The sequence below is a fragment of the Bidens hawaiensis genome, unplaced genomic scaffold (genome assembly GCF_021521415.1).
Source record: "Bidens hawaiensis isolate Kalapana, Puna unplaced genomic scaffold, B.hawaiensis_p1.1 tig00006395_1, whole genome shotgun sequence".
NCBI lineage: Eukaryota > Viridiplantae > Streptophyta > Magnoliopsida > Asterales > Asteraceae > Bidens > Bidens hawaiensis.
Window position 1 is genome coordinate 315881 of NW_027491433.1, and position 72089 is coordinate 387969.

Below are 72089 nucleotides of genomic sequence, written 5' to 3' on the forward strand. Positions count from 1 at the left end.
CAGAATTATTCTAAGTGTAAAACAAGTCTTCCGGGTAGGCTTTGCAATAATTTTCATTTTCCAAGTAGGCTTGATGTTTTAATGGAATATTTCTAAGTAACATCAGGCAAGGTTCAACTCAAAGCAAGGAACAGTGCTACCGAGCACACTTTGCTAATAAGTTATTTTCTAGCAAAGAGTTGAATGGACCGTTGAAGAACAAGGTTGCTCGTAAGGTGTTGGTGCATAGATGTCAGTAGTTCATATGTCTAATGTCTGTAATCGAGTCTGTAATATTGTTTATGTATTTGTTTGTAACAGCGAAGTTGTTGACAAGTTCGCTTAGGCGAACTTGTTAACCAAGCGAAGTTGTTGACAAGTTCGCCTAGGCGAACTTGTTGAACGAGCGAAGTTATAGACAACTTCGCCTGAGGCGAAGTTGTCGTGTATTTATATAGGTTACTGTTTAACCATTTAAGTGTGAGCGTTTGAGTGGATCGAGTTTAGTTACGTGTAAGTCTATTGACGTGAGGTCGAGAGTTTGTAAGTAACACGGTTCGAGTTATTAATATAACGTGGGTTTGTTCATATCGTGTTCGTGTGTTCGTAAGCATATATTCTACGTCCGTAACGATCTACACAGGGATTCCGCACCTGTGTATATCGGGATATCTCGTGTGATCCGTCCGGGGAACCTACAATTGGTATCAGAGCTTTTGCTCGATTGTGTGGTTCTGGATATTCACGCGGGTGTAGAATTCGTTCCATTTCGGGTATTACCGGGACGAGTTTTTGGTGTTTTTGCTCATTCTAGCCTCCTACCAGTGTGTTCAAGCCTTTAAACCGTCAAAATCGTCGTTAAAATCCGTTTTTCAGATCTGCAGAAAGTTTCAGTTCATCAGGCGAAGTTGCCGTCAGGATTCGTAGGGTTTCAGCGAAGATATAAGGAGAAGCGAAGTTATTCACAACTTCGCCTACCTCCTCAACTTCGCCTAACTCAGCGAAGTTCTTCTCAAGTTCGCCTTGTTCAGCGAAGTTCTCTTCAAGTTCGCTTACTTTCTAAGTTCGCTTAGCCTAAGCGAAGTTATTCTCAACTTCGCCCAGTCACGCGAATTTAAGAAGAATCCAGCGAAGTTATTACTTAAGCGAAGTTATCCTTAACTTCGCCTACAGTACTGTTTCGAAGAAATTTTTTAACTTCGCCCTTTTCAGAATTTTTCGGGTTTCTTAGTCTTCAAGAAGGATGTCGTCGATCAACATTTCGGAGCTTGTAAAGATGGAAGTTGAAGCGGGGTCAGCTACAAAGGCCCCAAGGTTGCTGAAGGGAACCGATTTTGTCGCGTGGAAGGATCGGTTCATACAGTATGTTAAGTACCAGGATGCAAAAATGTGGGTATGCATCCAAGATGGATATATTCCACCGATCATGGAGTATGAGGGTCGAGACCAAATCAAGAAATACAGTAAAATGGAAGAAGAGGAGAAGAAGATGTATGAAGCCGAAAGCAAGGCTCATGCTGCAATCACAATGGCTCTTCCACAGGAGATCCTCCATACTTTCAGAAAGTATACATCAGCTAGAGAGCTTTGGGAAGCTCTTGAGAGCAGATTCGAAGGAAATGTAGGTATTCGAGCATCAAAGATAAAGTTGCTCAAAACTCAATTTTCAGTCTTTAAGTACTTGAAGAACGAATCTCTTGATGATATTATCACTCGATATTATCATCTAATGACTGAATTGAGTAACTACTCCATTTCATACCGAGAAGAAGAGATTGTGGAGAAACTTCTTGATGCTCTCCCACCAAAATGGGAGATGTATACTGTACTGATGAGGGAAGACAAGGACTTCCCTACTTTTGATCTTGAAACTGCTGTCAACAAGCTCAGAACTTTTGAGCTTAATATGGTAAGAAAAGAAACATCTATGGATCAGGTTCAAGATCCAGGCATGTACGGTGCGAAAGTAAACTCCAATACAAGTTCAAAGACTGATTCTGCCGCCTACTACTCGAAAGGTGAGTCGGGTGCCAATTCTTCACAGGAGGGGCATGTGTCAGTAAACTGAAATGGGGATGTTTGCTTTGTTGCGGGTGGTTCAAGTGGTACTCAACAGACAGCAAGCAAGAGTAGTGGATCTTCAAGTTCCTCAGGCAATAATTACTCAATGATGCCAATGAGCGTCAAATCTGCTGAAGAGCAGTTTGGCCTCTATGCTTCATTTATTGCTTCATATGAAAACTATATTCAAGGAAAGGTGGTTGATCCAGCGATGCTAGATGAAGACTACGACCAGATTGATGCTGATGATCTGGAGGAAATGGATTTACAATGGCAGATGGCCATGATAGTGAGGAGAGTGAAGAAGTTTATGAGAAAGACGGGGAGAAAGTTTGTTGGTGGCAGGCCAGGGTTCGACAAGTCTAAGGTGAGGTGCTATAACTGTCAACAAAACGGGCACTTTGCCAAAGATTGCAGAAACGAGCGAGTTGAACGTGGTCAGGGCCGGTCTCCACAGCACACTGGGAGTACTAAAGAAGTCAATGCCATGCTGTCCAGAGAAGCAGGTGAATACAACTGGAACCTGCATTTGAATGAAACTAGTGAACAGGCAAATATGGCTAAGGTTGAGAATGAAGAACGTGAGAAGACTACCGGAGAAGAGAAAGCTACTGGTAAGGAAGAAGCTTTCATGGCAGATAACAATGATCAAATCTCCGAGGTAAGTTCTAAATCTATTTGTACTAAATGTGAGAATTTGTCTGAGCAACTTGCTACCATAACTGATCAGTATGTTCGTTTAGATGCTGAATTTAAAACTCTTAAAGAAGATCATCACTTTACGAAAGCAAGAGAAAACAGTTACAAAGTTAAAATAAAAGCGTGTGAAAAAGATGTTAAAAGCTTAAAAACTAAACTTGCTGAAAAAATTGAAGTAATTGATCTAAGTTATGAGGTTTTAGAAGAAAAAACTAAACTGATTGCTGAACGAGAAAAGCAGATTGCTGACCACCAGGTGAAAGTGGTGGAACTGAACCGAAAACTGGAACAGTTCAGAAATTCCTCAGCTATTCTTGATCACCTTGTTAGTGATCAAGGTACCCCTACAAAGAGAGGAGGAATTGGTTATCACGAGGTTCCACCACCGTATAACCACAATTACACTTTTAACCCTAGTGTTCAGAAATCTGTTGATTTTGAAGTTCCTCAGACAGTTCCAATCAAGGTTACGAATTCAGAACCAAGTGTTAGTAGTGGCGAAACGAGTTCGCCTGTTTCAAGTGAGAAAATTTCTGTTACAAGTTCAGTCTCATCGGATTCGGATAAGTTGTCCGAATCGGGTAAGACAAAAGAGAAGGTAGTGTTACCCACTGGTGGAGAAAAAGATAAAAATTCTAAAAAGAATACTCCACTCAACCCGTACGTCTCACCTTATGTGAGACGAACGGCCGGTAACACAGCCTCTACATCCAAAACAACATTTGAAAAGAAAATGGAGTATAGGTGTTGTTTTAGGTGTAATAAGTTAGGACATCTTGTTGCATATTGTCCTCTGACGCCGAAATTCAGAGGCGTGAGGCCTATTAAAACTGAGCATAAGACTAATGGAAATTTTAATACTGTTAAAAATGAAAACCCTTCAAAGTTTCAAAATGTAACTAATTCAGGTTTTCAAAGAAACAAACCTCAGTTTTACAATGCTAATCACCAAACCGTAAGATATAATACTTTCAATACGCATAGGTTTGGAAGGCCTCACACTCAATTTCTAAGGAGATTTCCTAATAGGACTGACAGGAATTATCCAAATGCTAACTTTGGAAAGCAGAAGTACGGGATGTATAGATCCAAGACCAATTGGTCTTGGGTCCCTCGATTCTAATCCTTTGCTTTTTTGTGCAGGAACAGTTGAACAGGGCTGCCCACAGTCTTTGGATTGTAGATAGCTGTCACACCCCGACTAGGTAGTTGCGGAAGCGTAATACGGGAATGTAACAGATAACACTGGTATCAACCACATTGTTTATAAAGAAAATTCAACAACTAATTTACATCATATTACATGGGTAGGTACTATGTTTACAAACTAGGTGAAAAACACATAACCGGTTTACGAGCTTCTAAAACAGTATTATATCAGCGTCTATTCACAGCTATTCAACTTGTCTTTCTAACACCAAGCATGTAAGCAAATCATTCCACTTTTGCTTTACCTGAAAAGCATGTTAAAACGGGTCAACTACGTCTAGTTGGTGAGTTTCAAGTTTCACGAGTTTCAATGAAATCAGTACACGAGTTCGTAAAGTTTACAGTGTGTATGTATATATGTCTGTGTATGATGCATTATACTAAGCCACAAGTGAAACCGAAACGAGCTATACTGCATGGCCTCTCCTGCCCATGCACTCCTGTTGGCATTTAACAGCCAATTTTGCCCCATGTATGTACTATGTCTAACACCACATAGCAGTATGTAAATATATAATGACAATGTGCAACTGGTTTTTACATATGTTCCGGCTTACCCCACCGGCTCTGTCACAGTTGGGTTTGTCAAACCGATAGTACTATCCACACGCCACCGGCACGAAGTTAATCACTTGTGTTTGTGGGGACTTGTCAAGTGTTAGTACTTAGATAATCCACATCATCACACGTTTTCAAGTATATCAGTTTATGTAAACATGATTTTCACCCCAAAAGTTCGTAAAACAGTTTAGAAAGTGGGGGTCGTGAAACTCACCTTATCGTAGTTCGCACCGAAATCACGTATCAATAAGTCAGATGCCTCGTTTATAGCCTGATTCCTATAAACGGTATCGTATCGTTATTACTAGTACAGTTTTCAAGCTAAGTCGGGCTGTATAGATAATCTGGGTATAGCTGTTAGGCCCAGAACATGACCATAGTCTTAGATTGTGACGTTGTGTACTATGAAATGTTTAAAATTGGATTTGGCTCAGTTTCACCGTTTTCCGAGCCTAGCTCAGTTGATCGTTTATACGTTTCGGGATTAGGTAAGATCACATAGAACTTAAGTAAATATATTGATTGATAAAATAAGTTGATTTATGAAAGAATTTTAAAGTTTCGGTATCTGGTTTGATTGCAGGGCTCGTTTCCGTTTTCACACGGGTTTGATTATACAAAACGCGCACAATCCACCCGAATTGTCCGGAATTTTCGTAAAAAGTTTGTTTTTATTAATATCATTCAAAAATATGATATTTGACCACTTTCGATATTTTGACATACCAGTCAGTCCGTTAAACACAAAACTGCCGGTTTCGTTAAAACAATTATAATTTAAATCTTTGATAAATCATAACTAAATATGTAATTATCTATAAATTATGTAAATTTTTATAAAAATACATTAAGACATGGAGAATTTTGTAAAAATATTTCCAGAAATTTTATGATTAATTATTTATTTATAAAAATTCATTTAATAGGTTACAATCGTGTAATAAATGGCCCGTTTATATCAAACGACCTCTGAAAAATCCGATAATTTTTACCAATGGTCTCAATGTCATTACATAGCCCCTGAAAAATTTCCAGAACCTAACTCTTTTGACAAAATGCCTTTTTGTGCGTTTTTCGGCTGTTAAAATTCGGTTAAGCCATGATCACACAAACCATACTTATACATTTCCAATGATTCCCAAACTTTACCAGTGATCTTACCATCCCATATAAAACTTTAAAACCAAGTTTCATAATTTTTCAATATGTTTAGCTATTTTTCCCAAATAAACGCTCATAAACGGGAATAAATTCACCAAATATTCTCCGTTTATTGAAAAATTACCAAATTTGAACAGGGACTCATTTATATGATCCCTAATGTCCCTGAAAATTTTTACAAGCTAACAACAAGCACGTCACAACCTAATACTAAACAGCCCCTAAACGAGTATTACGGGTTTACCTTGTCGGTTTTCGATGAATTTTGCTAGCTTAAACGACTTTCCGGGTCTCGGGTTGCAAACTCAGTATATCTACATATCATATAACATCAAACCAAGCATAAATCATCCATGTAACAGCCTTGATAATTAGGGTTTCGGTTTTGGGTTCAAACCGAACTTTCTACCGTAAAAACGTTGTATTCATGTTCTAATCCGCGTTTTTGACCAAAAAAGTATATGTTCCAGGTTTGTAAACATGTTTAACATCAAAAAATAATTTTACTTGATTTTTAGGGTTTTTGGATGGTTAAACATGTTTAAAACTAACTAAAACATGTTTATATGTTAATTATATGCATCAAGCTTTGTTAAATCTTTATAAACTTTGATCTTACCTTAGGGTTTTTGAAAGGAAGTTGAGAGAGCAGAGGTTTTGAGCTGCTGGACTTGAAAATTCAGTATGTTATAATGAATAAGAAGTCTTAGGATGTAAGTTGTTAAAAGGTGTGATGTTTGGTGGAAACAATAGTTCCGTTCGGAATTATTTAGAGGCCCTTAATGGGCTGTTTTGGCCCATTTAATTATTCATACAAGCCCAAACATGAAAAGCCCATTTTAAATTTAGTTCGGGTCCGGTTTTTCGCGAGAAAATTAATTCGGGTGTAAGAAATAGCGTAAAAACGAGTGTTTTTCAGCTTATTTTTGTAAAATAAGAAAAACGTACTGACTCGTTGTAAAATTCCAAAATATTTTCACGGATTGCTTAGAACATGTCATATAAGTGTTTTATAAATCTTTTTCGGCTTAACGGATGCTACAATGCTTGTTTTGATATTAACGATTGCGTTTAAGCTTATAGCGTAACGATAAACGAAACCTTTTTCGTTTAAAGTGTTTTAAACGTACCGGGGCCTAAATATCAATATGTTAGACTCTATAACATATATATAACTCGTATATGACCCCTCAGTATGTATACGGGTCATAATTAGTATCGGTCGGTTACTCGTTTAAGCACTACGAATTAACCGATTTATCGTTTTCTTGTTACGTAATGAATATAGTGTACCTCGTTTTATCATGAATGTCACATTCTCCCCCCGTTAAGAAATTTCGTCCCCGAAATTTAATGTGTCATCGGTTTTCTAGGGAACAGGTGTGGGTATTTCTTTCGGAATTCGTCCTTTCGTTCCCAAGTATATTCGGGTCCTTGTTTTGAATTCCACCGAACTTTTACCAATGAAATTTTGTTGTGTCGTAACTGTTTGGTTTTCCCGTCTATAATTTCTACCGGTTCCTCTACGAAGTTGAGTTTTTTTTTGTCGATCTGAACATCTTCCAGTGGTACTATTGTCGTTTCATCAGTCAAACACTTTTTCAGATTCGATACATGAAACACGTCGTGAATAGTGCTCAGTTCTAAGGGTAGTTTTAATCGGTATGCTACGGGACCAATTTTTGCAACAATGTCAAAAGGTCCGATATATCTCGGGGCTAGTTTCCCAGTCTTTCCAAATCTTATAACACCCTTCCATGGCGATACTTTTAAAAATACCTTATCACCTATTTCAAAAGATAACGGTTTTCTGCGAATATCGGCATAACTCTTTTGTCGGTCACGGGCAGCTTTCAATTTTTGTTTAACTTGGTGAATCTTACCGGTGGTTTCCTGAATTAAATCGGATCTTGAAATTTGAGTATCACCCACTTCTGTCCAACATAGTGGTGATCTACATTTTCGCCCGTATAGAGCTTCATAAGGTGCTGCTTGTATACTACTGTGATAACTGTTATTGTAAGAGAATTCAATGAGCGGGAGGTGTTGATCCCAATTCCCTTTGAAGTCCAGTACACAAGCACGAAGTAAATCTTCTAAGGTTTGGATGGTTCGTTCAGATTGACCATCGGTTTGGGGATGGTAAGTTGTATTTAGGTCGATTCGGGTTCCCAAGGCTTCTTGTACTGCTTGCCAGAAATGTGAAGTAAAGTGACTGTCTCGATCGGAAATAATCGAAAGAGGTACTCCATGTCGAGATACTATTTCATCGATGTAAATTTGAGCAAGTTTTTCGGTAGTGTAGTTGTTACGGATGGGAATAAAGTGTGCGGATTTGGTTAATCGGTCCACAATTACCCAAATTGCGTTGTGTCCTCGAGAAGTTTTAGGAAGGTGTGTCACAAAGTCCATGGTAGTTTGTTCTCATTTCCATTGTGGGATTTCGGGTTGTTGTAACATTCCCGAAGGTTTTTGATATTCCGCCTTTACCCTTGCACATGTTGCACATTTACTTACATACACGGCTATATCCTTTTTCATACCAGGCCACCAGTAAAATTCTTTGACATCCCTATACATCTTATCAGCACCTGGATGAATAGAATATTTGGATTTGTGTGCTTCATCAAGAATCAACTTTCGGAGTTTATAAAGTGTTGGAATCCAGACCCGGTTTTTTGTAATAATATACTTCATCAATTTTCTTCTCAAAATTCCTTTCATTTCCATGTAGTTCTTCTTTTTCTAGCTGATCTGCCTTCAAGGCCTCATTTTGTGCAACGCGAACTTGTTCGGTTAGGCTACTTTGAACAATCATTCCGAGTGCTCGTACCCTTAATGGTTTGATTCTGTCTTTTCGGCTTAAAGCATCAGCTACTACGTTGGCTTTACCCGGATGGTATTTAATCTCACAGTCATAATCATTTAACAGTTCTACCCATCTCCTTTGTCTCATGTTTAGCTCTTTCTGATCGAATATGTGTTGTAGGCTTTTGTGATCAGTATAGATGGTACATTTAGTGTCATACAAGTAATGTCTCCAAATCTTCAATGCAAAGATAACTGCTCCCAATTCCAAATCATGGGTCGTATAATTCTTTTCATGTACCTTTAATTGTCGGGAAGCATATGCTATTACTTTCTTTCTTTGCATCAGTACGCATCCTAAACCTTTACAAGATGCGTCACAATATACCACCAATTCATCAGTTCCATCTGGAAGGCTTAATATTGGAGCCTCACATAACTTCTGTTTTAACATTTGGAAGGCCATTTCTTGTTCTTCTCCCCATTCATATGCTCGATCTTTTTGAGTTAGGAGGGTTAGAGGTTGTGCAATACTTGAAAAGTTTTCAATGAATCTTCTATAATACCCGGCTATTCCTAAGAATTGACGAATTTCTCTTGGTGACTTAGGCACTTGCCAATTCTTAATGGCCTCAATTTTATTTGGGTCTACATGGATCCCTTGATGGTTCACAATGTGTCCCAAAAACTGTACTTCTTGCAGCCAAAACTCACATTTGGACAACTTTGCGTATAACTTCTCTTGTCTCAATAATTTTAAGATTTCCCGCAAATGTTGTTCGTGTTCCTCTTTACTTCTCGAATATATCAAAATGTCATCGATAAACACTATCACGAATTTGTCAAGGTAAGGTTTGCAATTTCGGTTCATGAGGTCCATAAACACTGCGGGTGCATTTGTCAACCCAAACGGCATAACCAAAAATTCATAGTGACCATACCGAGTTCGGAAGGCTGTTTTTGGTACTTCTTCTTCCTGAATTCTCACTTGATGATAACCAGATCTAAGATCAATTTTTGAAAAATACTTCGCACCTTGGAGCTGATCAAACAAGTCATCAATTCGAGGTAAGGGGTATCTATTCTTTACAGTCACTTTATTCAATTCCCGGTAATCAATACACATTCGAAAACTCCCATCCTTCTTCTTTACAAACAACACTGGTGCTCCCCACGGTGAGTAACTAGGGCGAATAAAACCCCTGTCCAGTAATTCTTGTAACTGGTTGGACAGTTCTTGCATTTCAGAAGGCGCAAGTCTATAAGGTGCCTTAGCAATGGGTGCTGCTCCTGGTATCAAGTCAATACGGAATTCTACTTGTCGGGTCGGTGGTAAACCAGGCAACTCATCGGGGAATACATCTGAATACTCGTGTACCACTGGGATGTCTTCCATTCGTTTTTCCTCGGGTTTCTTAACTGTTACGCTCGCCAAGTATAAAGTACAACCTTGGCGTAAGTATCTCAATGCCTTAAGTTGAGATATGAGAGGCAGTACCGTACCAGATTTCTCACCTTGAACAATTATAGCCTCATCATTCGAAAGAGGTATTCTAACGGTCTTATCCTTACAGACAATTTCAGCTTTATACTTAGATAGCCAGTCCATACCGACTATAACATCGAAACTTCCCAATTCTACTGGAAGTAAATCAATAAGGAATGGGTGGTCGTTTAGGATAAGGGAACAGTCTCGGACTATTCGATTAACAAGTATAGGCTTACCGTTAGCGAGTTCTATAGTATATGGTTTTGTTAGTTCACTAACCGGCATATTTTCTAAAGGTAAGAAATTAACAGATATGAAACTTCTATCGGCACCCGTATCAAACAAAACTGAAGCATACTGACCCGAAACTAAGAATGTACCTGTCACCACATTCGGATCATGACGCGCTTCACCCGGTCCTAATACAAACGCGCGTCCCTTAGCTGTGTTTGAGGTTGATGCTTGTGCTTGGTTCTGCCTTCTCACTGTACTCGGGTTCAAATTGGGGCAGTATCTCCGAAAATGTCCCGTACTGCCACATTTATAACATGTATGAGGGTTCATTGTAGATGGAGTTTGCTGATTAGATTGTTGTCGGATTGGTTGGTGACTAGGTGTTTGTGAACGACGGGGTTGGGTTGTTTGAAACTGTCGGTTTGAAGTATTCATTATTGTTCTACCACTTGGGGTATTATGCCCAATATTTCCGCTTCTCTGACATATGATCGTTTGACAATTTCCAGTATGATGAAAATTACACTTTCCACACTTCGGAAATGACCCCTTGTATGTATCATGTTTCATGTCGAAACTGGTTATAGCATAGTCCTGAGTTGTAGGGCATAATCGTTTATTCTGAGATTTCACTTGTGTTCTAGAGGTATAACTAGTTCGTTTCAAACTGGATGATTCTCCTGGAACTCTTAATACACCATTTCTTGTAAGGTCAAAAGTAGCGATGCTGGCTTGTAACACGGCACTCTCTAAAGTTGGGTGGGCTGCGGAATAGACTATACTTCTCAGAGCTGGGGTTAGTCCCCAAATATAACGCTCAATGCGCTTGGATTCCGGAATAATTGACCATGGTACCAAACGAGTCAATTCAATGAAACGATTTATGTAACTTCGATGATCAGTGCCTCTCATTTCCAAATTCCAAAGTTCGTGTTCTAATTTCAGAATCTCATCTCTTGGGCTAAATTGTTCTAACATAAGGGTTTTTAATTCAGCCCATGACATACGATTAATGGCATCTTGTCCCCTTATTTGGACTACCGTGTTCCACCACATCAGCGCTTGGTCTAGAAACATACTGGTAACAAATTTGACCACGCGGTTCGGTGGACACTTACTGATATTAATTTCTAATTCGGTGTCTTCTATCCATTCGACCAGTCCACCAGGTCCTTCAATACCCTTAAACTCAATCGATTTACATGATGGAAATTGTTTGTATGAGTACTCCTGACGCGGGGGTTCTCGGTTATTATTATTATTATTATCGGTATTGGTCTGAGTATTATCATTGTTAGTTGTATTAACAACCGGTATAGGGTTCGGGATATTATCAGGGTGCACAACAGGTTCTGGGTTCCCAGTGACATTCATAGTTGGGAGAGTGTTATTATTATTTATGACATTATCAGTATTCACCGGGGTAGTAACACCCGGGGCTACATTAGTGTCCGGCGGAGGTGTATTAACAGTGGCCGTGGTGGTGCTCGTAGGTTGATTAACAGTATTGTTAGCACGTATGCCTGCAGTGACTTGTGCTACAATTGTTGGTATCACTGCTTGTAGTTGACGAGCAATCATTGCGGTCACTTCCGCCTCAGACAAAGGGTTTGTTTTCCTCGGGGCCATTCTATAGAATAGTCAATTATATAATAATCAATATCGTTTCACTATGATCAACACAACTTTACGATATTACACCTTCACAACACATAACTATGCCAAAGAAAACACGTTTGTATTAATTATAATCATTACTGTACATATGCATCCAAAATTAGCGCATAGGCTTAACCTGGTATAGGCCAGCGCTTGTATATGCGTATCAAAATTTGTCACTAAGTGACATGTAGACTTAACCCGATAAGGGCCAGTGCTTGAGATAGTACAAAACCACAAACAACCCCCAAGCCAGCCCAACACGCTGTAACAAAATGCTGCTTGGGATATCAAAAGACTATATACATAAGATCAGACTACTAGGTCCTATCCATTCTTTGCAACATGGAACCACAACCAAATCACAGCAGCCACTAGGGCCGCATTAACCGCTAAACACGCCCCCAGTAGTATCATCGCTCGATCCTGACGCCCGTGGCTGTCAGCACTGGATCTTTGTACAATTCTGATTTCCTGCTGCATATACCTCATGTGATCATACATATCGTGTCAATGCTGGTTTAGGCTATTTATCGTATGTGAGTGTTCTAAAAGCTGATCAGTCGCTAAACCAAACCATGCTGAATCAGAATGACGAGGTGGCTCGAGTACCGGGGCGGGTAAACCCCAAGTAGGAATAGGTATCTCTGTTACCCGGACACGCGATGTTTCTCCCCTATGGTACGTAGATCGAGGTGGGAAAGAAGTGTGCTCAGGTGGACGCACTGAAATACGAGCGGTCTGACGGTTTCTAATAGTGGGTGGGGGTACTGGTGCATGCTGTACAGGTGGAGTAGGGGATCTGGGTGCTCTAACAGGCGAACGATAAGCACTAGTAGCTCCCTGTCCTGTAACATTCCTAGGGGATTCCTTAGGGGGATAGGTGTCACAACGATAACCCGATAAGTCGGGTTGATCCGCGGGTACCTCACGTGGAATTACCGCAGCTGCACCTTCTTCTATTTCCTCTGGCTCCTCCTCAGTTTCTTCTTCCGGATCCTCCTCCTCCTCTTCAGGCCTTGTTAGTAGGGTATTAGGTAAACGATCAGTAGTTCTTGACATATTCCTGCACAATTGTTAGTGATAAGAATAATATCCTTCTATATTAATCATAGTAAGATACGTGCAGGTATTTATACACATAAGCACAAATAATCGTTTATATACACAGATATTTATTTATTATTATATTTTATACACATATGTTGCTGTTTTTACCTACTCGATTGTTTATCGACTTCTTCTCGAATTTCCTCGTACAAACAAGTCGTTTATTACGTTCCGGACCATAATAACCCACTTGTCCATTCGCGTTCATCACGAGAATCATTCGTGTATATAATTTGATATTATTTTATTCCTAGAGTTAATCGAGCCTACGGTTATCTTAGGGTATCCTAAGGGACATCCTAATTCTTTATAACCAATGGCTCTGATACCAACTTCTGTCACACCCCGACTAGGTAGTTGCGGAAGCGTAATACGGGAATGTAACAGATAACACTGGTATCAACCACATTGTTTATAAAGAAAATTCAACAACTAATTTACATCATATTACATGGGTAGGTACTATGTTTACAAACTAGGTGAAAAACACATAACCGGTTTACGAGCTTCTAAAACAGTATTATATCAGCGTCTATTCACAGCTATTCAACTTGTCTTTCTAACACCAAGCATGTAAGCAAATCATTCCACTTTTGCTTTACCTGAAAAGCATGTTAAAACGGGTCAACTACGTCTAGTTGGTGAGTTTCAAGTTTCACGAGTTTCAATGAAATCAGTACACGAGTTCGTAAAGTTTACAGTGTGTATGTATATATGTCTGTGTATGATGCATTATACTAAGCCACAAGTGAAACCGAAACGAGCTATACTGCATGGCCTCTCCTGCCCATGCACTCATGTTGGCATTTAACAGCCAATTTTGCCCCATGTATGTACTATGTCTAACACCACATAGCAGTATGTAAATATATAATGACAATGTGCAACTGGTTTTTACATATGTTCCGGCTTACCCCACCGGCTCTGTCACAGTTGGGTTTGTCAAACCGATAGTACTATCCACACGCCACCGGCACGAAGTTAATCACTTGTGTTTGTGGGGACTTGTCAAGTGTTAGTACTTAGATAATCCACATCATCACACGTTTTCAAGTATATCAGTTTATGTAAACATGCTTTTCACCCCAAAAGTTCGTAAAACAGTTTAGAAAGTGGGGGTCGTGAAACTCACCTTATCGTAGTTCGCACAGAAATCACGTATCAATAAGTCAGATGCCTCGTTTATAGCCTGATTCCTATAAACGGTATCGTATCGTTATTACTAGTACACTGTTCAAGCTAAGTCGGGCTGTATAGATAATCTGGGTATAGCTGTTAGGCCCAGAACATGACCATAGTCTTAGATTGTGACGTTGTGTACTATGAAATGTTTAAAATTGGATTTGGCTCAGTTTCACCGTTTTCCGAGCCTAGTTCAGTTGATCGTTTATACATTTCGGGATTAGGTAAGATCACATAGAACTTAAGTAAATATATTGATTGATAAAATAAGTTGATTTATGAAAGAATTTTGAAGTTTCGGTATCTGGTTTGATTGCAGGGCTCGTTTCCGTTTTCACACGGGTTTGATTATACAAAACGCGCACAATCCACCCGAATTGTCCGGAATTTTCGTAAAAAGTTTGTTTTTATTAATATCATTCAAAAATATGATATTTGACCACTTTCGATATATTGACATACCAGTCAGTCCGTTAAACACAAAACTGCCGGTTTCGTTAAAACAATTATAATTTAAATCTTTGATAAATCATAACTAAATATGTAATTATCTATAAATTATGTAAATTTTTGTAAAAATACATTAAGACATGGAGAATTTTATAAAAATATTTCCAGAAATTTTATGATTAATTATTTATTTATAAAAATTCATTTAATAGGTTACAATCGTGTAATAAATGGCCCGTTTATATCAAACGACCTCCGAAAAATCCGATAATTTTTACCAATGGCCTCAATGTCATTACATAGCCCCTGCAAAATTTCCAGAACCTAACCCTTTTGACAAAATGCCTTTTTGTGCGTTTTTCGGCTGTTAAAATTCGGTTAAGCCATGATCGCACAAACCATACTTAGACATTTCCAATGATTCCCAAACTTTACCAGTGATCTTACCATACCATATCAAACTTCAAAACCATGTTTCATAATTTTTCAATATGTTTAGCTATTTTTCCCAAATAAACGCTCATAAACGGGAATAAATTCACCAAATATTCTCCGTTTATCGAAAAATTACCAAATTTGAACAGGGACTCATTTATATGATCCCTAATGTCCCTGCAAATTTTCACAAGCTAACAACAAGCACGTCACAACCTAATACTAAACAGCCCCTAAACGAGTATTACGGGTTTACCTTGTCGGTTTTCGATGAATTTTGCTAGCTTAAACGACTTTCCGGGTCTCGGGTTGCAAACTCAGTATATCTACATATCATATAACATCAAACCAAGCATAAATCATCCATGTAACAGCCTTGATAATTAGGGTTTCGGTTTTGGGTTCAAACCGAACTTTCTAACCGTAAAAACGTTGTATTCATGTTCTAATCCGCGTTTTTGACCAAAAAAGTATATGTTCCAGGTTTTTAAACATGTTTAACATCAAAAAATAATTTTACTTGATTTTTAGGGTTTTTGGATGGTTAAACATGTTTAAAACTAACTAAAACATGTTTATATGTTAATTATATGCATCAAGCTTTGTTAAATCTTTATAAACTTTGATCTTACCTTAGGGTTTTTGAAAGGAAGTTGAGAGAGCAGAGGTTTTGAGCTGCTGGAATTGAAAATTCAGTATGTTATAATGAATAAGAAGTCTTAGGATGTAAGTTATTAAAAGGTGTGATGTTTGGTGGAAACAATAGTTCCGTTCGGAATTATTTAGGGGCCCTTAATGGGCTGTTTTGGCCCATTTAATTATTCATACAAGCCCAAACATGAAAAGCCCATTTTAAATTTAGTTCGGGTCCGGTTTTTCGCAAGAAAATTAATTCGGGTGTAAGAAATAGCGTAAAAACGAGTGTTTTTCAGCTTATTTTTGTAAAATAAGAAAAACGTACTGACTCGGTGTAAAATTCCAAAATATTTTCACGGATTGCTTAGAACATGTCATATAAGTGTTTTATAAATCTTTTTCGGCTTAACGGATGCTACAATGCTTGTTTTGATATTAACGATTGCGTTTAAGCTTATAGCGTAACGATAAACGAAACCTTTTTCGTTTAAAGAGTTTTAAACGTACCGGGGCCTAAATATCAATATGTTAGCCTCTATAACATATATATAACTCGTATAAGACCCCTCAGTATGTATACGGGTCATAATTAGTATCGGTCGGTTACTCGTTTAAGCACTACGAATTAACCGATTTATCGTTTTCTTGTTACGTAATGAATATAGTGTACCTCGTTTTATCATGAATGTCACAATAGCGGCTGTTCCCGGCACACGACGGGCAACAAATACTTGTTGCACGACTTAAAACCTGTTCAAGGAGCGAGAGTCCTTGAGAATGTGAATTTTGTAGAAGAGCTGAAGCACAATCTGCTGAGTGTGTCGCAGATTTGTGATAAGGAATATACTGTTCATTTCACGAAGAATGAGGCGATCGTGTTGAAGCCTGGTTTTCAGATACCAGACGAGTGGATAGTGATGACAGCTCCACGTGATACAAACACTTATGTGATGGATATGAGGTCTACTGAAATGGCCTTGGGAGAATCATGTTTAATGACGAAAGCAAGCGAATCGGAATCCGAACTATGGCACAGAAGGATGGGGCACATTCATCTTCGAAAGATGAACCACATTGTCAAAAATGGGCTTGTGATGGGCGTTCCCTTGAAAAGTTTTAACTTTGAAGACAAATGTATTGCATGCAAGAAGGGAAAGCAACACAAGAAATCCCATATCACAAAGAAGGTCAACTCTATTGCCAGTACTCTAGAACTGCTTCACATGGATCTCTTCGGTCCAGTGAATGTAAAAAGTCTAGGAGGTACTTCTTACTGCTTGGTGATCACTGATGACTACTCGCGATATTCGTGGGTATATTTTCTTAAATCGAAAGATGAGACGGCTCAAATGGTGAATAATTTGATTACTAAAGTTGAGAACGTCATGAGAAAAACAGTTAAGTTCATCAGAAGTGACAATGGGACGGAGTTCAAGAATTTTGAAATGGAGATCTTATGTCTTCAGAAAGGAATTGAACATCAATACAGTGCTCCGTATACTCCGCAACAGAATGGAGTGGCTGAAAGGAAGAACCGAACTTTAATTGAAGGAGCCAGAACTATGATGGCAGACTCGAAGCTTCCTGTGATGTTCTGGGCTGAAGCAGTTGCTACAGCCTGCTATGTTCTGAATAGAGTGTTAAGCGTTAAGAGACTTGGTAAAACATGTTACGAGCTTATGCATGGAAGGAAGCCCAACATGAGTGGTCTTGAACCATTCGGGTCTCCTTGTTCGATCTTGAAGACAAATTCGAAATTTGGAGAAGTAGCCGATGAAGGAATATTAGTCGGTTATGTTGTTGGTACTCCCAACCGACGTGTCTTCAATACTTCGACTTGCAAGGTGGAGGTGGTGTGTAACACCGACATCACAAGTTACCAACCGCCAAAACCAAGCAATGGATCTGCTGAGCTTTTCGACTATGTTAAGCTTTTTAAGTCGTTTAACGTACCGGATTTGGAGATTTTTGAAGAGGAAGAAAGAGCTGCGACGAAGATGATACTCGATGAGGAAGAAAATCTATTGCAAAGACAGCTGATTGATAAGTGTCAACCTTCCTCATCAAACACTATCGATACCCCTGCTGCCTCAACTGAAGAAGAATTTATCAATCCTTTTCACTCTCAGTATGAAACAACCATTGATGAGATCTCTTCTAATTTGGAAGATAATTTGCATGTCGGTTCTGTTCCGACCACGAGAATTCATAAAGATCACCCTTTGAATAATGTGATTGGTGATGTGTCCTCAGGTGTACAAACGAGAAGTAGCTTGAATGAACATACCTGTGTTTATACAAGCATTAACGAGACAGGGATAATCGATGAATGCCTGTATACCTGTTTTATAAGCCAGATCGAACCGAAGAATTATCAAATTGCTTTAAAGGACAGCTCGTGGGTCGAGGCCATGCAAGAAGAGTTGGCTCAATTCGAGAAGATGGAAGTTTGGACTTTGGTTGAAAAACCAAAGAATGTGCATGCGATAGGCACAAAATGGGTGTTCAAGTGCAAAAGAGATGATATGGGGATTATTATAAGAAACAAGGCGAGGCTGGTCGTTAAAGGTTTTAATCAACAAGAGGGGATTGATTATAACGAAGTGTTCGCTCCTGTCGCAAGATTGGAAGCCATAAGATTGTTTTTGGCGTTTGCTGCTCATGAAAAGATGAAGGTGTTTCAGCTAGATGTGAAGAGTGCGTTTTTAAATGGGAAAGTTGATGAGGTTGTGTATGTTGAGCAACCTCCGGGTTTTCCTGACCCAGACTATCCAGATCACGTGTACAGGTTGAGCAAGGCGCTGTATGGATTACATCAGGCACCTCGTGCCTGGTATGCAACTTTATCGGATTACTTGCTCGAGAATGGTCTTGAAAGAGGGAAAACTGATAGCACGTTGTTCTTCAAAAGAGATGGAAGCGACATCCTGCTGGTACAAGTCTACGTGGACGACATTATATTTGCTGCATCAAAAGTCTCCATGTGTCAGGAGTTTGAAGCCGTCATGAAGAAAAGGTTTGAAATGAGTGCTATGGGTGAACTAACTTTCTTTCTAGGATTGCAGGTTGATCAGAGGAAGGACGGGATGTTCATTCATCAAACGAAGTATGTTCATGATGTGCTCAAGCGCTTCAAGATGGAGGACAGTTCTCCATATGATACTCCAATATGCGTCAATCACAAATTGGGTGCTGAAGTAGACGGTGATGCAGATGTGGACCCAACTCAATATCGGGCAATAATAGGTTCTTTAATGTACTTAACTGCATCTAGACCTGATATAATGTTTGCTGTTTGTCTTTGTGCACGTTTTCAGGCAAATCCAAAAGAATCTCATTTGAAAGGTGCAAAGAGGATACTGCGGTATCTCAAGGGCAAGCCGAAGCTGGGGTTGTGGTACCCGAAAGGAGGATACTTGGACCTGGTCGCTTACACAGACTCTGATTATGGAGGGTGCAATCAGAGTCGGAAGTCAACAACTGGAGGTTGTCAGTTTCTTGGTGGCAGATTGGTGTCGTGGCAATGCAAGAAGCAGACTTCAGTCGCAATCTCAACCTGTGAGGCAGAATACATGGCTGCATCCAACTGCTGCTCTCAGGTTCTTTGGATACAACAACAGCTGCGCGACTATGGTCTGAATTTCTTACTTACTCCTATTTGCATTGATAACACAGCTGCTATCTCAGTAACTAACAATCCCGTGAAATATAGTAAAACTAAACACATTGACATACGTCATCATTTCATACGGGATTGTGCTGAGAAGAAACTGATTATTCTTGAAAAGGTGGATACGCTTGATAATTTCGCTAATTTATACACTAAAGCGTTTGACAAATCCAGATTTCAAAACCTTATTGAACTGAATGGGATGATCAATCCCGAGTAACCATGCTTGTCTTATGTTATTTAATAAAAAAAAAAAAAAAAAAAAACATCACTAATCGCTTAAAAATATGTCGGTCACATTAGTTTGAAGGACTTGTCTTCAGATATGTTTTGGTCCTCATTTTCTACTTGTAGATTTTGAGGATAGCCATTAACCAGATTACTGATAGTGACCGGGGCGGTTTATGATGAGTTTTTCATTCGTTCGCTTAAAATTAGTCGATCATACTTAGTTAGAAGGACACATACTAGTATGTGGTCGGTCCAGCTGATCTATTGGATCTTCGGGATAGCCGTTTACCTGAAGACTTTGTTTTGGTCGGGGCGATAAATGTTAAAATTTTTTTTTTGAGGGGAAATGAAATTATTTTTCAAGTCTGTTACTTCGTAAGAAGTTCGTTAGCTATGTTAAACGGAAAATTGATCCAACCTTGGAAAATGATAGATATACTAACTTTGTGTGCTTAACTAGTGAAGTTATTAGGCTTAAAAGGCTTTAGGACAGTCATTGTATGTCATGGTAACTTTTTATGGTGCGTAAAAGTAGATGTGATACAAACTAAATTTACTTGATATTACGTGGAAACTCCTTAAGAATTTTGCGTGTCTTCATATATATCTTTCCGAATGATAGGCAGAAAAGCGATTACCCAGTCATACACGAGCCCATGTGTGTTCTGATTCCCGTGAAGATAGCGTTTCAAGATACTGCAGTGATCCAGATTCGGGACTTGCAGTTAAATTTCTACTTTGAAGTCTATGTTTGTTTAAAAAAAAAAAAAATAATAATTTTTGGAGTTATTGAAACATTTTAGAGATGACGAAATATCAAGACTTCTCAATCTTAGAGTAAGAAGAAGAACGGGAACTAGAAGAAGAGTACTTACATGTTTAATCAGACACTATGGGTCGAAGTCAATTCGGGGTGACTTGGGGAAAGCCAAATACGCTTTGCGGATAGATAGGAGGCATCAATATTTCTGAGTTGTTGCCCACTTAAATTTTGAGGCATAATTGAATCTAACTCGTATCACAGAAACGATGAAAACCACTTTAAGTTATACCTACTTACAACCTGTCTCTATATGTCATAATACAGCTAAACACGGATCTATGTGACAGTCACGTATTTAGTATGATTCCTGTTCGGATCTTTTCTAAAATGTAGCAGTCCCTATCGAGACTGAAATTTGATCCCTTATACTTTAATTTTTTTAAGTTTTTGTACTTAGAGAGTTTTATGATTTTTTAACTGGTTACTTAGAATTGATCATGTTATTTATTTCTTAAAGGAAAATTTATAACTTAATTGATAACTGTTAACATTTTAAGGGTTAAATTTTGTAAATATATAGGCGATGTTGTTGAACAGGCGAAGTTGTGGATAACTTCGCCTAGGTGAAGTTATCCGTAACTTCGCCTGTATAACAGAGCCTCTATATAAGGATGTTCAAAGGTCAGAACTGTTCATTATATCCAGCGAACTTATTCACAGCGAACTTATTATTCTCCGGCGAACTTGATATTTACACCGATTACGTGTTCTTTATTCCCGATTTTCACACCGATCAAAGGTTCGAGATGTTGTTTTACCATATATTACAAGTTTCTTTCATGCTAATCAAGGGTCGTTTCGACCCGGGTAATACCCTCGAACCGTCGGACCTTCAAACCGATTTCCAAAACTTGTTGTCACGTGTTAATCACCATTCTGATCGTCAACATGTCCTTAAAAAGCTTGTTTTAAGGATCCTTAATCGTCTAAACTAGCCGAAACATCGGATTTCGATGTTTGCAGTTCCCTTACTGTCGCCGTTTCAGATTCAGGCGAGGTTAGGGTTTAGGCGAAGTTATCCGTAATTTCGCCTGGAGCTTAAGTTCGCCTGAGGCGAAGTTATCCGTAACTTCGCCCGAAGCTTAAGTTCGCCTGAGGCGAAGTTATCCGTAACTTCGCCCGAAGCTTAAGTTCGCCTGAGGCGAAGTTATTTACTGCTGCAGGGTTATCAGGCATGGTACCACCTGCGGTTACGCCTGCTTCTGGTGTCTCGCCTTCGCCTACTTCAGATTCAGAGAGAATAGCTTCACTAGAGCGGATCGTGGCAGAGCAGTCGAAGACTATTCAAAGCCTAGTGGAAGCAAATCAACTACAGGCATCCCTCCTGGTTGAGCATGGGAAAGTTATAGATGCCTTGAAGGAGTTCTTGGCATCTCAGGGGGAGATGAGCTGTAAGGGCGACGAGCTAAGAACGAAGAAGAGAAATGACCGAGACGATGATCCCAATGCATCGAAAGATGCAGGTGGTGAGCTGCCAAGAACTTCTCAAGCTCTTGGTACTTCCACAGCTGAGGGGGAGTCTACTGACGTGGCTGGTGGTTCTGGTGATGATGTGGTGTTAGCTGAGGATGATGTGATTGATGCGCTGAAGGAGCTTGATGATGATATGTTCAGCGACGATGTGCTGTTTGATGAAGATGTGCTGCCGAGTGATATGATTGAGAAGATCGGTGAGCAGATTGTGATTGAAGATGGGATAGAAGAGGGGGAGATAGTAGAAGAAGGAGTTGAACACGAGATCCCTGATGTTGAGAAAGCCGACATGGGTGCTGAGATGGATGAGACTGAGTGGGAGGAGCAGCCTAGGTGGAAGGAAGGCTGTGCTCATTGGTTTATTAAGACCAAGAAGCCTGCTGTTCCAGCCATGTTCAAGAAGAGTTATAACATCAAAGGATATGCTGAGTCGAAGAAGGGAATTATCTGTTGGATATATGATGAACAGATGAAGTTGTTTGTGGTGAAGCGTTATGATGGTATTCAATACTTCAAAAGAATGTTGAGATATCTCAATACGTTGCCGGAATGTGAGGTGAAAGATTTGGCCAGGTTGGGCTTGATAAATAGAAGTGACAACAACATGGCAAGAGTGATTGAGAAGATTGTGTGGAAAGAAAGCATAAAAGAAAAGAAGTTTGAATTATTAAAGCCACAGAAGGGAAAGCTCGTGGAGGATAAAGAAAGGGGATTTAGAGCAGATGGCAAGCCATGGATGGTGATGAAGTACAAGTCGATCCGATGCATCAAGGAGGTTCCAATGAAGAATATGCCTCAAGATGTGTTGAAGAATCTAAAATGGTGGTACGTTGATTGCCAGACTGCTGAAGCTGTGATGGAAGATGAGGATGAACAAGAGATCCTTAGAGTTTACGATCCGATGCATCTTGTAAACTTATCGCAAGCTGATCTGAAGATGCTCAACGAGAAAAAGATCTTTTATATTCCAGCTTGGAAGGATGAAGCAAGAAAGTATCAACGAGTTGTGACGGTATGTGTTAGAGAAGGAGTGTACGCATGAAGATACAGGATTACGAGACAAGAGCTGAAAGATCAAGATATGAAGCTACTGCCAAGGGGGAGTCTGTTGGTGCATAGATGTCAGTAGTTCATATGTCTAATGTTTGTAATCGAGTCTGTAATATTGTTTATGTATTTGTTTGTAACAGCGAAGTTGTTGACAAGTTCGCATAGGCGAACTTGTTAACCAAGCGAAGTTGTTGACAAGTTCGCCTAGGCGAACTTGTTGAACGAGCGAAGTTATAGACAACTTCGCCTGAGGCGAAGTTGTCGTGTATTTATATAGGTTACTGTTTAACCGTTTAAGTGTGAGCGTTTGAGTGGATCGAGTTTAGTTACGTGTAAGTCTATTGACGTGAGGTCGAGAGTTTGTAAGTAACACGGTTCGAGTTATTAATATAACGTGGGTTTGTTCATATCGTGTTCGTGTGTTCGTAAGCATATATTCTACGTCCGTAACGATCTACACAGGGATTCCGCACCTGTGTATATCGGGATATCTCGTGTGATCCGTCCGGGGAACCTACATAAGGGTTTGTCGGGCAAAGTCTGGCTAAGTCAAGAAGATTGAAGTCTACCCGGTGAGTATTTTACTTGGTAAAATACTCTTCAAGTAAAGTCTACCCGGAAACTGATCGCGGGTACACTTCTATGTTACCAAGTCCTGAAGGATGGCAGAGCACACAGCCTACTCGGAAAATGAAAATTGTTGTAAAGCCTGCCCGGAAGACTTGTTTTACACTTAGAATAATTCTGAATATGTAACTTGAATATGTTTTAGCAATTAGGGTTTCTAGAAGGAATGACAGCTGTAAAGGAGGTGTCAGGCCTATAAAAGGAATAATTTAGGGCACGCCTCCTAAGGCAAACAGACTCATTAATTCAGAGAGAATATTATTGAGTGTGACAGCTGTCTTAGAATTATACGGACATAACTTTCCTCCAAGAAACCCTAAATCGATTACCCTTTGTATGATGAACATTATATAAATGGAAATTTTTTGAGTGAATCTTGTGTGTGTTAGTTATCTTTGATTACTGTTTTGCAACCACATCGTTTGTTATTGATTCCGCCTTTAACAAACGGTAATCTTTCTAAATATAGCAACCCGTCATTAACTCCCTTGTCGAGACATCTATTTGTGTGAGTTATGGCATGATTTGAGTAAGTTCCAGCTGAAATCGGGGACCTGACATTAATTTTGCTATCTCCAACTTGAATTCTTCTAACTCGGCAATTAATTCAGCAATACACCTCTTGGCATCTAAGTTGTGACAACATTTTATACTAAAATATTTTTGAAGTTTACGTATGTCCTGATGTTGTGCATCTATCTTTTCTTTATACAGTTTCTCGTTTTTCTTAAGGGTGTAGTTTTCAAATTTGACCCTTTCCATCTTCATTACCATATTGGAATTTGCTAATGTATTTGAATCTACCTATGTAGGCGAACTCTTCATGTTCTGAAATACTACTGGTGAGGGAGCAGACTGATTAATAGTACTTCTTAAAATTGAGAAGGTTTGTGGAGAATCTATTGAGTAATATATATATATATATATATATATATTATTTAAAAATATGATCACCAAAATTCTCAAGAAAGATGTCCCACTCAAAAGAAGTGTATAGGAAAAATTTCGTTCAAATTTTTTTTTTCGATTCTCCTACCAAATATTTTTTTTTACTGAGAATCCGGAGTCTTGACCGAGAACTCAAAAGCTTGGCCGAGAACCCAAAGTCTTGACCGAGAACTCAAAAGCTTGACCGAGAACCAAAAGTCTTGACTGAAACTTTGACCGAGAACTCTAATTCTTGACCAAGAACTTAACTTTCTGACTGAAAAGTCAACAAAATCACCCGAGAACCTTTGTTGACTTGATGAATTAGGAAACAAATCAAATCCCGAAATTCAGGGATTTGAATTTATTTTGAAAATCAAATCAGTTATCTTCCCAAAATAATTCTCTCCCAAAAACACCATACTTAAACTCTTTCCTCCAATAATCAAATCAACACCCCACAAATCTTGAATCTTCCGATGAACACGGAGAACAATTCACCAAAAATCCAGAAATCTTGAATCGTTGATATCACAACCGAGCTTAGAATAGGTCAATAGGATCTGATACCACTTGTAGGTCCCGAATCCGGATCACTACTATATGATATCAAGTAAACACGATGTTAGTGCGGATTCCTAACACCGTGGTGATTCAAGAACAATATTGAAGAACAATATAAATATAATTAATGTCGGTCCCACTCAAAGGATATATCACTCACACAATCAATTTCGCAACCCACACTTTTAAGTGTTGACAAGAGGCTTAACGACCTACTATTTAAGGTAAGAACACTAATATGTTAAAGTCAATATCATAACACATTAATTGTTGCTTATCAGACATAAATGTAACAAACATAGACTTCAACTCAAAAGATTTCCATTTTTTAGGAAGATTATACAAATGCAAATCAATCACGATTTCAGTAAGGAATGTTTAATCCGTACGATTCTTAGGACAACCTTCATAATCGCTTTTCTGGGATAATTCAGGTTGTCTGAAAAGTCTGTGAAGGGTCCTAGGAGGCGTGCCCTAAATTATTCTATTTATAGGCATGCACCTAACAACTGTTTGTCCCTCTAGAAACCCTAATGATTGATACATATTTATAAAACATATTACAAAAGAATCTAAGTGTAAAACCGGTCTTCGAGTATGCTTTTCAGCTTTTGTCTTCTTCGAACAGACCTGGTAACCAAAGTGTGCTGGGGAACAGTTCTCCGGGTAGACTTTATTTAGAATATTTTACTTAGAAAATATTCTCCTAACAGACTTCAATCCTCTTAAGCATAGCAAACTTTGCTCGATATGATCCTACGAGCAAACTTGTTCTACAGAAATCCCTTCAAATCTTTGTTAATAAATAACTTATTGAACAAACTAAAGTGTGCTGGTAACATGGTAGACTTGTGCTGGTAGCTTTGTAGGTTGCCCGGAGTTGAATCTTGCTTGACTAAGTCCGTAAGATATTTCCTTATCAACTTTCTTCAAGCATGCTCGGACAACTGTTTATTAATTAAACCTTGCTAGATATTCCAAAATACTTGGCTTCATTAGCTAAAAGCTTGCTAGGAAACAAACCTTGCTTGGCTTGAAGAACAACCTTGCTAGACAAAGTAAACCCTTCTCGGATTGACACTTAAGAGAACTTCAAGAGGATAACCTTGCTCGGAGAGAAAAATACCTTGCTAGGATAAGTAAATCCATGTTCGGAAGCCTATGTGTGCTTGGTATCCATACTTAGCCAGTTTCAAATAGGTTGAGAATATTTCAATCTTCACTTAGAAATTTTCTCATCCCAACTTTCTCCCCCTAGATTGAAATACCCTAAGCTGTACCAAAACACATCTATGGTTACATACACTTAGCCAAAATACATATCAAATTTCAAAATGAAAATTACATATCAAAATGAAAATATTTCAAGTGGAAATTTTGTCCCGTGGACATTACAAACAGAACCCAACCTGGAAACATAATCTCATCTTCTGAAACTTGAGGCCGTTTTTTATTGCTAATTTCACACTTCCTGCCCTTTCCTGAACAAAAACAACATCTGATGATGAGGGTGGCTTTCAGGCACACTCCACCTCATAATACCCTCCAAATCATCATTATATTGGAAAGTCAGGTCTCCATCTTCTTTGATAATGCCCAAGGCAAGTCCATCTGAATTTATGAGAATGTAGGAGTCATCTTGCTCTTTATAGTCAATTCTAGCAATCCTACCATTTCTCTGGACTTCAAGATTAGGCCTTGTCATATGCCTTCTCATACTTATACAGACCATCATGTTAGCTAGAGGGTCTTTGTTTTCACCTTTGAAATGTAATCAGTCTCAGCATATTTGATATCCTTCATCCTCTTTGCCCTTCTGGTCTTCTCATATTCAAAAAGTTTCCATTTCCTCTTCTTACTCAACATAGGGAATCCTTTCCTGGCTTCATTTTTGAGATGTTTGGATAATTCATTTTAGTGTCTTCCTGCAATTCTATTCCTGTAATGATAATCACATAGTTCTAGACTTGCCATCTCCTCCAATTGTTATGTCTTAAAAAAAAGCAAAATCATCCTTGAAGATGATTTCTTTCAGCTCTCCACTTTACATTATCACCTTTAAAGTTTCAGACACAAAGTCATAAAAGAGCCTTTTGGGTAGGTCCACATCTGATGGTGGCCTATTTTGTCTTTGTTGTGCAGCTCTTGTTGTAGGAATCTGTGTTCTTGAGGCTGAGGTCCTAGAAGGAATTGCCTTCCTGGGTTTTGTGGCCCTCAATTCCCCAAATTTCTTTTCAAACATGGAGATAACCATTTCCACTAGCATATCCATCAAGTCAAGAAAATTTTCTCCTTCTTCTCTTGCAAGTCTTGCAATCATGCCCATTACTATTTCATTTCCAAGTTGACCAGTAGGAACAAATTTTACTCCACTTGGTCAAACTTCAAAATTCTGAGGATTTCTTATGTTCAGCCTTCAGTCTCTCCCACTCAAGTTTTTCTTCATAAAAAAATTCCTTCAGTTGAGCTTTTCCCACATTGTCAAGCATACTTTCTTCCATCCCTTTGCTCATCATCAACCCTTTTAGGGTCTGAATTCTGTTCTCATCATCCAATGGATCTAAGTGTTCAACTGGTTCTGGTTCCACTTTCACAACAATAGGAACTTTGGCAGCCTTTGAAGACTAAGCCTTTTGTTGATCATCCTTTTCTAACTCAGACAAGTACAAGGCCAACTTCTCAGATCTACTCATCCCTTGTATCTCATTCAATTTCCCTCTTGCATCCATCAATCTATCAAGCAACTGCAACTGTTCATCCTCCCATTTCTTCTTCTTTTAAGCCTTTTTCTTTTCAGCCAAGGTCACAATTCTTGGCCTTTTTGCAGATTTATCTGGTTCATCTTTCATTGATAGTTTTCTGAAATAGGATTCAACATGTGCTTTTGGTAGGCTGTTAACTAACTCCATAGCCATACCTTTGTCAATTAGGTACTTGCACTTGCCTCCATACCTCTTCATCAACTCCATACCTCTTTCTGGTTTGCTTCTGTTCTCAATCTTTCATGTTCCTATCTCTTCACCCTTTCCACATTCATATTATAGTGTTCTTACAATTCCTCAAAATTCATTATACTTAAGTCTTTGGCAGAAAGCCACGCATTCTCAGATAAGATCTATACTTGTGAGAATCACGGTTCTTTTTCTCCATTATCTACTTTATTTCATCAGCCTCCTTGTCCATCAATCTTTCCAACTCCTCATCTGACATAGGAGCCAAAGTTTCAAATTTATAACCATGCTTAGTTAATTTTGCAATCAAAGGATGGTTTATTCTTGCATTGTCCAACATTTCTTGTATATTCCCCCTTTGTTCATCTTTCATGTCAATGTGAGGGGAGTCAACAATATCATCCTTAGCAGCATTATCATCAGCATTTTCATCATCAACATTTTCATCATCTTTAGTATCATCATCTTTTTAAGTTGAATCATCCAATGCCTCAATTCTTGGTTCACTCTGATCAGGTTCAGTTTCTGGTATAATAACCTTTAGAGGAATAGCCATCATAGGGCTCTCATGATCCTTTGGGCTTTCAACAGTGTATTCAGGATCATCAGATCTTTTAGCCCTCTTCTTCTCAATCTCATCATCAATATAATCTCTTCCACAATACCTGCATCCTTTCCTGGTATATTTTTGTCCATACTTATTGTCCACATCATCTTCTGCCTTTTTATACTTTTCTTCTTCATCAATCTTCTCTACATATTCATTCCATTTCTTGGACAGTTGTTTAGTGATGAACTCACCAGCATCATCAGTTACCATTTGTGTTTCAGGTTGAGGTTGTTTGAACTGGCTTATCCCAAGAGCTAAGGTATTATCAACCTCTTCAACTTGCATCATCTTTATTAGCACTTCAATAACCTCCTGCTCAACTTCTCCTTCTTGATTCAAAGTTTTTTCAATGTGAGCCTGCTCAAATAAGTTTTCATGCTCAACGAATTCTTCAGCGGTCATCGATTGCAATTCTCTCCCTCTCCAATGTTTCAAACACAATGTCAGCATGCCTCTTGGCAACCTGTTCAGTCAAGACTACTTCTTCAGTTTCTGCACCTTAATCCATAATTACATCTGTCAGAGTTTTAGTGCCAATAACATCAGTTGCTATGGCCTCAGTTGTTAAAATATTATAAGTTGTTTGCACATCCTGATCAACATCAATCTCCTTCTCTACCTCCTTCTCTTTCTCCTTATCCACCTTCTTCTTTGATGTAGTGACTTCTGCCTCATAGTCTTGTTCACCCACAACAGATTTATCAGCTTCATAATCAGTATCATCAATTAGCCTTTCACCACTATCATCCTCCTCTTCATCACTCTCACCATATAGACTGCACAGAATCTCTAAACCATCTTCAGCATTTACCTTCACATTCACAACCTCCTCAGCAACCACATCAGTGGCAACAAAGATATTCTCCCCCTGTTTTGGTATAGTTGAGGTCTTCTCAACCTCAGTCTCCAGGGCTTGAATACTGATTAGAGATTTTGCCAACTGATCCTTCAAATCCTCATTTTCTTTTCTCAGTTTCTCATTACTCCCCCTCAGATCCACATTTCAACTATTAAATCCAAGTTCCTTTGAAACAAATAAGCACCATGGGAAGGGGTTTGGGTTGGTGCTTCAGTGAAAGGATCAGGTATGTTGGTTTGGGGTTGGGTTGGTTCAGTGGGTGGGCTTGGGCTTTCAAAGATGTTTTCACTTGTTGAGGGTAAAGGGTTTATGTTTTGGATTGTAGGTAAGGGTTTGTAGGTATGTAAGATTTCAAATGTTGGTTGGTCAGGTTCGTCTTGGGTTTGGGAATGGGTTGGGGATTGGAATGGTGTTTCTGGAAGGTGAAGTAGGTTGGCTGGGACATGTTGTGGGATGTAAGGTTATTGTATTTTTTGGTTTTGATCTTTGATTAGGGTTTGGGTTTGGGTTAGGGGTTGGTTAATGGTTTCAGGTGGGCTTTGGGTTTGGGTATGAGTGTGTGGAGATGGAATGTATGGGTCATTTTGTGGTGGTGGGGAAGGTGGTGTGGGTAAAGGTAAGTTTCCCCCTGTGCATGTGCAACCTCATCATCACCAATATTTCCTTCAATACCTCCAACATTATCGCCTGCATCTCCATCATCACCATTATCTCCATCATCATTGTCATCAGAATCTTCATCAAACTCCTCATCCTCCTCTTCCTTCTTAGAACTCAGTGCTTGTACAAGCATAATCTCTACATTGTGATCAATTAACCATGGCAAAATGTTAAACTCTGCTCGAGGATTAAATCTACTTGTGGTGGACAACTTTGCAATTCTTTTATACACATTTGGATCTAGCAGTAAATGTATTGTGCCTGTGGTTGGCAGATCTTGTAATACTTGGTTAAAAATGATCTGTAGAAATCTTGGGTAAGCCAGAAATTTATCTTTGTTGGCTACCTCAAGTTTCCAACCATTCCTTCAAAAATCATTCGCGAAAAGTTGAATGGCAGATTATATAAAACTGCCACAGTTGCATTTGCCAAATCATGACTCATTAACGTCCATGAGCCTTTCCTAGGGGCATATCGCTGAATTATGTGGTGTATCAGAAACCTTCAAAGGTTAGGGAACATCCCCTTTTGAAACTGTCCCTCAGGGATATTTCCTTGATAGCCCATCGTCTCCTGAAAAATTCTCAATAAATGATCAGTGGAGAAGTTGATTGGGTTGTGATCATCATCATGTAGCTGTAGGCTTGCTCGAATCAGTCGTTCAGAAATTGTGATTTCATGGTTTGCCACAGTAGACTCCAAACTCCTACCTCCTTCATCGTCATGAAGTTCGGCTAAGTGCTAGAAATCCAACCGGTGGTTTCTATAAATCACCGGGCACTCAATCAACGAGAATCACAGATTAAATTTTGAAGCCATCTAATTATATGTGCGACTTCTTCATTATCAGCACTAACTTGAAGAAGAGCACACATGTTGTGATTCTTCTCAAAGGATATGTCGGTTCAGCCTCCATATTTGTACATACGTAAATAAAACCGTATTCAAAGCAAAAATTAGTCATAAAGTTCATAACTTTGACACAGTTGAGGTTATAATTTAAAGAAGTAAAGAGAAGAAATGTCATTATGAACCTGTGCTTCGACAAATTATTAACCTACACATAAAACAGAGAGTTAGTAAGATGAAAATTAATTGCCCAATTCCATATAATCAGTGTCGGAAAACAACTAATTGATGCTTACCGAGTCGGAATTTAAGGGCTGGCTAATTAAGGTTGGGGAGATTAAAATCTATTGATATTCTGGAGCGAGAGTAATGAACAATAATGCAATAGTGAAAAGAAAGAGAAGTGAAAGTGTGAGAAATTTCTCTAACTCCCTCTTATATATACCTTTTTGAAAGTGGGTTTTAAAAGAGTTTTGTCATTTAATGAGTAATAGCTGTAAAACAGTTAAAATATCTTAACTAAATATCTTTTTATACAAAACCTTGCTCGACAAAGTTTTTCTCTTATAAAACCTTGCTCGATAAAGTATATTGTTATAAACCTTACTCGAAAAAGTTAATTCATTAAAGTTTGCTAGTATGAATTCCACTTAACAAAGCTTGCTCGTTCTAGAATTTATTCAGAACTTTACAAAGTAAATAGAAATAAACCTAAGAGAATAAGATGAAGGAAGCTTACTTGAAATACAAGATTGCTCTAGAAATAAATCACAAGAAAAATAATCAAGTATAAAGCAAAAAATAGGCGACCTTGCTAGGAATCAATAAAGAATCCAAAAATAATAACTTAGAAACATTTCAAAATGTCTACCTTGCTCAAATTTCTGAACAACACACAACGTGCTCGAAAGTACTTAAACAGTTCACACATATTCAATCAAGTATACTTAAAGAAAAGTATGCTCGAAACACTCTAAGTATGCAAAGTGTGCTAGAGAAGGTGTGGTTACCTTTAAACCTCAGATCTAAGATCTGATAGATAATTAATAACGATTACGGATCTAGTTCATGATGCTCTTATACGATTATGTATAATTGTTATATATTAGTTAGTATTAGATATGTGTATGTAATATGTTAGTGAAGCTTGAGAGAAACGAATTTGGGCAGAGGTTCGATAATCTAAACTCAAAAACATAAATTAACAGTGGAATAACACCACTATATATAGAAGATGGATCTAGTTTGTTACACATTCCGTAACGAACTATACTCCACTTCGTTACATTACAATAAATGAAACAAACATAACGAATCACCCCCTGATTCGTTAAACAACCTTAACGAATCAGGAGGAAACATAACTTAAGTCAAGTTCGTTAAACATCCTTAACGAACTAGATGATAAACATAACGAATTACATTAATATCTTTAATAATTAATACATTAATAAAACGATAAATACATTAATGATAAATATAAAGACTCGAGATGCAAAACCGTGTACTAACAGACACCCCCTCGTCTTGAGCTCTTTGTCTTTTAACTTATTTGAAGCGCTTGGTTTGCCAATCTCTGCAACTGTGAATTCCATGCTCATGACATACTCGAACAACGCGTTGAAGCTGCATTGCACGGTCATAGTCTTCACTGCACTCAAACAAAATCTTGTTCTTGAAAAGCACGTTCACTAGCCACATCGGATCGATGATCTTGATTAGCTCGGTCTTTAACCCTTTACCCAGGACAATGACGGCATTGCCAGTTCGGTTGTCGTAGTATCAGCGGTAGAATGATAAAGACATGTGTTGATTCAACGTCTTCATCGGCACACGCTTCATGGTCTTTTGCGGCTTTACCTAAAGAACCAATTTTCTCCAGCCCGTCCTTGGATCAATATCATTAATACGCTTATGAGTTGGGACCTGTGGCTTAAGAAACTTAGACCCATGGTTGACCTCAAATAACAGATGTTGATGGAACCAATCTGCTATTCGATCACCCCCACGGTTGATAAACGGTCGACACGTGAGGGTGTTAGGACATGAAATGTCACATGTATGTCCCCAGTTCTATCAGGTTGGTTCAACATGAAACCAACGATCGTGAAACCAAGTTAACGTACTGAAAATGTCAAACGAAGCTGATTCGATCGAATCAGTCACTGATTCGATCGAACCAGATCTCATTCGATCGAACGGGTATCTCATTCGATCGAACCAGTTTTCGATATATAAACGTTACTTAGGAAATTTCACAGGGGCTTCTGAACAGAACATACACTCACGTAAATCACAGAACCAGCAGCCTCCAGAAACTCTCTCAAGCGTTCTTCGTGTTCTTGGTCGTTTCCTCCAATCCTAGGCGTCAAACCCCTTTAGGAATCGTACCTACGTGCCCGTTGATCACCACCGAATCGCCGTGTTAGAGGATTCCGCACTCTAACACGTTGCCCCGTGAATCGTTGGGAAACCGAGTCCCGAAAATTGGCACTAAGTGGGTACTCAAATGTAAACGCGACGATCGGGGAGTGATTGTTCGCAACAAAGCCCGCCTGGTGGTCCAAGGGTTTAGGCAAATCGAAGGCCTAGACTACAATGAAGTGTATGCTCCGGTTGCGCGTTTGGAGGCAATCCGGATGTTCTTGGCGTATGCGTCTTTCAAGAGATTCAAAGTATATCAGATGGACGTCAAGAGTGCCTTTTTGTACGGTCACATCGAAGAGACCGTATATGTGGCACAACCTCCAGGTTTTGAAGACCCAAATCACAAGGACAAAGCCTACCTGCTCAACAAGGCTTTGTACGGTCTTCACCAAGCCCCGAGAGCTTGGTACAAGGAACTATCCAAACACCTTCTGAACAACGGGTTCAGAAGAGGAACGATCGACTGCACGTTATTTACAAAGGAGAAAGAAGGAGATCTTCTTATGGTACAAGTGTACGTGGACGACATTATCTTCGGGTCCACGAATAAAACACTATGCAAGGAGTTTGAACAAGTGATGCAAGAAAAATTTGAAATGAGCTCCATGGGTGAGATGAAGTTCTTCTTAGGACTTCAGGTTGATCAAACAGACTCCGGTGTCTTCATTCACCAGACAAAATATGTCAATGACATCTTGAAACGGTTTGAGATGTTGAGTTCCTCTTCACAGGGAACTCCGTTAGCGGTTAATCACGGGATTAATCCTGACGAGAAGGGTGAATTGATCAATCCAACTCACTATAGAGGGATCATCGGATCTCTAATGTACCTGACTGCTTCTCGGCCGGACATAATGTTTGCTACGTGTCTCTGTGCACGTTACCAGTCAAAGCCGAAGGTCTCCCATCTTATTGCAGTCAAAAGAATTTTGCGTTATCTGAAGGGTACTCCAGATTGGGGTCTTTGGTATCCTCATGATGATAACTTTGATCTACATGCGTATAGTGATTCGGACTATGGTGGCTGTAAACTCGATTACAAATCAACAACAGCAGGATGCCAGTTCTTTGGAAGTCGTTTAGTAACGTGGCAATGCAAAAAGCAGACGTCAGTTTCCACTTCAACAGCTGAGGCGGAATATATAGCGGCTGCCAGTTGCTGTTCTCAAGTTATTTGGATTCAGCAACAGATGCGTGACTACGGTATTGAATGTTCTACTACTCCCATATATCTTGATAATTCTGCTGCTATTTCAATTACCAAAAATCCTGTCCAATTTAGCAAAACGAAGCACATCGAAATTCGATATCACTTCCTTCGTGACTGTTACGAAAAGAAGTTAATCGATGTGGTAAAAATCCCCACTCAGGAACAACGCGCTGATCTCTTCACTAAAGCATTTGACAAACCACGGTTTTTATATTTGCTAGAGATCAACGGCGTTAAACGTCAATCAGATGATGTTCCTGAAGATATCATTTAAATTGTTTTTCATTTTTTCTTTTCTTAAAAATTTGAAAAATCCAAAAAGATTTTGTTTTTATAATTTTTAGGGGGAGAAAGGTTTCAAGAAAAACCAAAAACAATATAAAACGTCACTATCGCTTAAAATTATGTCGGTTACCTCAGTTTGAAGGACATGTCTTAGGATATGTTTGGTCCTCATTTCTACTTGTAGAATATAAGGATAGCCATTAACCAGATGACTGACAGTGACCGGGGCGGTTTATGATGAGTTTTCATTCTTTCGCTGAAAATTAGTCGATCATACTTAGTTAGAAGGACACATACTAGTATGTGGTCGGTCCAGCTGATCCATTGGATCTTCGGGATAGCCGTTAACCTGACGACTGAACTGATCGGGGCGATTGAAGTAAAAAAAAAAAAAAAAGGTTTCAAGAAAAACCAAAAACAATATAAAATACAAAAACCCAAAAACATCAAAAATTTTAAAATTTTGAGAAGTTGATATTGTTACAAGAAAGATGATAGTAAACAGTCGCTATCATACTGAGACATCAAAAAGATTTTTATTTCTGTTTAGCTTATTTTCATTTTCCTTATATTGAAAAAATCCAAAAACATTCAAATAATCAGAAAATGAGATATTGTATCCAACCTTTGGGAAGTGATGGCACACTGACAGTAGCATGATGTTAAAAGGATATAAAGTGAAAAATTGGTCATGCATAGTACTAATGTGATATATTGGTAGGCTTATCTTACTGAATTGAGTCTGGATTTGACCTATCTAAATCATTTAGATTGTCAGCTATGGGTGTACATCTAAGATAAATTGACGAGACGTCACTGTCTAAAGACCAATATCAATTGAGGATATGTCTTATCACGCGTACACGAATTACCATCGGCACAAATTGGTTCCCCCAAAACCTAAATTCTTAAAGAATGTTAGATCTTCGTGTTGCAGGTCTGCTTTCATCGAAAGTCCCTTCTAAATCATATGCTTTAAACGTTGATTAAGGAGGAGTATTAAATATTTTATACTTCACCGGCTTTAGAATGATCTCCCTCTGTGATACGTAAGTATCGACCTGGACAGCGCTCTTCCATGCTGGGATATCTAAAGTTATTATCTCCCTCTGTGATACGTAAGTATCGACCTAGACAGCGCTGATAACTTGGATATCTGTATTAAATATCTTATGCTCCACCGGTTTTGGAATGATCTCCCTCTGTGATACGTAAGTATCGACCTGGACAGCGCTCTTCCATGCTGGTATATCTAAAGTTATTATCTCCCTCTGTGATACGTAAGTATCGACCTGGACAGCGCTGATAACTTGGATATCTCCTGAAAAAAATAAAATAAATGATTTTGGGACAAGTAGATGAATACCGAACACGTATGTGAAAACATGATAAAATCATCAAGTTGCTAATTAAATTCGCAAGAATGTGAAAAGCAACAAAATTTGATGAAAAGCGAACAAAGGGGATCCTATAAGCTTATGGTCGTTTGTCAAAAATAAGATGCGCCGATTTGACTGTTCAATATGTTGTGAGGTCCTACATGAGTCAATCAAAAATATGGTGGGACACATAGCTGTGATCACAAGCAATTATCATAGAAATATGATTAAAGCAATTATCAAATGGTCATTGACAGACGAGAGGATGTTTGTTTAAGTTTAAATGGACAAATATACCCATAATCGCATCGGTAATATGTATCGACCAAAAGAAATTATATTGAACTTACTGAGTGCTACAATGTCAGTACTGATCCCATGTTCGGATCTTTCTCACAAAAAGAATGTTCATTATGTCTAGATTAATATTGTATATTCTTTTATTCAAAAAAATCAAAAACATGTGAAAAATCACGATAAGTCTCAGTATATAGTCAAATAAGTCTGTATGATTTCTTATTATAGATCATTCTCAACCAAAAATATTGTACTTTAAATTTTGTACAGTTGCTTATTTCGGTTTGAATATTATAAAAATTCAAAAAGATTTTTATTCTGAATTATTTTTATTTTTATTCTGCTTTAATGTTGATGAGAAATCATCCAGTGACAGGTAGTCTGATCCCTGTCCCTCCCTGTAAATACTTTAAAAAAAAAAGAAAAAAAAAAAAAAATTTAATTGGTCCCAAAAGATTTTATTTATATTTATTTTTCATTTTATTTAGTTCTGTTTGTTTGAAAATCGATGAGAAATCATCGTGACAGGTAGTCTGATCCCTGTCTATTCCTACTAAATGTTTATCCAGTGTGTAGGAATGAAAGAAAACTTCATGCAGGTTGCTAAATGTTTATCTGCGCAACCGGCTGTGCATGAAAGAAAGAAGAAGTGGCAAGAAAACCCAAAGATGGTTGTGCCTGATATTTTTCCTTGTGTTTACTAATGTTTTATGGTCTATATGTTCTGTAGGAACTAAGCTCTCATTATCGGAAAATGTCTAAGAAAACTAACCAAGTGTCAAAAGTTTATGTTTTCTTGCAGGTTCAAAGGCACCACGATCGATGGCGGGGAATGAAAAGTTTAAAAGTTTATTTTTTCAAAGTTTTTTTTTTCTCATTCGATCGAATATGTGGCTATTCGATCGAGTAAATCGATCGAATGAGACGATTCGATCGAGTCAGTTGTTGTGAGAATGAGAGTTGTTGCGAGAGACTTATTCGATCGAATAGACCCACATTCGATCGATTGGTCCAATCGAACAAGTCCTGTCGATCGAATGACATCTCATTCGATCGAATGAGTCTAGAAACAGTATAAATACTCAGACTCATTCGATCGGTCAGAATAGTTTGAAAAAATTTTACAGAAAATTGCTCTCAAAATCGTTTTCGCGAATCCCTCATTTTGATCCATTCATCTTACTCGGTTTTTCTCGTACATCACAAATATGTAAGATTTTTTGGATTATAACCGTGTTTTGATCAAGTTTTTGGTCGTTTTGTTCTCGGAATCGGACATTAGAAAGAAACACACAATAAACTGTTTTTAACCGTTTAAAACTTGTAGTTTAATGTTGATAAAAGTTTAATGTTGCTATCTGTGTGTTGTGTATCGTGTAAACGATCGAAAATTTCGATCGGGATTCTTCACATTCTGGGCTGCTGTTTGAAGGAGTCGAATCAGTCTATTCGGTCGAACGAGTCTCTTGTTCGATCGAATGAGACTTATTCGGTCAGTAGTTCGATCGAATCAGAGGTCAAAGGTGAAATCTATCTCATTCGACTGTCTGTGATCGAACTAGATCTCACTCGATCGAATGAGTAGCTCATTCGATCGAATCATTACTCATTCGATTGAACCAGTCCAGAAAGTTTGAAAATGTTAAACGCATTCAGTCTTTTCGATATCTGTTCGTTCTAACATGTTTATGTTTGCAGATAAAATGGCTGAAGTTGAAAAAGTTTTTGTGCCTTTCAAAACATCAATCAAGCACAACATTGTAGCCTTTCTTGACGAGAAGGCAAGCCATGGGAAAGACTTTGCAACCATGATCAAATTTCTGAAACGGTCCAGATTCACGGACCTATCTCTAGGGTAGTTGAACCCATCATGTCAGTTCAACAGGAATTCTAGAGGAATGCCTCGCACGACAAAACAGTTGTGCCGTCGGTAATTCGCTCCACTGTTAGAGGGCACGAAATTGTTGTATCTGCCCAAATCCTCAGGGAAGTCTGTGGGTTTGTTGATTCTGATTCAGATCCTACTGTGTTACATCCTGCTGGAAACAGAGGCTGTTTTGCCAGAATGAAGTACGACGGTGACCTAAATGCCGGTCTACTCCATAAAGCCAATCTGTGTCCAGAGTTCAAATATCTGGCACACGTGGTGATGCACTGCTTAGGGCCTCAAAGAACAAGTTTTGACAAATTGAGGGAAAGCATGCAGTTTACAATGGCTGCATTAGTGATGAACCGCCCCTACAACTTCTCGCAGATGACCTTCAGCCATATGGTGGAGAATCTTACAATAAAACAAGGGGCGGGTGAGAAGTTTCTACAGTACCCGCGATTTGTGCAGATGATCGTCGATAGTCAAGCTCCGGGTTTACTGAAAGAAAATGAGGGTGATGTGGTGAAACTGGACCACATGAAGAACGAAACCCTCAACCGATTAAAATCATACAAGGACCGCCCCACAAGGCCACCACACAAAATGTGTTTTGGGCACGTGGCAAATCAGTCTTACAAGGCTCCTCCGAAGAGGAAGTGGAGGAAAGCCACCAGTGATTCAGACGTCGAGAACTTACCTTATCAGAAAACCAGCGACGAGTCTGACACTGAGGAGGAGGCGGGTACCGGCAGACACCAGAACAGATGCCGAAAAAGAGGCTGATTCATTCTTAAGCGTTGAGGATCTGGATGTTGGTGATGAAGCAAGTGCTTCGGATGTGCACTTTGCTGGTGAGGTAAGGGCCGAGGAGCAACTGGCCGATATAATTGCGGGCGAAGAAAGGCCTGCGAAGAGGCAAAAGAAGAAGGTTACAAGGAAGTATCGTAGTCTATTTTCTGATCTCCCACGTCCTTCACCGTTACAATCAGTTGGGACTTCGTCTGCTACTCCTCCCGTTCAACAAGCACCGCCACCACCACAGCAACCAGCACCACAATCAGCACCACAACCGACTACTCAACCTCAACCAGAAATGTCTATACCACCTCAGGTTGCAACAGAACTAGCTGATCTTCACAAGGCAATGATGAAGATGTTCATGTTCAAGACTGAGCAAGAAGAGCTGAATAGACGGAAAGAAGAGCAAAATCGACTGAAAGATGAGCAGATTGCCAAACTTCAAGCCGAAAACGACATGCTCAGAATTGAAAACACTCAGCTGAATGCGACTGTCGCCGAACAGGGCTCTTCTATCAAGGAACTACGAGAGTCGAATCTAAGCCTTGTGGTGAAAGTAACAGAATTGAAAGGAGATGTTCTACGTTTGGAAGGTCCAACAAATGTTGATGTGGACACAGACGAACTTGACTCTTCAGATGATGGAGGTGAAGGTACTAAAGAGTGAGTTGAGTGAATGTAGTGAGGATTTAAATGTTAAATCTTGTTAAATGATAATTTTTGTATAAACTCAGTTTCATATGTAATGATATTGTATTTCATGTTTATGATATTACATATGTTTACTTAAAATTGTTGTTACATTGTGGTTGTTTAATCAAACAGGTGATGATGATCCGTTTAATGTCCAACCGCTGCAATCAAAAACAGCAGCAGAATTTTTCACGTTTCTACTGGACAATCCAAATGAGCAGCGAAACTTCGCAAGTGGAGACTTGGAAGAAGGTGAAATTTCTCATAATTTCACAGAAGAAGAATTGGAACAAATGTTTGAGTTATCCAACGTAGAAACAGGCAAGTATCTGGCTTTGCCTCCAACCGAACAAACGTCTTCTTCTGCTGCTACACCTGAATCATCATCATCTACGGCCACTGATCCCTCACACGTCGATCCCTCTCAATTTGATGACGTTGAAATGGAAGACTTGTCAAAGGAAGAGTACCCTGAATACTATACGTCTCAAAATGACGATCTTCCTAACTTTGCAAGTTTCTTCCAAAATGTAACAGAGGAGGAAATGCAGAAAAAGGCTGAAGAAAGGTCAAATAATATGGAACAGCCTTCTGAAGCGGATCAAGTCGATTTTTTAGAGAAAACCGAGGAATGCAAGAAAGCATTCAATGCTATTCTTGAGAAGATAAGATCCAGACAACAAGCGAAGCCGACCATTCCTCATACAACGTCATATAAAATGAAGGGTCGCAGAACTTCAGGAGAAATTATCGCTTGGGCATGTCTGAAGGATCTTAACTGCGTAGCTGTCAAGAGAGAAAGGGGGGTTGAATACTTTCAACGTATTACTGATTTGAAGACCCTTCCTACTCATGATCTGAACCGTCTGAATTATCTTGATCTGCTATACGCCAACTCATCTCCATTTGCCACGTATTATCAGAATGTGTTGCGAAAAGAGTACAACACAAAATGGAAGATGATCACACCACAAAGGCCGAAGAGATATCTAAGCAAAAAGGAGATCGATCCAATCACCAACAGGCCAAAAGTTATTTTGAAGTACATGCCACCACTCACATTGAAGAAGATTCCTCTTAGAAAGATGAAGCAGGACTTCTACAAATCATTCAGGCATTGGTACTATGATGGAAGACTGCATGAGGCAGTTATTGTGCTCAATGACTATGGAAACTGGAGCACAATTCGTATTTTTGATCCAATGTGGCTCACAAATTTGTCAAAGGAGGATGTCTATACGTTGTACAAGACAGAGATTCTTTACGCTCCCGAAGACATAGAGCAAGCGTTAACGTACAGAAATGTCATTAGGATTTGCTTTGCCTATGACATACATGCAGGATCAAATTGGAAAGAACAACAGAAGAAGTATGCCCAAGAAACTGAAGATTAATTGTCATGTCTATCATTTATCTTGTTTCTTATTGTAATTCAAAGTTAAATCTTCTGGTTGTAATTGTTTTGAATTGAATGAAATATGATTTGGAATATTGTGATAGATTATGCTTTAATGTCTATTTTGCAAATCTAATACAATTGTGCTTAAATGTTAATCCAAAATTCCAATTGACAGCGTCTCAGGATATGCGGAACCTATGGTAAGTCTGACTGACTGTACCATTTGGTAATGAGAGAACTCCATGAAGAAAGGAGTTTGTGGATGCAACGTATGCACCACTAGTTTTGAGAAAAGAGAGAGTGAGATAACTCCAAGGGGGAGTTACGGTCGAGAAAGAGAACTCGATTGGTTACAAGCAAATAGAACTGGCTCCAAGGGGGAGTTTGTTAGGACATGAAATGTCACATGTATGTCCCCAGTTCTATCAGGTTGGTTCAACATGAAACCAACGATCGTGAAACCAAGTTAACGTACTGAAAATGTCAAACGAAGCTGATTCGATCGAATCAGTCACTGATTCGATCGAACCAGATCTCATTCGATCGAACGGGTATCTCATTCGATCGAACCAGTTTTCGATATATAAACGTTACTTAGGAAATTTCACAGGGGCTTCTGAACATAACATACACTCACGTAAATCACAGAACCAGCAGCCTCCAGAAACTCTCTCAAGCGTTCTTCGTGTTCTTGGTCGTTTCCTCCAATCCTAGGCGTCAAACCCCTTTAGGAATCGTACCTACGTGCCCGTTGATCACCACTGAATCGCCGTGTTAGAGGATTCCGCACTCTAACACGTTGCCCCGTGAATCGTTGGGAAACCGAGTCCCGAATCGGTCCTACAAAGTGGCATCAGAGCTTCAGGTTCTTGATTCACGAAAGATTCGTGGTGATATTCGTGTTTTTCTTGTCAAAAACATATATTTTGCTTGAAAAATTTTCGAAAACAAGTGTTTTTGTTCTTGGTGTTCTTAGTGTTCTTATCAAAAACTCATAAAAAGTCATATATTTTGGTTTTTGATCTTAAAATTTGATGTTAAAAGTGTTGGTTTATTGATTTTCAATCAATTCTAATCATTTGTGTTCGGTTTACACGTCTAAATCATCAAATTTTTGTTCTTAAAATTTCGGGTTTTATCAAGAACATTCAAAGTGTTCTTCGTTTTTTAAATGTTTGATCCATATTTATGTGTTTGCTTGTTTGTTTAAGTGTTAAAACACTTAAAAGAGTCCTATTTTGCTTCTAAATCAATTAGGATTCGTGTTAGTGATTTTAAAACCAAAAATCTGGTCAAATCTTCTAAGTTTGGAAATTCTGAAAATCCCGATCGAACAAGTCGTATTTTTGGAACTCATTCGATCGAATAAGCCTTCTATTCGATCGAACCAGTTTGAATTTTGACCGAATTAGTTTTTCCCGCCGTGATTTGCGCCAACTCCATTCGATCGAATCAAATTCATCCTTTCGATCGAACCTGCATCCAATCGATCGAACAAGTCTCATATTCGATCCACCCATTCAATCTCTTTCTTATTCGACTGCCAGAACCCTTTCGATCGAACCGGACACTCATTCGATCGAACCTGTCACCTCATTCGCTCGAACAAGATCATATTCGATTGGATAAGCTTCAGAAGACCAGAACAGTGAATCAGTCAGACATTCGATTGAATCAGGACACATTCGATCGAATAACGAACACATTCGATCGAATCAGAACACATTCGATTAAAAGATCAAAGTGTAAAACAAAGAAGCAAACATGTCTGCCAGTTCAAGTACAAACAACAGGATCCAATCGATCCTTGAGAGTGATTCAGAATCTGGAAGCTTCAACAAGCCTCCAAAGTTGATGGCACTCAATGAGTTTACTACCTGGAAGACAAGATTCCAGATTCATATCACAGGTGTGAATCCTGGACTATGGGAAGCGGTTCAGACAACGTGGGTGCATCCTACAAACGATGATGGTGAAAGCCTGAGCTACTTTAGGCTGTCAGAAGAACAAAAGATAGCCTTTGATGCTGAGAAGAAAGCCTTCTCTTTACTGTCTCAAGCTCTCTCCAGCGATCTCTTCCATCAATTTAACCACTTCACAACAGCGTCAACTCTTTGGAACGCACTGGTAGAACGATGCGAAGGATCTGAGTCACTTAAAGAAATTCACGCACGGGAGCTAAAGCGTGAATTTGATTTGTTTGGTCCAGAATCCGGCGAAGACATTGAATCGTTGCTGTCAAGATTCTATCATCTTATGTCAGAGCTAAAGTCTTATAATGTCAAAACAACATGGACTGAAAATGTTAGATGTCTCGCTCAAGGACTCCCAACAAGCTGGAACACCTTCCTGACTGTGATGAGAAGAAGTCATCAATTGGAGACGATTCTTCTTTCTGACTTTATAAAAGAAATCAGACAGGAAGACGCTGAATTAAGAGCATCCTCCAGGAAACCCAGAGCAACATCTGACAAGTCGCTGTACATGTCAAAATCACCAATGTCAGATTCAAATGACCATGCTCCAATGAAGACTGCGTTTGTCTCCTCAATGTCAAATCAATCTAAGGGGAACGAAACGAGATCTTCTGCACCACCAACATCAAATTCCGGAAATTCAAGTTCTAACTCCGGACCCAAGTCAACTGAAAAGGCAACGTTAAACACTGAAGGCTTGGGAAAGGTAACGGTGGAAGTTGCCAAAGAACATATGGCAACGTTAGGCACAATAATTGAATCATACAGCTTAATGGTGGCTGGTAAACTTGGCAACAGTCATCTGGACAGCGATGACTATGAACAGCTAGATGAAGACGATATGGAACGCATCGACATCATGTGGGCACTTGGCAGCGCGTTCCGTAGGGCTAGAAAGTGGGCTAAGAAAACAGGCCAAGCCCTTTCAATCAATAATAAATCCAAGTTTGGTTTTGATAAAACCAAAGTTAAATGCTACAACTGTGGCGAACTTGGTCACTTTGCCAAGGAGTGCTCTAAACCAAAGAGGGAAGGTCACCAATATCCATTCCGAACTACTTCAACTTCATCTACTCCTGCTGCAGCCGCTGCAAATATCAACAATGAGAGACAACTGGTCCCTCAGAATCAAACAGCAGCAAACAACGCCAACATCAACAATGAAACTGCTCTTGCTGTTCTAGGTGATGAAGGCGAGTCCTGGAACTTCAGCATTAACATGGCTGACATCACCATTGTGGATGGAGACTCAGAATCTGGGTCTGATGATTCCTCAACTGATGAAGAATACATTGTCGAGGAGCCAGCTACTGAAATAAATGAAGGAGAGCATGAAGCTGAAGTGTCATCAGTGGAGATTAAGGAGGATCAAGCAAAAGAGTCAAATGTTCCTCAATCATCTCCAAGTTCAACAATTCCTGCAGAAGCTGCTACTGTTGAAGAAGTCAATGAAGTACTGTCAAAAGCAACTTCTGCATCTTTTCTGGAAAGAGCAGGGAATCTTTACTTTGCGTTCATGGCAGAGACGTCAAATGATGCCAAGGTAAGTTCTAACCCTACTACTCCCAAACCAGAAAATACCAAATGTTTAAAATGTGAAATGTCTGAACAAGAAATTCACTCTCTGAAATAGAGAATTGAAGATCTCGAGGCTTATAAACAAGCAGCCTCAAGATCTTTAATTGAACTGACTGACGCTCTTGCTCAAAACAAGGCTTGGAAGCAGAAAGAGTCTGCTTTTAAAGAAAAAGTTGATAGCCTTAAGCGTCAGAACAAGGAATTGGAGATATGTGTTCTAAATCAACAAGACTCTATAAACTTTCATATCAATAAAAATAATGTCTTGAAAAAGGAAATGGAGAACACAAAAGCTGATCTTGAATCATTGACTTTCAAGTTAAAGAGTTACTCCAATTCCTCTTATTTGCTAGAACACATTATCCCCGAGTTCCGGTGCAAAAAGGAAAGAGGTGTGGGATATCACAATGTCCCACCCCCAGTGCTGAACCAATTTGTGAGCACACCAGGAGTTGTGCCAGAAGATGACTCAAATGTTAAAACACCCGAGGACACAAAACAAATTTCAAAGTCCAAGGGTAAAGAAGTCATTGACCCGGCTCCTGAGACCAAGCCAAAACCAAATGTTGTTGCCACAGATTTAGGTTCCACAACTAAGTCAGGCCCATCCACATCTAAATCAAAGGCAACAACAAGTAATTCTCAGAAGAACAAGTTTAATCATAAATCTGAGAAAGTGCATGTGGAACATGGTACCCAGTTTGTCAAGGAGGGTAACTTTAATGAAAAACATAATTTTTCAAAACCCCCTCCCAGACAAACCTCACCCCAAAATGTCAAATACAAGGGGTACTATGGTAACAAACAACAACAAAGTCATTACTCTCCACCACGTCAAAGGGGGAGAAACTACTGTTTCTCATGTGGAGAGGTTGGCCATATAGCAAGATTCTGCTACAAGTACACGGATCCTAAGCAATACATATCAACTCCGGATCCTAGATATGTCAAGTCAACTCCTATGAGGCGACCGACCGTTGACATTCAAAGTCAAACTCGGTCTCACACACCGCGGTCGGTTTCTCCTAGGAAACCTCAGCCAACCTCACCACACAGATCACCGAACCAACAACAACATCAAAATGTTAAAACAAAAGTTGTTGATCCCTCAAACCCAAGTGTTTCCACTTCAACAAGTGAAAGTCAGTCTTCAACCAGCTATGTCAAACATGCTAATAAGAAGACTGACAGTTGGAATCAAAAGAAAAACAACACTGTTGATAACAATGTCAAACCATAAAACAGTGTTAATGAGGGTAAATGGATTGAACTGTTAATTCGTGACGATAATGGAAAACCCAAGACCATAAAGGCTTGGGTTTCCAATGATGTTTATACCTTTTGCTTTTTGTGTGCAGGTTGCTCTTTATGATCCAAGATTCAACATGTGGATCATCGACTCAGGAGCTTCCAGGCACATGACTGGAAACATGAATCTCCTATCCAGTGTCAGACAGATAAAAGGAGGTGCAGTTTCCTTTGCAGGAACTCAAGGTGGTTACATCACGGCCCAAGGAATTGTTTCAAATGGGCGAATTTCGTTTGATAAGGTTAATTTCATCAAGGAGTTGGAGAACAACCTGTTGTTGATAAGTCAAATCTGCGACAAGGGTTTCAAAGTTATGTTTGATGACCGAGACTGCCACATCTTGGCTAAGGAATTCACCATTCCTGAAGACAAGGTTTTAATGTCAGCCGCACGCCAGAGTGATCTCTACATTCTGGATATGGCTAAGGCAGGGTCATCGTCTCCAACGGCGACATGTTTTGTGTCCAAGGCATCCGAACGTGATACTGTCATATGGCATAAACGGATGGGACACATTAATGTCAGGAACATGAATAAGCTTGTGCACAACAGGCTAGTTGAGGGAGTTAATCTGAGAAGTTTCCGTCTCCCTGATTCGTGTGTGCAGTGCAAAGCGGGAAAGCAAGTAAAAAGGTCCCACAAGTCTAAGAGTTTCCACTCGATTGATATACCATTGGAACTCCTTCATATGGATCTTTTTGGCCCAATAAGCGTCAAGAGTATCTCTGGGCACTCATACTGCCTAGTGGTTACTGATGAATATTCGAGATTCTCTTGGGTGTTTTTCTTGAAAGCAAAGTCCGAGACATTTGGGTGTATAAATCTGCTGGTTACAACTCTTGAGTCACAGTACAATCTGAAGGTTCGGAGAATGCGTTCAGATAACGGGACAGAGTTTAAGAATGCGCATGTTGAAAACTTTTGCAAAGAAAGAGGCATTGTTCAGGAGTTCAGTGCCCCGTACGTTCCACAAATGAACGGGGTTGCTGAAAGGAAAAATCGAACGTTAATCGAGACAGCTAGAACAATGTTAGCAGACTCAGTGTTGCCTGTCACGTTTTGGAGTGAGGCAATTGCCAACGCCTGTTTCACATTGAATAGGGTAGGCATTGTCAAGCGCCACGGCAAGACAAGCTTCGAGCTTCTTCAACGACGGAGGCCTAACTTAGAGCACCTGGAACCATTCGGAGCTCTTTGCACGTTACTTAAAAGGCAAGTCGATAATAAGTTCGAGGAGAAGATCATCAACGGCTATTTTCTGGGTTACAGTGTACCTCTCAAAAGGGTCTTCAACAGATCAACAAAATTAGTTGAAGAATGGTACCATGTCGACGTTCAACGCTATACAGAACCAGCCAAGGGGTCAGGAGAAGACTGGTTGTTTGATTTTGACAAATTGTTCAAGTCATTCAATCTGTATGAGGTTGCTATTCAGATGATGTATGAGGCGCAAAATGCACCTCCTGATGAATCACAGCAATCTTCACCTCATCCTGGTCCATCATCGTCTTCCTCCACAGAGTCTAGCGAGCAAGTTCAAGAGTCATCCGAATCTGACTCTGAAGATGAATCACCAACAGATGATGTACAATCGGCGCCGACACAGGTTACTCCACAACCTTCATCGTCAAATCAAGAAGCACCAAATGCAGAACAGCCTCTAACGTCTACATCAGAGGCACAAACCGCTCCAGTTCCTGAGCCGAACTGTCACACCCCGGTCGTAATTGGCGGAAAAACCGAGGCGTGGCGACGGGGTCGTGATTGATTGAGCACAATAGATTTAAAAGTCTAAATGCATAAACTTAAAACATGTCAACATTTCAACAATTCAACAGGTAGCAAATTCGTTCTATTACAACGGATAATGCTAACATCAATCCTAAATGTCTTCCATCTAAGGCCTCTATCAGCTATTTGCTACTTCCTGCTTCATTTCCTGAAAACATGTAACAAAAACGTCAACTACATAAAGTATATGAGTGAATTCATAGGTTTAAGGAAAAAGGGATTATACACAAGCATACTAGACTAAGTTGTAGGGGTTTATATATAGGGTGTACCATCGGCTAACCCACCACTCCTACAACTTATCCTACCATGCTTGGGTATAAAGCCCAGTTTTGAAAAGGTTTGTAAGACAAGACAAGCGTACCAGACTAGGTTGTAGGGGTTTATATATAGGGTGTACCATCGGCTAACCCTCCACTCCTACAACCTACTCTGCTAAGCTTGTTTATATTTGTAAATCCAAGGTATACTTATCAACTCAACCAAGACTGCAAGAGTTATGTATAATGATCCCATGTATTGTTCCCATGCATACAGGTGTAATGATATCAAGGATATATGTATAAAGATACCAAAGAATCATATGTAACCATGTCTTGATGATAATGATGATAATGCATAATGATCACACGAGACCTGACATCAACCCACACAAGACCACACGATGCTACTTGATTTCCATGATGGTAACCCAAATCGATCACTTTGGATACCATGAGAGAATTCTAAAGCGTCCACTTTAGTATCTCTTGGATTCCTAATCGATCACTTAGGAAATCCTTCGGATTCTTAATCGAACACTTTAAGAACCCCATAGGTCACGTGTATTCTAAATCGAACACTTTAGAATCCCACATCTAGTGACGGCCTGTCTACCAATCGACCACTTGGAGACCAAACATATGCACTAGTGTGACCTATACTGCCTATGTTCACGCGACCACTAGACTGTCCAATGAATGATGTGTTTTCATGATAATGTATAACGGGCACATGACTTTGATTTCCAAACGTCCAATGTTCCCTAAGCGATCAATGATTCCCATGTTTACTCCTGAATAACTGATTAGACATACACAACTTCCGAGAAAGTTAAGGTATGAGTAACCTGCCATGATTACTTGTTTTCCCAATGTTCATTGTTTGCAAAAGATTTGCCAAGAATGTCTATGATAAAGAATGTTTGAATAAATGAGTTTTGTCAAAACGTGTACAGTTACCATGTTTCCACCCCAATGATTTGAAAAGCTTAAAAGAAAAAGGGGGCTATGAACTCACCTTGTTGGCTAAGTATGGTTGCTAGGGTGGTCGAGTGCTGCCAAACGTCGATCCTCTAAGTCTAGACAAGGACATAATAGGTTAACAACACGCTTTAAGTCTAAGAGTATAAGCCTACGCGACCTCGAGCAAAAACCAAGTTTTAAAGTTGAAAACAAGCTGATTCTGGCACATTCGGTCGAATAAGGGCAGGTTCGATCGAATCAGCTACTTGTTCGGTCGAATATGGTACTGGTTCGGTCAAAGGGGCTGGGAAGAACACGTTCAGTCGATTGAGGACTCGTTCGGTCGAGTAGGATGTACATTCGGTCGAATACAATCGTATTCGGTCGAATGTGTATTCTGATTCGGTTAGTCTGTTCGTTTGCCCACTGGTTCGACCGAATGGTCTCTTGTTCGACCGAATAGGAGATGGTTCGACCGAATAGGGGTCTATTCAACCGAATAGGGCCTATTCGACTCCTTCAAGCCGGATGACGGAGAAACCTACGGGATTTTGACGATTTTCATGATTTTTCGCCCAAAATCAATGTTTTATACATGGAAATGCTCGGAATCCATAGGGCTATTGATTCCTAACGTTTATAACAACAAAAGTATGCTTTTTGACACCAAAAATGACGATTTTTTACCAAGAACACACTTGAAACAAAAGTTGGGGTTTTTGCTCGATTCGGGGCCGGATTTGATGATAAAAACGTATGATTTTCAAGAAGATCTTACCAAAAACAACAATAAATAGATTGGTGAACTCGAATTTTGGATTGAACAACTTTCTCTCACTACTCTCTCTCTAGAATTGGGGTGTTTAGGTGTGGGTGTGGAAGAGATGAAAGAAAATGGTGGAGTTTGTTCTTGCACTACGCTTATATACTCGGTTCTATCGGGTTCGGGTTTCGGTTACCTACGGGTCAAGGTTAGCTGAGTTCATAAGTTTTAACGAGCTAGAACTTTTCAGTAAAATTTTATAAAAATCATTTTTCAAGTAATCGCTTGAAATCTTTTTAAATAAAAACCTTTAATTTTTCGAAAACACAAAATTTAATATTTTTCAAACGTAAAAGTTCTTTTTATGAAATAAACATTTTTAGCTGAAATAAACAGATTTTCCAATGATATGGATTCCGAACTTATCGTCCAGAACCCAAAGTGTATAGTTTCCGATGATTTCTTGATTTTAGTTTACCAGTCAAATTCCAGGGCGTTACATCCTCCCCAACTTAGAGGAATTTCGTCCCGAAATTTAGATTTTTAGTATACTTGATGCAACGATGATTAAGATTACATGATCCCATGATGACCACTATGCGCCACTACTTCTAATATTCGTCTCAGATACCACCCAAATCAAGCTGAAGGGGCTTATATATAGGGTGTACCGGCGGCTAACCCACCACTCCTTCAATCTTACTTGAGTGTTTCCTTCGACTCCTATTAGGTCAATGACACACAGGACGACACACTATTTTCCACTACAAGGCATCACCCTCAAGCTTTACATCAGGCATATTCATTTCGGATTGAAGGGGTTTATATATAGGGTGTACCAGTGGCTAACCCACCACTCCTTCAATCTTCTGTGAATAATTCCCTCAATAATTCTTGAATTTAATGTCTCACAGCTGCCACGCTAACTATAAGTCCCTAATTCCAAGTTTCGCTTCAGACATATTCAACTCGTGCTGAAGGGGTTTATATATAGGGTGTACCAGCGGCTAACCCACCACTCCTTCAACCTTTGTCGAATAATTCCCTACACGAACCTTGAGTTCACGACTCCTAGTTGCACAATAGCATATTGCTTATACACGTATACACCTGTGACCTTGATGCAATTATATTCCGGACTATAATTACGAGCTCACCTTGTATCAATGTATAAACTCTATTGCGTGCGGCTAGAAAATTTGACACGACACCACACACATACACACAACCATGCTCCATGAATGCTAGAATGATGACAAATTTTTGGCTTAAATGATGTATAAATTCCCCAAGGTTTATATGATTGAGTAGATATGACTTGTGCTTTCCAGCATGAGCCCTGAGTAGCCAAAATTTGTGGATGCAAATAAAAGAATACTTATAAGCATAACAAGGCAACATGATATTCATTGAATAACACAGTTATTTGATACACGCTGCAAATTTATATTGACTTCTAGACAATTAGATTACAAGAATATAGACTAAGAGAACAGATGAGGGTATTTCTCCTTCATCTGATCTTCGCGTTCCCATGTAAACTCGGGTCCGCGTTTGTTATTCCATCGAACTTTTACAAGCGGTATGCGGCTACGCTTGGTCTTCTTGACCTCGCGATCCAAGATCTCGACGGGTTCTTCAACGAAAAGCAGATTGTCGCTAATTCGAACCTTGTCGACGGGAATGTGAAGGGCCTCGTCAACAAGACACTTCTTTAATTGCGAAACATGAAAAACGTTGTGAACTCTACTGAGTTCCGGTGGCAGCTCAAGACGATAGGCAACTGGTCCGATTCTTTCAAGGATTTTGAATGGTCCAACATACCTAGGAGCGAACTTTCCCTTCTTCCCGAAACGGACTATGCCCTTCCAGGGGGAAACTTTCAGCATGACACGGTCACCAACTTGAAACTCGAGTGGCTTGCGTCGTTTGTCGGCGTAGTACTTATGCCGGCAACGAGCGTCTTTGAGTCGCTGTTGAATGAAAGCAATTTGATCGGTTGTCTCCTGTATTAGTTCGGGGCCGATGATCTGTGAATCCCCGGTCTCGGACCAACACAAGGGAGAGCGACACTTGCGGCCGTAAAGAGCTTCAAACGGCGCGCATTTAATGGTAGCGTGGTAACTATTGTTGTAAGAAAATTCTGCCAGTGGCAGATGAGCTTCCCAACTACTACCGAAATCGAGGATACAAGCTCTCAACATGTCTTCCAGGGTTTGTATGGTCCTCTCGCTCTGCCCATCAGTTTCTGGATGATAGGAAGAGCTAAGCTTCACACTTGTCCCAAAGGCCTTTTGCAAAGATTTCCAGAACCTGGAAGAAAAACTGCTGTCACGATCAGACGTGATGCCCTTAGGCACACCGTGACGGGAAACGATCTCACGAATGTATACCCGCGCCAACTTTTCCGTAGTGTAGTCTTCACGAACCGGGATAAAGTGGGCGGATTTTGTTAGAATGTCCACAATAACCCAAATTGAGTCATGACCGCTAGGCGTCCGTGGTAGCTTGGTGATGAAATTCATAGCTAACTCTTCCCACTTCCACTGAGGAATAATAGGTTGTTGAAGTAGCCCAGACGGCCTTTGATGCTCTGTCTTGACTCGCGAACAAGTCAAACATCTCCTCACGTACGAAGCGATATCTTTCTTCATTCCGGGCCACCAATAATGGGGTTTAAGATCTTGATACATCTTGTTGCTGCCTGGATGAATCGAGTATCTGGACTTGTGGGCTTCATTTAGAATAAGCGTCCGAAGAGGCTCAGAGTTCGGGATCCACGCTCGGTCAAGAAAATAGAGGATGCCGTCTGACTTGGTTTCGAATTTCTGCTCGGCTCCACATGACAAAACGCCCTTGAGATCACCATTCACAAGCGCTTGATTCTGAGCTTCACGAATTAAGGAAGGAAGGTTGGATTGAATCAGAATAGAGTACAGCTGGGTCCTTTCTTTACGACTCAATGCGTCAGCCACCACATTAGCCTTTCCCGGGTGGTAGCGAATTTCACAATCGTAATCGCTGAGAAGTTCGACCCAGCGTCGCTGCCTCATGTTCAACTCTTTCTGATTGAGGATGTGTTGTAAGCTCTTGTGATCGGTAAAAATGACACACTTCGTACCGTACAGGTAATGTCTCCAGATTTTTAGGGCAAACACCACTGCACCCAGCTCCAGGTCATGTGTGGCGTAGTTCTTCTCGTGCACCTTGAGTTGTCGAGAAGCGTAAGCGATGACCTTCCCTCGTTGCATTAAAACGCAGCCGAGGCCCTGATTCGAAGCATCGTAATAAACGGTAAAGTCATCGTCACCTTCCGGAAGTGATAGAATCGGTGCATGGCAAAGCTTATTCTTCAGAGTTTGGAAAGCTTCCTCTTGATCTTGTCCCCACACGAAAGGTTCCCCTTTCTGGGTCAAAGTGGTTAAAGGCAAGGCAATCCTGGAGAAGTTTGAGATAAATCGGCGGTAGTAACCGGCCAGACCAAGAAATGAACGGATTTCGGTAGGTGTTTTAGGCGCTACCCAATTTCTGATGGCTTCTATCTTGGAAGGGTCGACGTTAATGCCGTCGACATTGATGACATGTCCCAAGAATTGAACTTCCCTTAGCCAAAATTCACACTTGGAGAACTTGGCATATAGTTGCTCTTTCCTGAGAAGCTCCAAAATAAGCCTGAGATGAAGCTCATGATCGGTCCTCGAACGAGAATAAATGAGAATATCGTCTATGAAAACAACGACAAACTGATCAAGATATGGACGGCAGACGCGATTCATCAGATCCATGAAGATGGCGGGAGCATTGGTCATTCCAAAAGGCATAACCATGAACTCGTAATGACCATAACGAGTTCGGAACGCAGTTTTCGGGATATCCTCTTCCAGAACACGCAACTGATGGTAACCAGAACGCAGATCGATCTTAGAGAAAAACGTAGCACCCTGGAGCTGATCAAAGAGATCATCAATTCTCGGTAACGGGTACCGATTTTTGATGGTGAGTTTATTAAGCCCCCGGTAGTCAATGCACATACGGAAAGTCCCGTCCTTCTTTTTGACGAAGAGTACTGGGGCTCCCCATGGAGACGAGCTAGGGCGAATGAATCCCTTGCTAAGAAGTTCTTGAAGCTGATTTGATAATTCTTGAAGTTCCGACGGAGCTAGACGATACGGTGCCTTAGCAATAGGGAGAGCACCAGGAATAAGATTGATACGAAATTCCACCTGCCTGCTAGGAGGAAGTCCAGGCAGATCTTCGGGAAAAACATCAGAAAATTCACGCACAACTGGAATGTCCTGCAGTCTCTTGTCTTCGGATTCCTTGAGAGTAACATGAGCTAGAAATGCGGGATACTTCTTTCGAAGGTACCGACTGGCCTTTAAGCAAGAGACGATCCTTAGGCATCCACCCGATTTTTCGCCTTGAATAGTTAGAATTTCGCCAGAAGGTAAAGGGATACGAATAAGTTTCTCGGCGCAGATTACTTCCGCGTGATTGCTGGACAGCCAGTCCATTCCCACAACTAGATCGAAGCTTCCAAGACGAAGAGGTATAAGGTCAATACTGAACGATGTGGTGACAAGAGTAAGGGTGCAATTTCGGATGACAGACTTCACTTGTTTGGACTCTCCACTAGCAAGTTCAACAGAAAAGGCAGGGTCCAACTCGGAAATTTTTAATTTCAGCAAAGGAACCAATTCGCAAGAAACAAAGCTCCTATCAGCTTCTGTATCAAATAGGACAGACACCCAGTTGTTGTTAAGAATAAACGTACCAGTAATAACATCGGGGTTTTGGCGTGCTTCGGCAGCTCCAATGGTAAAAGCCCTCCTGCGAGCCGGAGGGATGTTGGTGACGCGGGGGCATCGATTTCTGTAATGGTCCATAGCGCCACACTCGAAGCAGCCTCGAGCAGGGTTAGGCTGAGGGTTAGCATTCCCCACAGCCAGTTGGTTGCCAGGACTCCTGCATCGCTCCACCAGGTGCCCGAATCGTCCACAATTTGTGCACTTGCGGCACGACTCTCTAGTTGGGTGATGATAAGAACATAAGTTGCACTTGGGATGTAGCCTAGTATATTCCTTTCTTGGTCTTCCCTGAGCTGTTGTGGCTGGAGCGGGGGCTATGGAGTTGATAGGCGTAGCATCAGTGATTGCAGCTAAGTTGGTCGCTTTCCGCTTCCTATTGCTCCCCTTTTTCGCTTTCCCCTCGGAGGATTTGCCCTTATCCTGTTGCAGAACACCAGACTTGAGCTGTTCCCTTGTCAGACGGGCAGTGAGATCGATCGCTGCCTTAAGTGTAGTGGGGTCAACTCCAACCGCAATGCCCCTCATGGAGTCCGGAAGACCGCTGATGTATTGCTCGACAGCGCGAGAAGCTGGGGTAACCATATGGGGCACCAATAAGGAGAGTTCATGAAATCTCTCCGTGTACTTCATGTGATCCGCGCCCTTCATCGTGTGCGCCCTAAACTCAGCCTCCAGTTTCTGGATCTCGGTTCTCGGAACGAACTCCTGCGTGACTAGCTCAACAAACTCAGCCCAGGGCAGGGCTAGGGCCGCGTCTCGTCCCCTGGTTCTTATCTCGTTATTCCACCACGTGAGAGCCCGTTTGTGGAACATACTCGCCGAGAATTTGACCCTGAGTTCATCCGGGCAGGAGCACATGTTGAATGAAGCTTCGACTTTCTCGAACCACTGGAGAAGACCAGCGGCTCCCTCGGTTCCACTAAAACTTGTAGGCCTAGTGTTGGTAAAAGCTTTATAGAGCTTATCGGCCTGAAGAGTGGGATTCGGTTCTGGGGCTTGTGGTGCACCCGAGGTTCCTTCTTGCCTCATGTTGTTAACCAGACCCGGGAGAACTGCTGCAATTTGCTGCGCTATGAGGGCAGCGAGGTCAGCGGGGTCAGCATTGACGGATGAGCGACGAGGAGGCATTCTATAAAAGAATAAGAATGCGCATTAGTTAAATTGAGAATAAAGAATAACTGGATAAGGAATTGCCAAAGAGTACATCGCTACTAGATTCACAGTTAATGATGCAACACATAAGCACATAGCAAGCATATAAGTGTGGGCATGTGATAGTGATGCATGAATTATCTAGAGTCAAGGGTCCTAGGTTATAGTCTAGGTCGGTTTCCTAATTCCCTATAACCATTGGCTCTGATACCAATCTGTCACACCCCGGTCGTAATTGGCGGAAAAACCGAGGCGTGGCGACGGGGTCGTGATTGATTGAGCACAATAGATTTAAAAGTATAAATGCATAAACTTAAAACATGTCAACATTTCAACAATTCAACAGGTAGCAAATTCGTTCTATTACAACGGATAATGCTAACATCAATCCTAAATGTCTTCCATCTAAGGTCTCTATCAGCTATTTGCTACTTCCTGCTTCATTTCCTGAAAACATGTAACAAAAACGTCAACTACATAAAGTAGATGAGTGAATTCATAGGTTTAAGGAAAAAGGGATTATACACAAGCATACTAGACTAAGTTGTAGGGGTTTATATATAGGGTGTACCATCGGCTAACCCACCACTCCTACAACTTATCCTACCATGCTTGGGTATAAAGCCCGGTTTTGAAAAGGTCTGTAAGACAAGACAAGCGTACCAGACTAGGTTGTAGGGGTTTATATATAGGGTGTACCATCGGCTAACCCTCCACTCCTACAACCTACTCTGCTAAGCTTGTTTATATTTGTAAATCCAAGGTATACTTATCAACTCAACCAAGACTGCAAGAGTTATGTATAATGATCCCATGTATTGTTCCCATGCATACAGGTGTAATGATATCAAGGATATATGTATAAAGATACCAAAGAATCATATGTAACCATGTCTTGATGATAATGATGATAATGCATAATGATCACACGAGACCTGACATCAACCCACACAAGACCACACGATGCTACTTGATTTCCATGATGGTAACCCAAATCGATCACTTTGGATACCATGAGAGAATTCTAAAGCGTCCACTTTAGTATCTCTTGGATTCCTAATCGATCACTTAGGAAATCCTTCGGATTCTTAATCGAACACTTTAAGAACCCCATAGGTCACGTGTATTCTAAATCGAACACTTTAGAATCCCACATCTAGTGACGGCCTGTCTACCAATCGACCACTTGGAGACCAAACATATGCACTAGTGTGACCTATACTGCCTATGTTCACGCGACCACTAGACTGTCCAATGAATGATGTGTTTTCATGATAATGTATAACGGGCACATGACTTTGATTTCCAAACGTCCAATGTTCCCTAAGCGATCAATGATTCCCATGTTTACTCCTGAATAACTGATTAGACATACACAACTTCCGAGAAAGTTAAGGTATGAGTAACCTGCCATGATTACTTGTTTTCCCAATGTTCATTGTTTGCAAAAGATTTGCCAAGAATGTCTATGATAAAGAATGTTTGAATAAATGAGTTTTGTCAAAACGTGTACAGTTACCATGTTTCCACCCCAATGATTTGAAAAGCTTAAAAGAAAAAGGGGGCTATGAACTCACCTTGTTGGCTAAGTATGGTTGCTAGGGTGGTCGAGTGCTGCCAAACGTCGATCCTCTAAGTCTAGACAAGGACATAATAGGTTAACAACACGCTTTAAGTCTAAGAGTATAAGCCTACGCGACCTCGAGCAAAAACCAAGTTTTAAAGTTGAAAACAAGCTGATTCTGGCACATTCGGTCGAATAAGGGCAGGTTCGATCGAATCAGCTACTTGTTCGGTCGAATATGGTACTGGTTCGGTCAAAGGGGCTGGGAAGAACACGTTCAGTCGATTGAGGACTCGTTCGGTCGAGTAGGATGTACATTCGGTCGAATGTGTATTCTGATTCGGTTAGTCTGTTCGTTTGCCCACTGGTTCGACCGAATGGTCTCTTGTTCGACCGAATAGGAGATGGTTCGACCGAATAGGGGTCTATTCGACCGAATAGGGCCTATTCGACTCCTTCAAGCCGGATGACGGAGAAACCTACGGGATTTTGATGATTTTCATGATTTTTCGCCCAAAATCAATGTTTTATACATGGAAATGCTCGGAATCCATAGGGCTATTGATTCCTAACGTTTATAACAACAAAAGTATGCTTTTTGACACCAAAAATGACGATTTTTGACCAAGAACACACTTGAAACAAAAGTTGGGGTTTTTGCTCGATTCGGGGCCGGATTTGATGATAAAAACGTATGATTTTCAAGAAGATCTTACCAAAAACAACAATAAACAGATTGGTGAACTCGAATTTTGGATTGAACAACTTTCTCTCACTACTCTCTCTCTAGAATTGGGGTGTTTAGGTGTGGGTGTGGAAGAGATGAAAGAAAATGGTGGAGTTTGTTCTTGCACTACGCTTATATACTCGGTTCTATCGGGTTCGGGTTTCGGTTACCTACGGGTCAAGGTTAGCTGAGTTCATAAGTTTTAACGAGCTAGAACTTTTCAGTAAAATTTTATAAAAATCATTTTTCAAGTAATCGCTTGAAATCTTTTTAAATAAAAACCTTTAATTTTTCGAAAACACAAAATTTAATATTTTTCAAACGTAAAAGTTCTTTTTATGAAATAAACATTTTTAGCTGAAATAAACAGATTTTCCAATGATATGGATTCCGAACTTATCGTCCAGAACCCAAAGTGTATAGTTTCCGATGATTTCTTGATTTTAGTTTACCAGTCAAATTCCAGGGCGTTACACGAACTTAACTAACTTGGAACAAAATGTTGTCATTCCTGACAATCCGGTGGTTAGGACTGAACGTGATCATCCACAAGACAACATTATAGGGGACATTCAACAGGGTGTCAAAACACGTCGACAGCTGAATTTTGGACTCCACACTGAAATGATGGAGTCAGGATCAGTTGCGCTAATTGCCCATGAATGCTTCTTAGCACAAGAAGAACCAAACAGCATCACCGATGCGTTGAAAGACGCTAACTGGGTCTCAGCCATGCAAGAAGAATTATTGCAGTTCAAGAGACTTGGTGTGTGGAAGCTGGTGGATCTCCCCAGATGACAGAAGAAAATTGGCACTAAGTGGGTACTCAAATGTAAACGCGACGATCGTGGTGTGATTGTTCGCAACAAAGCCCGCCTGGTGGTCCAAGGGTTTAGGCAAATCGAAGGCCTAGACTACAATGAGGTGTATGCTCCGGTTGCGCGTTTGGAGGCAATCCGGATGTTCTTGGCGTATGCGTCTTTCAAGAGATTCAAAGTATATCAGATGGACGTCAAGAGTGCCTTTTTGTACGGTCACATCGAAGAGACCGTATATGTGGCACAACCTCCAGGTTTTGAAGACCCAAATCACAAGGACAAAGCCTACCTGCTCAACAAGGCTTTGTACGGTCTTCACCAAGCCCCGAGAGCTTGGTACAAGGAACTATCCAAACACCTTCTGAACAACGGGTTCAGAAGAGGAACGATCGACTGCACGTTATTTACAAAGGAGAAAGAAGGAGATCTTCTTATGGTACAAGTGTACGTGGACGACATCATCTTCGGGTCCACGAATAAAACACTATGCAAGGAGTTTGAACAAGTGATGCAAGAAAAATTTGAAATGAGCTCCATGGGTGAGATGAAGTTCTTCTTAGGACTTCAGGTTGATCAAACAGACTCCGGTGTCTTCATTCACCAGACAAAATATGTCAATGACATCTTGAAACGGTTTGAGATGTTGAGTTCCTCTTCACAGGGAACTCCGTTAGCGGTTAATCACGGGATTAATCCTGACGAGAAGGGTGAATTGATTAATCCAACTCACTATAGAGGGATCATCGGATCTCTAATGTACCTGACTGCTTCTCGGCCGGACATAATGTTTGCTACGTGTCTCTGTGCACGTTACCAGTCAAAGCCGAAGGTCTCCCATCTTATTGCAGTCAAAAGAATTTTGCGTTATCTGAAGGGTACTCCAGATTGGGGTCTTTGGTATCCTCATGATGATAACTTTGATCTACATGCGTATAGTGATTCGGACTATGGTGGTTGTAAACTCGATTACAAATCAACAACAGCAGGATGCCAGTTCTTTGGAAGTCGTTTAGTAACGTGGCAATGCAAAAAGCAGACGTCAGTTTCCACTTCAACAGCTGAGGCGGAATATATAGCGGCTGCCAGTTGCTGTTCTCAAGTTATTTGGATTCAGCAACAGATGCGTGACTACGGTATTGAATGTTCTACTACTCCCATATATCTTGATAATTCTGCTGCTATTTCAATTACCAAAAATCCTGTCCAATTTAGCAAAACGAAGCACATCGAAATTCGATATCACTTCCTTCGTGACTGTTACGAAAAGAAGTTAATCGATGTGGTAAAAATCCCCACTCAGGAACAACGCGCTAATCTCTTCACTAAAGCATTTGACAAACCACGGTTTTTATATTTGCTAGAGATCAACGGCGTTAAACGTCAATCAGATGATGTTCCTGAAGATATCATTTAAATTGGTTTTCATTTTTTCTTTTCTTAAAAATTTGAAAAATCCAAAAAGATTTTGTTTTTATAATTTTTAGGGGGAGAAAGGTTTCAAGAAAAACCAAAAACAATATAAAACGTCACTATCGCTTAAAATTATGTCGGTTACCTCAGTTTGAAGGACATGTCTTAGGATATGTTTGGTCCTCATTTCTACTTGTAGAATATAAGGATAGCCATTAACCAGATGACTGACAGTGACCGGGGCGGTTTATGATGAGTTTTCATTCTTTCGCTGAAAATTAGTCGATCATACTTAGTTAGAAGGACACATACTAGTATGTGGTCGGTCCAGCTGATCCATTGGATCTTCGGGATAGCCGTTAACCTGACGACTGAACTGATCGGGGCGATTGAAGTAAAAAAAAAAGGTTTCAAGAAAAACCAAAAACAATATAAAACGTCACTATCGCTTAAAATTATGTCGGTTACCTCAGTTTGAAGGACATGTCTTAGGATATGTTTGGTCCTCATTTCTACTTGTAGAATATAAGGATAGCCATTAACCAGATGACTGACAGTGACCGGGGCGGTTTATGATGAGTTTTCATTCTTTCGCTGAAAATTAGTCGATCATACTTAGTTAGAAGGACACATACTAGTATGTGGTCGGTCCAGCTGATCCATTGGATCTTCGGGATAGCCGTTAACCTGACGACTGAACTGATCGGGGCGATTGAAGTAAAAAAAAAAAAAAAAAGGTTTCAAGAAAAACCAAAAACAACATAAAATACAAAAACCCAAAAACATCAAAAATTTTAAAATTTTGAGAAGTTGATCTTGTTACAAGAAAGATGATAGTACACAGTCGCTATCATACTGAGACATCAAAAAGATTTTTATTTCTGTATAGCTTATTTTCATTTTCCTTATATTGAAAAAATCCAAAAACATTCAAATAATCAGAAAATGAGAAATTGTATCCAACCTTTGGGAAGTGATGGCACACTGACAGTAGCATGATGTTAAAAGGATATAAAGTGAAAAATTGGTCATGCATAGTACTAATGTGATATATTGGTAGGCTTATCTTACTGAATTGAGTCTGGATTTGACCTATCTAAATCATTTAGATTGTCAGCTATGGGTGTACATCTAAGATAAATTGACGAGACGTCACTGTCTAAAGACCAATATCAATTGAGGATATGTCTTATCACGAGTACACGAATTACCATCGGCCCAAATTGGTTCCCCCAAAACCTAAATTCTTAAAGAATGTTAGATCTTCGTGTTGCAGGTATGCTTTCATCGAAAGTCCCTTCTAAATCATATGCTTTAAACGTTGATTAAGGAGGAGTATTAAATATTTTATACTTCACCGGCTTTGGAATGATCTCCCTCTGTGATACGTAAGTATCGACCTAGACAGCGCTCTTCCATGCTGGGATATCTAAAGTTATTATCTCCCTCTGTGATACGTAAGTATCGACCTGGACAGCGCTGATAACTTGGATATCTGTATTAAATATCTTATGCTCCACCGGTTTTGGAATGATCTCCCTCTGTGATACGTAAGTATCGACCTGGACAGCGCTCTTCCATGCTGGTATATCTAAAGTTATTATCTCCCTCTGTGATACGTAAGTATCGACCTGGACAGTGCTGATAACTTGGATATCTCCTGAAAAAAATAAAATAAATGATTTTGGGACAAGTAGATGAATACCGAACACGTATGTGAAAACATGATAAAATCATCAAGTTGCTAATTAAATTCGCAAGAATGTGAAAAGCAACAAAATTTGATGAAAAGCGAACAAAGGGGATCCTATAAGCTTATGGTCGTTTGTCAAAAATAAGATGCGCCGATTTGACTGTTCAATATGTTGTGAGGTCCTACATGAGTCAATCAAAAATATGGTGGGACACATAGCTGTGATCACAAGCAATTATCATAGAAATATGATTAAAGCAATTATCAAATGGTCATTGACAGACGAGAGGATGTTTGTTTAAGTTTAAATGGACAAATATACCCATAATCGCATCGGTAATATGTATCGACCAAAAGAAATTATATTGAACTTACTGAGTGCTACAATGTCAGTACTGATCCCATGTTCGGATCTTTCTCACAAAAAGAATGTTCATTATGTCTAGATTAATATTGTATATTATTTTATTCAGAAAAATCAAAAACATGTGAAAAATCACGATAAGTCTCAGTAGATAGTCAAATAAGTCTGTATTATTTCTTATTATAGATCATTCTCAACCAAAAATATTGTACTTTAAATTTTGTACAGTTGCTTATTTCAGTTTGAATATTATAAAAATTCAAAAAGATTTTTATTCTGAATTATTTTTATTTTTATTCTGCTTTAATGTTGATGAGAAATCATCCAGTGACAGGTAGTCTGATCCCTGTCCCTCCCTGTAAATACTTTAAAAAAAAAAAAAAAAAAATTTAACCGGTCCCAAAAGATTTTATTTCTATTTATTTTTCATTTTATTTAGTTCTGTTTGTTTGAAAATTGATGAGAAATCATCGTGACAGGTAGTCTGATCCCTGTCTATTCCTACTAAATGTTTATCCAGTGTGTAGGAATGAAAGAAAACTTCATGCAGGTTGCTAAATGTTTATCTGCGCAACCGGCTGTGCATGAAAGAAAGAAGAAGTGGCAAGAAAACCCAAAGATGGTTGTGCCTGATATTTTTCCGTGTGTTTACTAATGTTTTATGGTCTATATGTTCTGTAGGAACTAAGCTCTCATTATCGGAAAATGTCTAAGAAAACTAACCAAGTGTCAAAAGTTTATGTTTTCTTGCAGGTTCAAAGGCACCACGATCGATGGCGGGGAATAAAAAGTTTAAAAGTTTATTTTTTCAAAGTTTTTTTTTTCTCATTCGATCGAATATGTGGCTATTCGACCGAGTAAATCGATCGAATGAGACGATTCGATCGAGTCAGTTGTTGTGAGAATGAGAGTTGTTGCGAGAGACTTATTCGATCGAATAGACCCACATTCGATCGATTGGTCCAATCGAACAAGTCCTGTCGATCGAATGACATCTCATTCGATCGAATGAGTCCAGAAACAGTATAAATACTCAGACTCATTCGATCGGTCAGAATAGTTTGAAAAAATTTTACAGAAAATTGCTCTCAAAATCGTTTTCGCGAATCCCTTGTTTTGATCCATTCATCTTACTCGGTTTTTCTCGTACATCACAAATATGTAAGATTTTTTGGATTATAACCGTGTTTTGATCAAGTTTTTGGTCGTTTTGTTCTCGGAATCGGACATTAGAAAGAAACACACAATAAACTGTTTTTAACCGTTTAAAACTTGTAGTTTAATGTTGATAAAAGTTTAATGTTGCTATCTGTGTGTTGTGTATCGTGTAAACGATCGAAAATTTAGATCGGGATTCTTCACATTCTGGGCTGCTGTTTGAAGGAGTCGAATCAGTCTATTCGGTCGAACGAGTCTCTTGTTCGATCGAATGAGACTTATTCGGTCAGTAGTTCGATCGAATCAGAGGTCAAAGGTGAAATCTATCTCATTCGACTGTCTGTGATCGAACTAGATCTCACTCGATCGAATGAGTAGCTCATTCGATCGAATCATTACTCATTCGATTGAACCAGTCCAGAAAGTTTGAAAATGTTAAACGCATTCAGTCTTTTCGATATCTGTTCGTTCTAACACGTTTATGTTTGCAGATAAAATGGCTGAAGTTGCAGAAGTTTTTGTGCCTTTCAAAACATCAATCAAGCACAACATTGTAGCCTTTCTTGACGAGAAGGCAAGCCATGGGAAAGACTTTGCAACCATGATCAAATTTCTGAAACGGTCCAGGATTCACGGACCTATCTCTAGGGTAGTAGAACCCATCATGTCAGTTCAACAGGAATTCTGGAGGAATGCCTCGCAGGACAAAACAGTTGTGTCGTCGGTAATTCGCTCCACTGTTAGAGGGCACGAAATTGTTGTATCTGCCCAAATCCTCAGGGAAGTCTGTGGGTTTGTTGATTCTGATTCAGATCCTACTGTGTTACATCCTGCTGGAACCAGAGGCTGTTTTGCCAGAATGAAGTACGACGGTGACCTAAATGCCGGTCTACTCCATAAAGCCAATCTGTGTCCAGAGTTCAAATATCTGGCACACGTGGTGATGCACTGCTTAGGGCCTCAAAGAACAAGTTTTGACAAATTGAGGGAAAGCATGCAGTTTACAATAGCTGCATTAGTGATGAACCGCCCCTACAACTTCTCGCAGATAACCTTCAGCCATATCGTGGAGAATCTTACAATAAAACAAGGGGCGGGTGAGAAGTTTCTACAGTACCCGCGATTTGTGCAAATGATCGTCGATAGTCAAGCTCCGGGTTTACTGAAAGAAAATGAGGGTGATGTGGTGAAACTGGACCACATGAAGAACGAAACCCTCAACCGATTAAAATCATACAAGGACCGCCCCACAAGGCCACCACACAAAAGGTGTTTTGGGCACGTGGCAAATCAGTCTTACAAGGCTCCTCCGAAGAGGAAGTGGAGGAAAGCCACCAGTGATTCAGACGTCGAGAACTTACCTTATCAGAAAACCAGCGACGAGTCTGACACTAAGGAGGAGGCGGTACCGGCAGATACCAGAACAGATGCCGAAAAAGAGGCTGATTCATTCTTAAGCGTTGAGGATCTGGATGCTGGTGATGAAGCAAGTGCTTCGGATGTGCACTTTGCTGGTGAGGTTAGGGCCGAGGAGCAACTGGCCGATATAATTGCGGGCGAAGAAAGGCCTGTGAAGAGGCAAAAGAAGAAGGTTACAAGGAAGTATCGTAGTCTATTTTCTGATCTCCCACGTCCTCCACCGTTACAATCAGTTGGGACTTCGTCTGCTACTCCTCCCGTTCAACAAGCACCGCCACCACCACAGCAACCAGCACCACAATCAGCACCACAACCGACTACTCAACCTCAACCAGAAATGTCTATACCACCTCAGGTTGCAACAGAACTAGCTGATCTTCACAAGGCAATGATGAAGATGTTCATGTTCAAGACTGAGCAAGAAGAGCTGAATAGACGGCAAGAAGAGCAAAATCGACTGAAAGATGAGCAGATTGCCAAACTTCAAGCCGAAAACGACATGCTCAGAATTGAAAACACTCAGCTGAATGCGACTGTCGCCAAACAGGGCTCTTCTATCAAGGAACTACGAGAGTCGAATCTAAGCCTTGAGGCGAAAGTAACAGAATTGAAAGGAGATTTTCTACGTTTGGAAGGTCCAACAAATGTTGATGTGGACACAGACGAACTTGACTCTTCAGATGATGGAGGTGAAGGTACTAAAGAGTGAGTTGAGTGAATGTAGTGAGGATTTAAATGTTAAATCTTGTTAAATGATGATTTTTGTATAAACTCAGTTTCATATGTAATGATATTGTATTTCATGTTTATGATTTTACATATGTTTACTTAAAATTGTTGTTACATTGTGGTTGTTTAATCAAACAGGTGATGATGATCCGTTTAATGTCCAACCGCTGCAATAAAAAACAGCAGCAGAATTTTTCACGTTTCTACTGGACAATCCAAATGAGCAGCGAAACTTCGCAAGTGGAGACTTGGAAGAAGGTGAAATTTCTCATAATTTCACAGAAGAAGAATTGGAACAAATGTTTGAGTTATCCAACGTAGAAACAGGCAAGTATCTGGCTTTGCCTCCAACCGAACAAACGTCTTCTTCTGCTGCTACACCTGAATCATCATCATCTACGGCCACTGATCCCCCACACGTCGATCCCTCTCAATTTGATGACGTTGAAATGGAAGACTTGTCAAAGGAAGAGTACCCTGAATACTATACGTCTCAAAATGACGATCTTCCTAACTTTGCAAGTTTCTTCCAAAATGTAACAGAGGAGGAAATGCAGAAAAAGGCTGAAGAAAGGTCAAATAATATGGAACAGCCTTCTGAAGCGGATCAAGTCGAATTTTTAGAGAAAACCGAGGAATGCAAGAAAGCATTCAATGCTATTCTTGAGAAGATAAGATCCAGACAACAAGCGAAGCCGACCATTCCTCATACAACGTCATATAAAATGAAGGGTCGCAGAACTTCAGGAGAAATTATCGCTTGGGCATGTCTGAAGGATCTTAACTGCGTAGCTGTCAAGAGAGAAAGGGGGGTTGAATACTTTCAACGTATTACTGATTTGAAGACCCTTCCTACTCATGATCTGAACCGTCTGAATTATCTTGATCTGCTATACGCCAACTCATCTCCATTTGCCACGTATTATCAGAATGTGTTGCGAAAAGAGTACAACACAAAATGGAAGATGATCACACCACAAAGGCCGAAGAGATATCTAAGCAAAAAGGAGATCGATCCGATCACCAACAGGCCAAAAGTTATTTTGAAGTACATGCCACCACTCACAATGAAGAAGATTCCTCTTAGAAAGATGAAGCAGGACTTCTACAAATCATTCAGGCATTGGTACTATGATGGAAGACTGCATGAGGCAGTTATTGTGCTCAATGACTATGGAAACTGGAGCATAATTCGTATTTTTGATCCAATGTGGCTCACAAATTTGTCAAAGGAGGATGTCTATACGTTGTACAAGACAGAGATTCTTTACGCTCCCGAAGACATAGAGCAAGCGTTAACGTACAGAAATGTCATTAGGATTTGCTTTGCCTATGACATACATGCAGGATCAAATTGGAAAGAACAACAGAAGAAGTATGCCCAAGAAACTGAAGATTAATTGTCATGTCTATCATTTATCTTGTTTCTTATTGTAATTCAAAGTTAAATCTTCTGGTTGTAATTGTTTTGAATTGAATGAAATATGATTTGGAATATTGTGATAGATTATTCTTTAATGTCTATTTTGCAAATCTAATACAATTGTGCTTAAATGTTAATCCAAAATTCCAATTGACAGCGTCTCAGGATATGCGGAACCTATGGTAAGTCTGACTGACTGTACCATTTGGTAAAGAGAGAACTCCATGAAGAAAGGAGTTTGTGGATGCAACGTATGCACCACTAGTTTTGAGAAAAGAGAGAGTGAGATAACTCCAAGGGGGAGTTACGGTCGAGCAAGAGAACTCGATTGGTTACAGGCAAATAGAACTGGCTCCAAGGGGGAGTTTGTTAGGACATGAAATGTCACATGTATGTCCCCAGTTCTATCAGGTTGGTTCAACATGAAACCAACGATCGTGAAACCAAGTTAACGTACTGAAAATGTCAAACGAAGCTGATTCGATCGAATCAGTCACTGATTCGATCGAACCAGATCTCATTCGATCGAACCAGTTTTCGATATATAAACGTTACTTAGGAAATTTCACAGGGGCTTCTAAACAGAACATACACTCACGTAAATCACAGAACCAGCAGCCTCCAGAAACTCTCTCAAGCGTTCTTCGTGTTCTTGGTCGTTTCCTCCAATCCTAGGCGTCAAACCCCTTTAGGAATCGTACCTACGTGCCCGTTGATCACCACCGAATCGCCGTGTTAGAGGATTCCGCACTCTAACACGTTGCCCCGTGAATCGTTGGGAAACCGAGTCCCGAATCGGTCCTACAGAGGGTCCGAACATCCCAACACAGTAATGAGAGAACATCAATTATCCTCTCATAATATTGGATCCCTTTATCCCATTTAACAATACACACACTTTCAAATCAGAATCAAATAACCAAGAGATAATATCACCTTGAACCTTTAACACGGTCTTGAATGAAGTCATATGATTGGCTTTGGCACGAGCAACAGCTTCATCCTTCTGCTCCTGATCCACATACCGATAAGCCTCAATAATTTTACGAGATTTCTTGCTTAGATAACCAAACCATCTCTGAATGTCAGCATCAGTCGGGTTTTCAATCTAATTAAATCTTGTATCAACCACACGTTTACCCTTTGATAACTTATCCAAATTATCCTCAGCTGCTTTGAATGTTTTGTCAGTAAATACTGGAGCACCCTGATGAACATTGTTGTGTTGAAATTGATCAGGGTATTCCTCAGCTGTCACATCTTCAACCTCAACCTCCTCATCTTCGTAAATAAAACTGTATTCATCTAAATGCTCGGATCATTTAAGATCTCTTCATTGTTCTCGACCTCGACATCAGGCTCAGCTTCTAACACGGTCAATTCATCACCATTTAGGCAAAGCAGTAACGAAATCTACTCTCATGTTAGAGATCTTTCCACAAAATATCCCTCCTCAATCTCATCCCGGTTCACAACGCTTCTCACCAACCCCAATCCATCCACAAAGATGACAGTGTTAGCTTTAATCATCTCGATAGGTTTGGCAGCTGTATACTCATGATACACAATAACCTGCTTGCCAGAGTCATCAGCAGTACTTGTACTTGCACCTGAGGATGAGCCGTGAGTTTGATTAGGCTCACCACCTGCACAAGACTCATCAGGATCTTCTACATCATTCTTGAACTTTTTAAGTGCATCATATTTGCATGTTAACTGCAAGATGAGATCCTCCTGCTCTTTGATCTTCACCCCCTGAGACTTAACAATCTCACGAAGATCTTTTGTTCCTTTTGACAAAAAAAGATATATCCCATCAGCCTTCGTTGATTGTCCATCATACATTCTTGAGTCATACGGTTAGCAGACATTTGATTTTCATATAAATGAAGTAGACTCAGAACCATATTCATCTGTTGATCATGTGTCATGGCAAGAAACGAATGTGGGATAGGTTGAACAGGAACTTGAGTTCGGTTAAGCCTCAAAAATGAAAAGTCCATTGGTTGTGGAGGCAACATAGTCGGTGTAGGAGAAACCACTGATGTAGCAGTTGTAGGCCTTGGTATTGTAGATAAAACAGTTTGAAGAATCATACCAAGCCTAGGATCCGACGTAAGAGTGGTCGTCAAAGTGAGTTCCGGGGTGCTAGAAGTTAGCTGCACCGCAGGACTTTGAATAATGGACGACCTTGGAGGCTGAACTCCAAAAGAAATGCCAGCACCAGCCGACACTCGTCGCTTAGACAATCCTTTAGTAGCTAGCTCTTTCCCTTTTCGCTTGCGTTGAGCAGCAATTGTCGCAGCTAAAGCCGCCTCAACTGCAGCTTGTTGTTCAATTATAGCAGCATCACCATCACCATCACCACCATCATCACAACCATCATTACCACCATCATTCCCACCTGGTCCCTTCTTACGCTCAGAATCCGAATCGTCATGGATCCAGCGATCATTGTCAGGACATACATAATTTGGATTCACCAGTTGACCAATCAAAAGTTTGGTCGGAGGAGGATCCTTCCTGTAAATCCTTATACGTCGTACATTATCAGCCATCATGTGATCTAATGGTAACACATCGTCCACCAATGTTTGATCAATCACTAGATTAGGGATCAAATCTTGAATAATTAATTGGAGGGACCGAGGATACATTAGAAATCTCTTTCGATGAATTGTTTGATGACACCGTTCCTTAAGATGATAGAAAATCATCTCTGAAAAGTTAAACGGCTTGTTTAGTATCAACTCGACGAAAGCCGACTGTAACCTGATCCGCCATTCATCAAAACCACCTTTGCGACCTCCCAAGCAATGAATAAACACATGCAGTAGATACTTGTACGTTGGGCATAATCCATTCTTGTTTTACATAAATGCATCAATATCACCACTGTAGAACACTCGACGAAACAAACCCTTGATCACCTTTTTATCAAACTCACATGGATGATCAATGTTATCTCCAAACCGAAACACACGTCGTATTACATCAATATCAACAGTGATTGGCGTTTGGTTGATTGTGGCTTCAATGTAGTTCTCAACTTCAACATACCTTGCCGTATTCCAAAATTGACGAACGATACTGAAACGAACGTCAGGATTTGCAGTGATGGAATAGTGAATACGCGAGCATCGTAAGAATTCTAATAACCCTCCAAATATGTTCTCATCCGCAAAATTTGTACCAACGAAGGCACATATATTATGCTTCTTATCATATGGCAGTAATGGAAAATCTTGTTGTTGTTGATGTTGTTGTTGATCAGCAACCGGGGGATCTTGGACCATGTTATCAACCATAGTTCTAAATACACAACGTCGAGAATTAGTGATAATCAATATTTATGTAAATAAATTTGTAAATCATAAATGAATTTGAAAATTAAAAATTATTCAATAGAATGTCATTCGTTAAACAGACTAATTCGTTACATTGTTATAACGAATCATTTGTTTCGCTATCAAGTAAATATATACCGAAAAAGATTTAGAGACTTACTTATGAAAAGTTAACGAACTAACCTTCTAGTTTGTTATAATTAACGAATACGTTATTAAAATTGATTCGCTATTCTAATTCATTTGAATTGCATAACGAATTGGACACGAATTAGTTCCAATTCGTTAAGCATAAAAATGGACAAATAAGCTTAATCTTTGACTTAATTAGTCAAGGTCAAAATTACCAAGAACTTCAAAAGTCAAGGTCACAATCGAACCTCAATACACGTAAAATCAGCAATACAAAGCTAAACCAACGACCACAAAGGATCTCAGAATCGTATTGCAATTGCAATTATACTAATTTGGTGTTCTGAAACATAATAAAAGAAGGTTTAATTAAGGTTTACAAAAACCTCTCAAAACTCGGTGATAAAATCACAAAATTAACCTATCAAACCAACATTAAATTTGACGAAATGTATTGCGATTCGATCATCTATACCTTAGGATCACTCATATATGATCAGACAGAGGTTTAATGAAGGTCGGGTTTTCTGGAAAAGTTGGCCAGAGTAACAGTACACTAAGGGAAGAAGAAGACAATAAATAGTGAACCGATTCGTATGCACGCCGTCCTATATAGTCTGACATGACCCGTTTTTCGATGTAACGAATCAGCCGATTCGTTTGAATTTTGAATTAACGAATTAGATGATTCTTTATCTGAACATAACACGTGGCATGGTGAATTAGATTCAATTCGTGTCTAGTTCGTTAAATATGCCTAACAAATTGAGTGTCATTCGTTACAGAGTGACGGAAGCGAATTAGGGTAACGAATTAGGATATAATTTGTTGAAAATGACCTAATTCGTTATACATAAATTAACGAATTACCTTTTATTTAATTTTAAATGAATAAACTAATTAAATTAATGAATTAAATATTTATATAAAACAATTGTAACTTAAATGAAGTATCGAGGTTCCATATTTCGATAATCGAATACCTTAATACGTTTCACGTTTTGAAACATATAACTTAAAATGAATTTAAATAATAACAAATGTTAGTGCACGGTTTTGTTGTCCGTAGAGATCGAATAAGTTATAGGTTGTCTAGTCTTTGTATTTAATGTAAAATGGCCCATTCGCTATGGATTGTATAGCGAATGAGGCCCATTCGTTATAGGCTAGACTACTTCGTTAAGATATAAGGCCATTCGTCGTTATGGAAGCATAACGAATGAGGGCTAGTTCGTTAAGCTTATTATCATTCGTTATGGAATCATAACGAATGGAGTCTAATTCATTTATAAAGATATAACGAATTAGACGTAAATTAACGAATTGGTTCTTTGGCCTATAAATAGGAATATCCATGCTCATTTGTAGGTGTACATACAT